This window comes from Sarcophilus harrisii, chromosome 4 (assembly GCF_902635505.1).
Source record: "Sarcophilus harrisii chromosome 4, mSarHar1.11, whole genome shotgun sequence".
NCBI lineage: Eukaryota > Metazoa > Chordata > Mammalia > Dasyuromorphia > Dasyuridae > Sarcophilus > Sarcophilus harrisii.
Window position 1 is genome coordinate 456,984,367 of NC_045429.1, and position 69,328 is coordinate 457,053,694.

Consider the following 69,328-nt stretch of genomic DNA (forward strand, 5'->3'; position numbering starts at 1 on the left):
GAGCAGTTTGTCTTCTGCTCATTGTGCTGTGGTGATGTGATTGTACTAAGGTGTTTAAGGCTGAGAAAACTTGAAATAAAGGGACACCATATTTGACTATGTACATGCGTCCCTGCCTTATCACTCCTCTTCTAAGACCAAGGACTCGAATTGGTACCAAGATCTTCCAGAGAGCTAGTCCAGATGGTACAGATTTCTAATATATTGATTTTTCTATCAACATTTTCTCCATTGTGCTTGTTTTCTTAGTTTTCAGTTTTTAAAAAAATCACATTCTATTCATTAATTACCTTTTTTTACTTTTTATTAGTATATGGTTTTTGAGAAATAATTTATCCTCTTTATGCTGGCTTTAGTTGTATCCCAGAAATTTTGGAACATTGTCTCATTTTTACCATTGTATTTGAAGCTGTTCCTGTTTCTACAATCTACTGTTTGCTCACATATTATTTAACATTTCAGTATTTATTTCAGTTTCCATTTAAAACTTTTTCAGTGGTCTTCAAATTGATTATTATTTAACTTATCATCTATGAAAGATGTGATTAGCATTTCTGATATATATATATATGTATATATATTTAATTTCCTTACAATATCTCTGTATTTTATGGCATAGTCTGTTTTTGCAAAGGTACTAGTTGGTGCTTAGAAATATTGCATATTCATTGTATATTTTAATATAATGTGTATACATTAGATATACATATGAAAGCTATAAATATTTTAGCTCTAAATTTTCCATCTGTTCTCTTAGTTTTGTAATTTTTTTTAATCTTCCTATCAATTTGTTCAATTCTGAGAGGAATATTAACCTCCTACCATCTATTGTGTTCCTATCTGTGTCTTGCCATTCAGTTAATTTTTCTCTTTAGTGCATTTATTTAATAAGGACATTGATTTTTTATTTATGGTTCATTTAAGCATAGTGACATTTCCTTATTTTTCTCTTGGGATTGTGAATATATATTTTTACTTAATGTAGCAGCATGATTGTTTTTGAATTCACTTAATGCAGAATAGCTTTTAGTCTAGCCTCTCGTTTTGATTCTGAGTGGAACACACTTGCTGGATTATGGGGCTTTATTTTCTTAACTGTTTTGACATTTTCATTTTGTTGGATTGAGTTTAGTCCTGTCCTACCCACATACAACAAGGGCCACTAATCTATATATAAATGTAATGTCTGGGCTAGCTTTCTGGAGGACTTCAGGATGGGCCTTGGTTTCAGTAGGATAGTCACCACGAGGATAGTCAGGAATAGAGTCTAAAGTCTTTATTCTCAGTCTGTGTCTGTTATACTCTGACTCAGTCTTGGTCTGAGTGGAGGAGTTCAGGAGGTAAGAGAGCCACCAGGAGAATGGTCAAAGATGGGATATCTCATTTCCAGTCCTCTCAGCCCTTAAATACAGCACACCGAGTATGTGTGAACTAGAGAACCATTACATCACCATGCTAAGGATTAAGTATATATGAACTAGAAAACCATTATCTCATCAATTCCACTGAGTTAACACTTTGTTTCAAATATACTTCTCCAGAGTTCCAGTCCTGTACACATAAGGATCATGTTGAGTGCATACTTAGTTTTAAACTGTAAGGTTATCTATGTTATGTTTTTTATTTATATTGCTACATTTTCCCCTCAATATGTTTTAATCGGGTTTGGGCTACATGACGGAGTGTTATGGATTGCTTGTCTAAAACCTCCAATTTAGTCCATTGACATACAAATTTATGGGTTAGGTTTTTAAACTCCTCCACTTTTAAGTCAGTACTTTATGCCAAGGACAAATTTTTATTAAACCATTTTGATGCAATTGTATTCTTTCTTTCCATTCTTCTTATTCCCATTGAGCAATCCCTTCTGTAAACTTGTGGGGTTAGTGATTTTACTGGCTGTTTTTCCTTACTTTTTTTATTCAAATACCTATTTGTTCCCCTTTTCTGTCCCCTCTCTTTCCTATCTCAACTTGACTAGTTATAAACCAGGGGAAGACTCGGCTCTTGCACCCTGTCTATGGAGGAGCCCCCTACTCCCAGGGCGCCGCTGGGGCGGACAGGGGAAATCTTGTGCCCAGGTTCAAGCAGGATTTCTTTTGGAATCCCAGAGGGGTTTCCTCCTGGCTGCCCTGAAATAAGTCCCCAGGGGGCCCTTGAGCGAGCCCCACCGCTTTTCCGGTGTCTACCATGGACAGCGACACATCTTCTCCTCTAGGTCACCCAGTACAATGGGGGCGGGGCAGCGGACCTAGAAGGAAAAGGCTCAGGGCACTTGATGGTGGCAGCCAGGGAGACCCGGTGCCACTTAAAGAGCTGGGGGCAGGAACTCTTCTCCTCGGTCCCGCTCCCGCTACAAACGATCCCCCAGAACGGAACCTGGGGAGGCAGGGACATGGTGCGGGAGGAGCGGGACACGGAATCATCCAACTATCTGTTACATAAGGACCGGACAAAGCGGTCACTGTGGAGGAAGGACCCAAGGGACCACAGAACGGGGCTAGTACCCGGTGAAATCAAACTCCAGGAAAAGAATGGAAGCTCCCCAAGACTTTGTCAGTGTGCAGACTCAAAGCTTTTGGGCATTTAAAAGAAAAGGGGGCGGAGGGTCGCAATGTCTCCTGGGAGCTGTAGTCTAAGTCAGCAACTCTTACGCGCGCGCAGGACGGGACCTTCCTTTTCCGCACTCTACTTCCCAGAAGGCTTTGGGGATGGCCGGGCTGCGGTTCCATAGGCTATCCCGCTTGCCGCCTAGTTTAATGTATCAGGGTAATGCTACTTCCGCCTTTCCGAAAGCACCTCTGACTCCCTGACCCGGAGAAGGTAAAGCCGGCGTCGAACCGGCTCCTCGCTCGCGGTTTCCTGCCTCCTGTTCCGTCGGAGGCACCAAGGTGAGCTGGGGGGACAGTTTGAGGGAGCGCGTGCGGCACCTGCTCCCGCTCTCCCCGCCCTCCTATCCCCCACCTTAGGCTCGCTTCCAGAGCTGTTTAGGTCAGTGAGGACGGGATACCGCGCAGGCGCTTCTTTAACTCCGCCCACTCGTCACCTAGTTCCTCGTGTCATTGTCTTCTTTGCGCAATTGCGCACGCGCAGCTTCGGCTGTCACTGTATGAGCCACAGACAGGAGGGGGTCCTGGCTTCAGTCGCCACTGTGCACACGCGCCTGGCCAGCTCCACCCATTGCAGCCACAGGCAGAGTGAGGGCAGGCAAGCCCCGGACCTAACTGCTTTGCCCTAGTCCTGGGACCCTGCGTGGGGCAGAGTTGCCGCGCACACAGTGGGTGTGCAAGAGCTCCTGAGTGTGTCAGGGTTTATTAGGGCGCCTGTGAGTGCGCGCGCAGCCCCCTCATCTCCCGCAGCCTCCCTGCCCCTCCCCCCGGGGGGGTCCCGGCAGAGAGAAGGGCCAGAGGCCGAGGTGACGTCAGCCTTTCTTAGTGGATGGGGCAGAGCCATGTTATCAGGCCCCCACTGGGTCTTTGATGACAACCCCTGCCACAGTCGCCGCCCTGCTGGTCACTGTGGGGTTTGGGCTGCGGGAGCCCGGGCTCCAGGGGGCGCTGCTCTTCCCGGGCTCTGTGTGTCCCAGGGGGAGGCGGGTACTTGGCCCCCGCTGGTAGCTCTGGCAGCGCTTTGAGACCCGCCCCCCCAAGGACACTGGTGGGAGGACTGGCGGCCCAGGCTTGGGGCGTGCTCTGACTCGCGGCTCCCTGGGGGCTTGTTCTTGATTATTGTGAGAAAGAAGAATCTGTTCCGAAGCCCGGGGGGTGGTTCCCCGTGCAGGAGCCAGGCTCGGCCGGAGGCGGACGGACCTCTCTCTCCTCCGCTGGTGTTTGTGCTGATTTTCTTCAATTTGCCCTGAAAAGTTTGATGAGAAACTTGCCCGAGCCCAGAGGGGCTCCCGGGGAGGCGGATGCGCGGGGGTCACCCGAGGGCTAAAGCGCATCCGGCCTGAGCGACAGGGGAGCCCCTGGGGCCGGGGCAGCCGTGGCGGGGAGGGGGGGAGGGGCTCAGGGGGCATCGGGGAGGTCGGGGCCGAGACCCTGCCCAGAGCAGCGGCAGCCTGAGGGCCCCGGGGCCCCTGCGCTTCCAGCCTGGGCCGGGACCGGGTCTCCAGGCCCGAGGGGGCCCCGTCTGGGAGAATATTCCATGAGGTGATGTGTTTCACAGCCGGGAATCCCAGGAAGTCACAGGCAAAGTGGTGCCAACAGTGGCTCCGGACGTTGGTTTGTTAGAAAAGAAAAAAATAAAAGCTTTGAAAAACTTACAATTTCCTGGAATGTATAAAGCACCAAAGATCTTAAACTTGCGTCTCCTTTGGCAGCAACTGTGTCTGTGTGTGTCTGTCTATCTGTGCCTAATGTGCAGCAGTTTTTCCTGTGTCCCCCCCGCCCCCCCCTTCCTCCGGGCCGGGATTGCTTCCTTCCTGCCTCGGTGTCTCCGCAGCCTGCACAGACCCCAGCGGGTGCCCCCGGCCCTGCCACATCCTTCCCCTTTCCCCCCAAGGCCCTTGGCTCTCCCCTGCCCTTAGTGAGTCACCTCCTCAGCAGGACGGCACCATCGGGGCTCCTGCTTCCTTCCCCTCCGCCAGGGTCTCCCCCGTGCCGGCTCCAGGGGCCTGTTCCCCGTCTTCCTGCTCCCCCTCTGCCAGGCTCCCTGCCCAGGCCGGAAAGCCCCGGGGTGGGGCCAGGACAGGGGAGGCCCCCTGACCTTCAGCAGACCCGCCCTTCTGTGAGAGGGCTCCCTCACTCTTGAGCTCCCAGAGGGGCTGGAGGGGAGGAGGGGGCCCTTGTCCAGGAGCTCCCGGCAGAGCCAGTCTGGGCCCCTCACAACTTCTTTCTCCTCCAGCTCAGCCCCGTAAAGACCCTGCTCTTCCCCAGCAGCAGATGGAGGCCAAGGAGGGCCCGACTTCTGGCTTCCTCATGGCTCCCTTTCAGGTGAGTCCCAGCTCCTCCCACCCCTTCTCCCCTCCTGCCTCCCTTTCTCTCCTCCTGCTTGGGAGACCTCATACCTCAGGATCCCAGCAGAAAGAACCAGAAGCCAAGGTGACGTCAGCCTTTCTTAGTGAACGGTGCTGAGCCATGTTGTGAGGCACCCTCCTCCGTCTTCAGTGACCCCCTCCCCACAGGCTGCAGAGTCACAAAGAGTCAGCAGGGACACAAAGGCTGAGTGAGCCTGGCCCCGGCCCTGGGCCCTCCCTCTTGGTCAGTAATGGAGATGGATCAGTCAGGGCACTACTGGGCGTCCATACTTGGACTGTGATTGCTAGTGTTAGTGTTGGGTTCAGGGGTCAAATGCCGGCTCATTCTCCTGGGAGGTTTGGGGCGTCAGGAGGAAAGGGCCCAGGGCCCCGGGGGTTCTTGGAGAGGGTTGTTGGGGGACCACAGGTAATCCTGTGTGTGCCGGCTCCCGAGGCCCCCACAAGTAGGAGATCAGGACACCGAGGCAGGCTCGGTCTGGGGCTCAGCAGGCTTGTGTCTGATTCAGGAGCCGGTGACCTTCTGGGAAGTGGCCGTGGACTTCACCTGGGAAGAGTGGAGGGTCCTGGAGCCGGCCCAGAGGGCCCTGCACAGGGACGTGATGCTGGAGACCTTCCAAAACCTGGTCTCTGTGGGTAAGCACGGCGGCCCCTTGGGGAGGGCAGAGCTGAGTGGGACAGAGAGCTTGCTGGCTGCTTGCCCTGGGACAAGCTCCAGTCCCTTTGTGCCTGAGAGGGAGGGGGGGGCCCTGGGATGACTGTCCCTCTGGGCCTCTCTTCAGCAGCCAAAGCCCCCCCCCCCCATGTGAGGTCCCCCTGCCCTTCTGGCCTTTTCCCACATATTTCAGTCTGTCTTCCATGGGTCCAGGGGTGACCTCCCTGGGGTTCCTTGTACATGCAGCACCTTCTGACTCCTGTCTGCAGCTTGTGCACCTAGAAGTGTTCCCCCTACATGGGAGCCCAATGGTCCCCCAAACCGATTGCGCCTCATCCCCCAAAGGTCCTGTTTCCTATTCTTTATCCTGGTTCTCTCCATTCTGTGTCTCTGAGGTTCGCTCAGTGAGGCCTATTTTGTGGCCTGCCCATTCTCCACATCTGCCCTCAGTGGAGCTCAGCCCTGAGTCCAGGTGGAGGCCAGAGTCTGAGCATGGTGAGGGCTTCTGGGTCTCCTTCTCGAAGGCAACACTGTTGTGGTTGTCTCAGAGCCTTGACAACTTGCGAGTCTTCTGGGAAGGATCTGGGAGTAATCTGAGCAGGAAAGTCACAATGGGGAAGGAAATGCTCTTGGCTAGATTGAAGATGCCCTTGGATGAAGAGCTTGCCTCCCATTGAGCGTGTCTGGGACAGACAGCACAGATGGGAGGGAAAGTGGACCTAGGGTCGGGGACCCTGCCACATGGGGAGACAGAGCTGAGAGCTTCAGAGCCTTCTGGGCATCCTCCCCATCTGCTTATCCCTGAGTAATTAAGTTCTGGATGTTCTGTCCCTGTGTGCAGGGATTCCTGTTTCCAGACTGGATGTGATCTCCCTGTTGGAAAAGCAAGAAAGAGCCTGGAGTACCAAGAACAGAGACTCCAGTGGGTCTCATCAAGGTGGGTGAAGAGCAAGCAGATGCTAGGAGGCAGCCCCCTCTGCCTCGTTCTCTGTCCTGTCCAATATGGTGGTGCCGTCCTTGGAGCCAAGCTTGGCTGCTTGTGTCTGCATTGTGGTAGCCCTCTGGTCATGGCTCTCCTGTATTTGGTTTTATACTTTTGTTACTTTTGTGCATTTGACATTCTATTTCAGAGAAACCATCATTTGCCTTTTTTAGGAATTTGGAGAGTTTATTTTTTTTTTAATTTTATTTTTTTATTTAATAGCCTTTTATTTGCAGGATATATACATGGGTAACTTTACAGCATTAACAATTGCCAAACCTCTTGTTCCAATTTTTCACCTCTTACCCCCCCCCCTCCCCCAGATGGTAGGATGACCAGTAGATGTTAAACATATTAAAATATAACTTAGATACACAATAAGTATACATGACCAAAACATTATTTTGCTGTACAAAAAGAATCAGACTCTGAATTATTGTACAATTATCTTGTGAAGGAAATCAAAAATGCATGTGTGCATCAATATAGGGATTGGGAATTTAATGTAATGGTTTTAGTCATCTCCCAGAGTTCTTTTCTGAGGCATAGCTAGTTCAGTTCATTACTGCTCCATTAGAAATGATTTGGTTGATCTCGTTGCTGAGATGGCCTGATCCATCAGAACTGAGTCATCATCTAGTATTGATTGTTAAGTATATAATGATCTCCTGGTCCTGCTCATTTCCTCAGCATCAGTTCATGTAAGTCTCTCAGGCCTTTCGAAATCATCCTGATGGTCATTTCTTACAGAACAGTAATATTCCATAATTTTCATATACCACAATTTATTCAGCCATTCTCAACTGATGGACATCCATTCAGTTTCAGTTTCTACCACTACAAAAGGGCTGCCACAAACATTCGTGCACATACAGGTCCCTTTCCTTCTTTATAATCTCTTTGGGATATAATCCCAGTAGTAACACTGCTGGATCAAAGGGTATGCACAGTTTGATAACTTTTTGAGCATAGTTCCAAACTACTCTGAATTTGGAGAGTTTAAACAGTTTTCTTAATTCCTCTTGCTCATTTGTGTTTATTTATTTATTTAATTTTTATGTCTTTTGATGTTAATTTGGCCAGTCATATGAATACTTTTCCTAAAACATTAATCTTGTCTGTCGTTTATAGCATAAATTTCACTTAGTCGTCATGTATGCTCTCTTTAATGTGTTGCTCTGGCTCATTTGCTAATATTTAACATCTTTGTGGCAGTATTCATTAGGGACTCCAGTATTTCATGAACTCTTCTGCTTGGTTATTAAAAGTAGATTTAGGTCACAGAAGTGTTTTCCCATCTTATATAATGGAAGCAGTTATTCTTTGAATGTTTGGTAGAAATTAGTATGTGATGTCATCATGTAAGTACCTTTACTACTTAGGAATGTCACGTATTTTGTTCAGGGCCCCTTAGTTCCCTGTAATATTTCTTACAAGTCTTTCCTTGGACTTGTTCCTGAAAGCGGTCCTGCTATCCGTGATGCAGAGTGAGCATTATGCTTGTCTGGAGAGATGGAAATGAACATTTCTTATAGGGAAGACTGTTTTGTCTCAACACAGCAAAGGATGGCTGCTGACGCTTTTATTGGTTTCTTTCAGATTCCTTTGGTAGAAGACACTAGGTTTCAAGCCAAGAACGTAAACATGGTGCAGAGCATTTGCCTGGGGACATCCTGTGAGAAGAGGCTCCCAAAGGGCATGGCCTGGCATTGCAACATGAATGAAGCCAGGGAATGTGATATGAATTTAGAGAAAGAGAAGAGCCCATCCAGAGAAGGGACCATTCCCAGAACGACTTTGAGTAATGGGAATGTGCCTCAGTGTATGGCAATTGGGAAGAGCTTCAGGCTTGGGCCAGTCTTTGTTGGAACTATGGAGAAAAGTCCGGATAAATATAAGACAATTGGAAAGAGCTTGAGAGGTTTTTCGAGCCTAATTACTTATAATACATTTTCTTTAGAGAAGAACTTTTCCAAGTATGTCAAAGGCAAGAAACCTTTCAGGTATCGCTCAGGATTATTTAAGTTTCATAGAAAAGATGCTAAAGGAAATCTACATGAACAGAGTGAATGTGGAACAGTATTTAGAAGATCTAATCTTACTGAAAATCAGAGACGTCCCATAGGAGATGGTCATTATAAATATAATAAGTATAGAAAAGACAATGTCAAAAAAGGAAGCTTGATTGAACTTAAGATAAATCATGCTGAAGTGAAACCCTTTAAATGTGATGAATGTGGTAAACCTTTTGGTAGGAGGGAAAACCTGATTGCACATAAGAGAACTCATACTGGAGAGAAACCTTTTGTTTGTAATGAATGTGGAAAAAGCTTCTGCCATAGGGGAAACCTGATTGCTCATCATAAAATTCATACAGGGGAAAAACCTTTTGCATGTAATGAATGTGGAAAAAGCTTCCGCCACAGGGGAAGCCTGATTGCTCATCATAATACTCACACAGGGGAGAAATCTTTTCCATGTGATGAATGTGGAAAAAGCTTCATTCATAGGGCAAATCTTATTTCTCATCAGAGAACTCATACAGGAGAGAAACCATTTACATGCCATGAATGTATGAAAAGCTTTCGTCACAGGGGAAACCTCATTGCCCATCGCCGGACTCATACCACAGAGAAACCATTTGAATGTAATGAGTGTGGGAAAGCATTCCGCTTTAGCAGAAGCCTTATTCGACACCAGAGAACTCACACTGGCGAGAAACCTTTTGCATGTAACATATGTGGGAAAGTCTTCACCACTAAGACATATCTCTTCGATCATCAGAGAATTCATACTGGAGAGAAACCTTTTAAATGTAATGAATGTGGGAAAGGCTTTGGCCAGAGAGGATACCTCATTTGTCATCAAGGAGTTCACACTGGAGAAAAACCCTTTGAATGTCATGAATGTGGAAAAGCCTTCACCCGGAGAGCTCGCCTTATTGTACATCAGAGAACTCACACTGGAGAGAAACCATTTGTATGTAAGGAATGTGGGAAAGGCTTTAGCCGGAGGGACCATCTCACTTCTCATCAGAGAGTTCATACTGGAGAGAAACCCTTTGTATGTAATGAGTGTGGGAAAGCCTTTTCCCAGAGAGCAAGTCTTATTAAACATCAGCAAAATCATACAAGAGAAAAACACTTTGAATGTAATGAATGTGGAAAAGTCTTCACCCGGAGGTCGTACCTTATTATTCATCAAAGAAATCACACTGGAGAGAAACCCTTTATATGTAATGAGTGTGGGAGAGCCTTTACCCAGAAAGCAAGTCTTTTTAACCACCAGCGAACTCATACAGGAGAGAAACCCTTGGTTTGCAATGAATGTGGGAAATCTTTTAGCCATAGGGACTCCCTCACTAACCATCAAAGAACTCACACTGGAGAGAAACCCTTTATATGTAATGAATATGGGAAAGCCTTCAGCTATGGAGTAGCACTCGGGTGTCATCAAAGAACTCATCATGGAGAGAATCCCTCTGAGTGTCAGGAGTGTGGGAAAGCTTTTAGGCGCAAAGCAAACCTTGTCTTCCGCCAGAAAACCCATATAAAAGAGAAACCTTTTGCATGTAATGAATGTGGAAAAGACTTTAGTAGGAGTTCTAACCTTATTACTCATCAGAATATTCATAATGGAAAGAAACAGAATTTGTTGAAATAGACTTCACTTAGGAACTACCCCTTCACTGCCACCAGAGAATTCATATGGTTCTGGCAACTCAAGAGGAGAAACATCTGTCCTTTCTAAAGTAATTCATTGTGCTTCTTTTTGGTTAACATGTCACCTGCATTTCTCAACCTGTGCCTTTTTCATCCCCTCCAAATCCAACACATGAAAAAACTGACATTGTATTTTTGCACACTGGAGAGTCCACCATATTTGTAAAGAAGTGGTAATGGGGTACCATGGTCTTTCCTCGGAATTTGATTTTGGTTTTTCTAACTTCTTTAGTCTTTTTCTGATTTTCAATATTTTCTCCATTGTGCGTGTTTTCTTAATTTTCAGTTTAAAAAAAACAGTATTCTATTCATTGTTATTTTACATTTTATTAGTATATGGTTTTTGAGCAATAATTTATCCTTTTGATGCCTGCTTTAGATGTATACCAGAAATTTTGGAATACTGACTTCCTTTTACAATTACCTTTAAAGCTATTCCTGTTTCTAAAGTCTGTTCTTTGACTGGCATATTTAACATTTCACTATTTCAGTTTCCCTTTAAAACTAACTTTTGTGCTGCTCTCTAAAATATTATTCAATTTATATTATCATCTGTGAAGGATGGGATTAGCATTTCTGTTATATGTATATATTTTTAATTTCCTTACAATAGCTCTGTTTTAAGGCATAGTGTTTTTTAAAAGATTATTTAGTGCTTAGAAATATGGCACATTCATTGTGTATTATAATACACATGTATATATTTGACATACATATAGAAACTATAAATCTTTTAGTTCTAAATTCTCCATCTGTTTGCTTAATTCTGTAGTTTATTTTCTTAATCTTCCTATCAATTTGTTCAATTCTGAGAGGAAGCTTAATCTCCTATCATTTATTTTGTTCTTATCATTTATTGTGTTTCTATCTGTGTCTTGCCATTCTGTTAATTTTTGGTGCATATGTTTACTAACTACTTTGATTTTTTTGTTTATAGTTCTTTTAAGCATATTGACATTTCCTTATTTATCTCTTGGGATTGTGAATTTGTGTTTTTACTTAATGTAGCAGCATGATTGCTTTTTAAGTTCACTTAATACAGAATAGCTTTTAGTCTAACCTCTCATTTTATTTCTGTGTGAAACACACCTGCTGGATTATGGAGCTTTGTTTTCTTAGCTGTTCTGACTTTTTCATTTTGTTAGATTTAGTTTAGTCCTATTCTATCCACATACAAATAGGGGCCACTAATCTATGCATAAGGGTCCATGTGGAATGCCTACTGACCTAGTTTTAAAATGTAATGTTATCCATATTTAACATGTATTGGTCTACCTGCCCTCTGGGAGAGGGGGTGGGGGAAAGGAGGCGAAAAATTGGAACAAAAGGTTTTGCTATTATCAGTGTTGAAAAATTGCCTAAGCATATATCTTGTAAATAAAAAACTGTAATAAAAAATTAATGTTATCTATGTTATGTTTTTTATTTGTATTGCTATATTTTCCCAATTATGTTTTAATCTGGTTTGAGCTGCATGATAGAATGTTATGAATCGGTTGTTTGATACCTCCAATATAGTCCATTGATATACAAATTTATGTTGTTAGGCTTTTAAAATCCCCCTCTTTTAAGACAGTACTTTATCCCGAGGATTAATTTTTATTAAACTATTTAGATGCAATTGTATTCTATCTTTTCATTCTCATTATTCCCATTGATCAGTCCTGTAGATTTGTGGGTTATTATTTTAATGCGGTTTCTTCTTTACTTTTGTTATTTTGATATCTGTTTCTTCCAATTTTTTGAACCCTCTCTTTCCAATCTGAAGTTGACAAGTTAAGAACCTGCCCTCTTTCCCATGTCCCCAACTTAAGTTTGCTTTTTGCACATTTTTAAAAATAAATTTTTCTTTGCTTTTATCAGTTTATTAATTTTCTTCCCTTCCAGTATGTTTTGAAAACTTAACCTGTGATACACAGATTATGGTATACATACTTTTGTATATTTGCTTATAAGTATATATATGTATGTGTACATACATGGACTTTTTAAAACCTGTGTTCTCTTAAAATTATTTTCTGAAAATTAGATCTTTAAAGTGATTTTGATATTATTTGTTGCTTGTGCTTGGGAATGAAATAAATTAGAGGGAAGCAGAGAGAGGTCAGAGAATACAACTGCCTCTCAGTGCCATTATATTGTTATCATTCTGTCACATGAAAGGATCTATTCTGCTGGTCACAATCAAATCCCCAGCATCCACTAGCAGGTTGCTCCCGTAACAAAGCTATAGAGGGCCACAGACAGTGGGGTAACTCTTGGTGATATGAGAGACCTTTCATCCCAGAGGGAATCTGACAATGTTTGGTTCTGCTCTCATCTTCCCTTTGGGGGCATCTCAGCCTTCCTTAGAAGTCAGGAGGCATGACAACCCCTGTTTTACTTGAAACAGAGATACTTGCAGTAAGGATGTATTTACATAATAATAGCAAGGTGCTTATATTTAGCACATGCTCAGTGATACTAAAGTATTGAAGGTTGAGAGAATTTGAAATAAACAGACTCCATATTTGACCATGTGGGTTCCTGCCTCATCATTCTGGAAAGTACATTTGTCACCTAAACATGGGGCCCTAGAAAGTAGGGTACACAGCAGCTTGATGCACACTGATCAGTGGAGGAGTCCCGGTGATCCACCAACAGGAAAAGTGTAAAAATAGGCAAGTGGGAAGATTCAGTGAGGGCTAAAGTAGTCACTTTTTTTCTGCCAAAATGGGGCAAATAGTAACAAAAGAGCCTCCTTCCTGAGGAAAGTAGGAAGACTTACCTCAATAGAGAAGCAAGGTTTGTTGGTAACTGACAGTTATCATGTTGATCAGTTACTAATCGTGTGCACCTCTCCTTGGCTTTCTAAGAAGAAAATTAGAGCCAGAGATGTGGAAAATAGTGGGAGAACAACTAATTGGATATTAACAAAAACAACCTTGGATGTTGTACGAGTGTTACAGAATGTTATCTTTCATAAGAAATAATCAGCAGGAGGATTTCAGAGAGGCCTGAGGAGACTTACATGAACTGATGCTGAGTGAAATGAATAGAACCATGAGATCATTGTACATGGCAACAGCAAGATTATATGATGATCAATTCTGATGGACTTGGCTCTTCTCAACATTGAGATAATTCAAGTCAATTCCAATGATTTGATGACAATGAGAGCCATCTACACCTAAAGAGAGAACTGTGGGAACTGAATGTGGATCACAGCATAGTATTTTCAATTATTTTGTTATTGTTTCCTTCAATTTTATTTTCTTTCTCATTTTTCCGCTTTTGATCTGATTCCTCTTGTGCAGCAAGATAATTGTATAAATATATATGCCTATATTGGATTTACATTTATTTTTACCTCATTTAACATATATTGGAGGAGCCAACATGGTGGAGAGGACACACTCTTCTTTCTGATTTTCTCCCACATCCCTCACACTAATTAGCAAATTCAGTCTCTGAATTAGCTCTGGGCTGGAAGAATCCACAAATATTGGGAGTGTAACAAATTATCAGCAGAAGATAATCTCAAAGATGGTCAGAAAGATCTGTTTCAATTGGGCATGTGTAAGGCAGGCCAAGCACAGATGCCAGTGCGGGCAGCCCAGACCTGGGGGAGAATCTATGCGGAAGAATCTACAGCAGTGTTGGCTACTCTGTCCTGGCAGATTTCTTATCTTTTCATCAGGAATACTTAAAAAACTTCTTTCATTTTCCCCCTGTTGGATTTTATTGAATTTTGCAAGGTAACACTTTAATCTTACTTGTAAGCCAATATCTTTTGGTTTTTGGAATCTTGTATCCCAAAATTTCCTCCTCATTATAGTGGTAGCTACTATTTCTTGTGTGGTATTTGTATGATCTCTTACTTTGGGATACTTAGTGGTATTTTTTTCTTTAACAGAACTGGACTGTGGCCAGGATGTTCCTTCTTTTCATTTTGCAGTTTCTGGATTTTTTTCTGCTTTCATTTTTACTTCTGGGCAGTTATCATTTTTAATTTTTTAAAATATAATATCTGTCTTGTGTTTTGGGTTCTTTTTTTTTTTAATCACTGCTTTTAGATAGTCTAATTAATGATTTCTTTATTATCTCTTCAGGAATACATTTGGAACAGTTCAAGCTACTAAGTGTTAAACTGCATTTGGATGTTCAGTACACTCTGTTTATGATTTTAATTTTTTTTCCCAATTCTAACTCTAGCCCTATTTAATTTTCATTATTATATTTCCTCCTTTAATTTCTTCCCTTGGAAAAATTTTATTAGAAAAATATACCAGTTCTCCATATGCCTTGTAGCATATCCAAGAGAGACATTACCCACCATGCAACTGCTCACTTGGACACGAGGCACAAGCCAGTTTGTTCTCCAGCGTGGTCGGGCTCCGTGTTCTCCCCGGGTCTTCCCTACCCCCTATTTCTGAACTTAAAAGGTACGGCGCCCCCTCCTGTTTCTGGGAGGGAGGAAAGCCGGGCTGCTAGAATGAGACCTAATTAATTTAATTTTAATTAAATAAATTTTAATACCTAAAAGGTATTGAAAATACTCAAACCAGTCTACAAATCATTTTTGGATTAGTCTGTGACCTTTTCACAACAATGAGAGAAGGAATCTGGAAACCCCTCCCCCCACTCCCGCCCACCGGCAATGCCCAGGAGCCCCCAGAAAGGGCAGGAAAGCTGGGCGTTAGAAACCAGGGGAAGACTCGGCTCTTGCACCCTGTCTATGGGGGAGCCCCCTACTCCCAGGGCGCCGCTGGGGCGGACAGGGGAAATCTTGTGCCCAGGTTCAAGCAGGATTTCTTTTGGAATCCCAGAGGGGTTTCCTCCTGGCTGCCCTGAAATAAGTCCCCAGGGGGCCCTTGAGCGAGCCCCACCGCTTTTCCGGTGTCTACCATGGACAGCGACACATCTTCTCCTCTAGGTCACCCAGTACAATGGGGGCGGGGCAGCGGACCTAGAAGGAAAAGGCTCAGGGCACTTGATGGTGGCAGCCAGGGAGACCCGGTGCCACTAAAGAGCTGAGGGCAGGAACTCTTCTCCTCGGTCCCGCTCCCGCTACAAACGATCCCCGAGAACGGAACCTGGGGAGGCAGGGACATGGTGCGGGAGGAGCGGGACACGGAATCATCCAACTATCTGTTACATAAGGACCAGGCAAAGCGGTCACTGTGGAGGAAGGACCCAAGGGACCACAGAACGGGGCTAGTACCCGGTGAAATCAAACTCCAGGAAAAGAATGGAAGCTCCACAAGCTTTTGTCCAGAGCACAGACGCAAAACCTTCCAGCCTTTAAAAAAAAGGGGGGGGGGGTGAGGGTCGCAATGTCTCCTGGGAGCTGTAGTCTAAGTCAGCAACTCTTACGCGCGCGCAGGACGGGACCTTCCTTTTCCGCACTCTACTTCCCAGAAGGCTTTGGGGATGGCCGGGCTGCGGTTCCATAGGCTATCCCACTTGCCGCCTAGTTTAATGTATCAGGGTAATGCTACTTCCGCCTTTCCGAAAGCACCTCTGACTCCCTGACCCGGAGAAGGTAAAGCCGGCGTCGAACGGGCTCCTCGCTCGCGGTTTCCTGCTTCCTGTTCCGTCGGAGGCACCAAGGTGAGCTGGGGGGACAGTTTGAGGGAGCGCGTGCGGCACCTGCTCCTCTCTCCCCGCCCTCCTATTCCCCCACCTTAGGCTCGCTTCCAGAGCTGTTTAGGTCAGTGAGGACGGGATACCGCGCAGGCGCTTCTTTAACTCCGCCCACTCGTCACCTAGTTCCTGGTACCCCCATATCATAGGCGCAATTGCGCACGCGCAGCTTCGGCTGTCACTGTATGAGCCACAGACAGGAGGGGGTCCTGGCTTCAGTCGCGACAGTGCGCACGCGCCTGGCCAGCTCCACCCATTGCAGCCACAGGCAAAGTGAGGGCAGGCAAGCCCCGGACCTAACTGCTGGGCCCTAGTCCTGGGATCCTGTGTGGGGCACGCAGGGGTGTGCATGAGCTCCTGAGTGTGTCAGGGTTTGTTAGGGCGCCTATGAGTGCGTGCGTGCGCAGCCCCCTCATCTCCCGCAGCCTCCCTCCGCCCTTGGCTCTTGCCCTCACCCCTCTCATGACCCCCCCCCTTCCTTACTCCCGTCCCCTCCCCCACGGGGCTTTTGTCTCCTAGCTCGGCTCCCCCCGCCCCCTCCTTCCCCAGTCCTTCTCTGGTCCCTCCTGCATCCTCTGGGCAGCCTCAGGAACCCTTTCCTGGCCGGGCCCGGCCCCGCTTTCCTCCCTCCCAGAAACAGGAGGGGGCGCCAGTCTGAGAGAATATGGCATGAGGGGATGCATTTCACAGCCGGGAATCCCAGAAAGTCACAGTCAAAGTGGTGCAAACAGTGACTCCGGACGTTGGTTTCTTAGAAAAGAAAAAAAGAAAAGCTTTTAAAAAGTTAAAATGTCCTGGAATGTATAAAGCACCAAAGATCTTAAATGTGCAGCAACTGTCTGTGTGTGTGTCTGTGTCTGTCTCTCTGTGTGCAGCAGTTTCCCCTGTCTCTCCCCCCCCCCCCCCCCCCACTTCCTCCTGGCCGGGATTGCTTCCTTCCTGCCTCGGTGTCTCTGCAGCCTGCACAGACCCCAGCGGGTGCCCCCGGCCCTGCCACATCCTTCCCCTTTCCCCCCAAGGCCCTTGGCTCTCCCCTGCCCTTAGTGAGTCACCTCCTCAGCAGGACGGCACCATCGGGGCTCCTGCTTCCTCCCCCCGCCAGGGTCTCCCCGGTGCCGGCTCCAGGGGCCTGGTTCCCGTCCTCCTCCTCCCCCTCTGCCAGGCTCCCTGCCCAGGCCGGAAAGTCCCCGGGGCGGGGCCAGGACAGGGGAGGCCCCCAGACCTTCAGCAGACCCGCCCTTCTGTGAGAGGGCTCCCCCACTCTCGAGCTCCCAGAGGGGCTGGGGGGATACTTGTCCAGGAGCTCCCAGCAGAGCCGGTCTGGGCCCCTCACAGCTTCTTTCTCCTCCAGCTCAGCCCCGTAAAGACCCTGCTCTTCCCCAGCAGCAGATGGAGGCCAAGGAGGGCCTGACTTCCGGCTTCCTCATGGCCCGCTTTGAGGTGAGTCCCAGCTCCTCCCGCCCCCTTCTCTCCTCCGGCTCGGGTCAGCAGGGACACAAAGGCCGAGTGAGGCCCTGGCCCTGGGCCCTCCTTCTTGGTCAGTAATGGAGACGGATCAATCAGGGCACTACTGGGCGACCATATTTGGACTGTGATTGCCAGTGTTGGTTTTGTGCTCAGGGGTCAGATGCCGGCTCATTCTTCTGGGAGGTTTGAGGCTCATTCTCATGGCAGGTTTGGGGCTCCAGGAGGAAAGGGCACAGGGCCCCTGGGGTTCTTGGAGAGGGTTTTCGGGGGGACCACAGGTAACCCGGTGTATGTAGGCTCCCGAGGCCCCCACAAGGAGGAGAGCAGGACACCGGGGCAGGCTCGGTCTGGGGCTCAGCAGGCTTGTGTCTGATTCAGGAGCCGGTGACCTTCCGGGACGTGGCCGTGGACTTCACCTGGGAGGAATGGAGCATCCTGGAGCCGGCCCAGAGGGCCCTGCACAGGGACGTGATGCTGGAGAACTTCCAGAACCTGGTTTCTGTGGGTAAGCACGGCTGTCCCCATGGGGAGGGCAGAGCTGAGTTGGACAAAGACCTTGCCGGCTGCCTGTCCTGGTGCAAGCCCTGCCCCCTTGTGTCTGAGAGGGAGGGGCCTCTGGGGTGACTGTCTCTCTGGGCCTCTCTTCAGAGCCAAAGCCTCCTTCCCTCCCCTCACATGGGATCCCCCTGCCCTTCTGGGCTTTTCTCACACATTTCAGCCTGTCTTCCATGGGTCCGGGAGTGACCTCCCTGAGGTTCCTCGTACATACAGCACCTTCTGACTTCTGTCTGCACTTTGTGCCTAGAAGTGTCCCCCCTACATGGGGAGCCCAGTGGTCCCTCCAGCCAGTTGTACCCCATTCCCCAAAGGTCATGTGTCCTAGTCTTTATCCTGGTTCTCTCCTCTGTCCCTGAGGTTCACTCAGTGGAAGCGTATTTTGTGGCCTGCCCAGTGTCTCCTCCACAGCCTGACCCACAGTGATGGAGAGCCAGGGATCGGCCTTCCTCCCCTAGCACAGAATGCAGCTGCTGGCCTGTCACATGGGAGGGGACAACATGCAAACTGCTTAGGGACAAAGAAGACGTGGCAGAGACAACTGGGGATAATCCAGAGGAAAGGCCCTAGAGTTAAAGGGATGGGGGACTGGCTTTGGCAGGAGGTGGGATTTTAGCAGGGAAGGAAGCCACGAGACACTGAGGGAACTGACAAGTCCAGGGGTGAGAGAGAGCCCCTGAAAGGGCCGTATCTGATGGGCAGATGGGGTGTCTTGTTCTGGGAAGCACACGGAGGCTGGTGTCCAAAGCTCCCCCAATGAGCTTGTTCCTATTTTTCACCTTCTCTTCAATCCCTGAGGACCTAGTGTGCCCTGCTCTCCACCCCTGGTGCAGTTGTGACTGGATGCTAGAGTCAGGGCACAGCCAGGGGGAGCTGGGCCTTTGAGAGGCTTTGCAGCTTCCTCCAGGCAGCCCAACCTGCCCACTCTCCACATCTGCCCTCAATGGAGCTCAGCCCCGAGTCCAGGTGGAGGCTGGAGTCTGAGCATGGTGAGGGCTTCTGGGTCTCCCCCTTGAGGGCAGCACTGTTGTGGTTGTCTCAAAGCCTTGACAACTTGCAAGTCTTCTGGGAAGGATCTGGGAGTAATCTGAGCAGGAAAGTCCCAGTGGGGAAGGAAATGCTCTTGGGTAGATTGAAGATGCCCTTGGTTGAAGAGCTTGTCCCCCACTGAGCATGTCTGGGACAGACAGCATAGAAGGGAGGGAAAGTGGACCTAGGGTCGGGGCCCCTGCTTCCTGGGGAGACAGAGCTGAGAGCTTCAGAGCCCTCTGGGCATCCTCCCCACCTGCTTGTCCCTGAGTAATTAAGTTCTGGATGTTTTGTCCCTGTGTGCAGGGATTCCTGTTTCCAGACTGGATGTGATCTCCCTGTTGGAGAAGCAAGAAGGAGCCTGGAGTCCCGAGAACAGAGATTCCAGCGGGTCTCATCAAGGTGGGTGAAGAGCAGGCAGATGCTGGGAGGCGGCCCCTCTGCTTCATTCTCTGTCTTGTCCAATATGGTGATGCCATCCCTGGATCCAAGGCAGGAGAGCTTGGCTGCTTGTGTCTGTATTGTGGTAGCCCGCTGGTCATAGTTCTCCTGTATTTGGTTTATATTTTTTGTTACTTTTGTGCATTTGACATTCTATTTCAGAGAAACCGTCATTTGTCTTTAGAAATTTGGAGAATTTAAACAGTTTTCTTAATGCCTCTTGTTCATTTGTGTTTTATTTATTTATTTAATTTTTGTCTTTTGATGTTAATTTGGCCAGTCATATGAATATTTTCCCTAAAACATTAATCTTGTCTGTCGTTCATTGCATAAATTTCACTTAGTCGTGTATCCTCTCCTTGATGTGCTGCTGTAGCTCACTTGCTAATTTAAATCTTTGTGCCAGTATTCATTAGGGACTCCAGTGTATCATGAGCTCTTTTTGTCTGTTTGGTTTTTAAAAGTAGATTTAGGTCACAGAAGTGTTTTCCTACCTTATGTAATGGAAGCAGTTATTCTTTGAATGTTTGGTAGAAATCTCTCATAGGTTTATCTTCCCTAGAGCTTTTTCATTGGAAGTTCAGTCAAACTTACTTTATAACCTTATTTACATTATAAATATAAATATATATATAAATATAAATTTATTTACGTTACTTTATAACTTTATTTTTCTGAGAATGAGTTATTTCAATTCTCTATTACTCTTTATTAAATTCTTTATTCCTTGGTTGAATAAACCAGGAATAAACAGTCCTTGGTTGACTGTTATCTGTTTCAGTGAAATCATCATCCATTTTGTTGACATATAATTGATCAAAACCTACTTTTTGTTCATTCATTCTTATATATGATTCCTTGTGACCCCATGGACCATAGAAAACTAGGCCCTTCTATCCTCCACTATCCTCTACAAGTCTTTCTAAGTTTTTCTTTCCATGACACGATCTAGTGATTTCATCTTCTCTTCATGTGGCCAGAGTATTTCAGCTTCAGCTTCAAGATTTGCTCTTCCATGGCTAACTTATTATTTCTAATTAATCATTACCTTTATTTCTTTCCTTTGTTTTTTTTTTTTTTTTTTATTTCCTTGGTGATATATTTTCTTCCTTATATCTACCTACTGAATTCCCTTTTCCCTCCCTTTTCTTTCTTCCCTTATGAACACAAAAACACTCTTCCTCTAACTTCTCTATATCACATATATAACCTTCCCTATTATATTTGAAGACATTAAGACTCTAAAGAGGCCTTAAAATCTTTTTTCTCTAGTAGAATATAATCATGTCATTATCATCTAGTCCCTTACTTTAGGCTCCAATGCATTTACTGTTCTCAATTTCTTTTGTCTCTTGTGATTGCATTTCATAATGTTAATTCGATTCTGATTTTAATCAGGAGTACTTAAAAATCCTTTATTTCATTAGAGGTCCTTTTTCCCCTGTTGGATTTTATTTAACTTTGCAAAGTAATGTTATTCTTAATTGTAAGCTAATGCCTTTTGGATTTGGGAATCTGGTTCCAAAGTGGAGGAATTTTAAATTTCCCCCTCATCCTAGTGATAGTTGCTGAGTCTTGTGTGGTACTAAGTCGCCTAGACTCTAGGCCTTCCTAAGGATAGCTTCAAAGTGCTTTTTATTGTCCAGATGTACTGCTGTATTCTTTCCTTTACTTACACTGAAGGTCCTAAAATCCCTGCATCTTTTAAAGATGAGTTGTTCTCTAGCCATAGAACCTTTCCTCTCCCATTTTATAATCATGGAATAAGTTTCTTTACCTAAATGGAGAACTTGACAATTGTCTCTTACATTTCTTATGTATTTCAACCTATGGATTTAATATGTTGAGACTTCTTTCTTTTTTTTTTTCAATACTCACTTTTTATTTTCAAAATAAATGCAAATATAGTTTTCAACATTGACTCTTGCAAAATCTAGTGTTCCAAATTATTTTCCCTCCCTTCAATCCACTCCCTTGCCACACACAGCAAGTAATTCAATGTCTTAAACGTGTAATTCTTCTAAACATATTTCAGCATTTATCATGCTGCACAAAAATAATCAGATCAAAAGGGGAAAAAAAGTGATAGAAAAACAAACAAGCAAACAACAACCAAAAAGGTGAAAATACTACATCATGATCCATATTCAGTCCTCCATAGGACAGGGAGAGTCCAGATTCCACTGCTGATCACTGTTACCTTCATGACTTTTGGTGAGTCCATTAACCTCTCCAGGTCTTAGTTTCTTCATCTATGAAATGGGTTGAAGGAATTGGCAAACCACTCCAGTGTCTTTGCCAAGAAAACTTCAGATGGGGTCAGGGAGGGCCAGAAGCACCTGAGAAACAAGTGAATCACCATCAGAATGTGGGGTTGCCTCAGTGGTCCCGGATCCTTTCTCACAGTATCTCTACCCTCATGAAGAAGAACTGATGTACAGATTTTATGGTTTATCTCTGCTTTTTTACAGAAGAATTACACTTTTGCTTCATTCTGGCAATTGTAGATCACAGTGTCTGGTTTTCCACAGAACCACCAGCAGCACTCACTGAATACATCTCAGTGGATTTCATCGGTGGGAGCTTGTGTCTGAGAGCTTCTTTTTCATTTCAGTCATTACAATTATGAAAAATTTGAACAGTTTTCATGTAGCTTTTGCTAATGTGTTTTGAGGGCATGATCATCTGCCTCCCCCACAAAAAGAATCAGTCACTTGCGGAATTGTCAGTAGTCAGCTCTTGAATTTTTTTTTTTTTTTCACAATTCTCCTGCATAGCTCTCATTTCTTTTCCCAATTTTTCTTCTATTTTTCTTAGTGAAGTTTAAAATCTTTTTTGAGATATTCCAAGAGAACCTTTTGAGTTTGAGAGCAGCTCATCTTCCCCCTGGAAGCTTCCCATGTAGGCCCTTTGTCATTGCGATCATCTTCTGGATTTGTGTTCTGGTCTTCTCTGTCACCAGAGTACCTTTCTGTGGTCAGGGTGTTTTTGTGCTTTTTTGATCATTTTTTTTAAAAGTTGAGTATTTTCCTCAGGCCTAAAGGAGATGGTCCCAAGCTTCCTTTGCAAGGGGACAAGGGCCTCTCGCTGATTTCCATTCTGGGGCCTGCGGTGCTGCAGGTTTTCCTTCCGTGCTTGGTTGACATAGCCAAGCTGTCTCTTTGGCCAGGATTCTCAGGCTCACAACTTACCTTCTATGGTTGGGTTAGGTCTCACATATGGCATGATGAACCCCTGGCCCCCTGAGACACGAGGGAGGGACCAATGCTGTGCTTTGGCTAAAGCCTCCCACCAGATTCTCCACACAGTGCCTGTGCAGGGGTGCATCCCCTCCCTACCCTGCACCCGTTCCCGAAATGAGACAGTTCTTTCCTGTAGTCATTCCAAAATATCTTAAGCTGGAAAATTGTTTCCCTCTGAATGTTTGTGGGTTTTGTCACTCCAAAATCTATTCCAAGGCTTGATGTACCATTGATTCTGAGGGAAATGGGAGAGCTCAGACAATGTCCTAGCTTCTGTTTGCTCCACTGTCCTGCTGGGCTCTCTTTCAACTTTGACTTTTATTTATATAATCACAATTTTTATTAGACTGCCATATATATTTTAATTTGATTTATTGATAAAGTCTTTATGAAAAAGAAATATTATTCACTATATAGTGATGTCCTTAAGGAGTTTCTTAATTTTCACTATATCATATTTCTATTTTTTCATTTAAAAATGTTTTTTTCCCCCAGAAAAATCTTAAGGAAACCAAATTCATTTCCTGCTATGTTATGTGTTTTTGAGTGCTTTAAAAATAATCCTGTCAAAATCTTATTTTAGAGTTAAGAAGGTGGCACAGAGAATAGAGGGCCAGGCTTGAAATCAGGAAGAGTCATGTTCTTGAGTTCAAATCTCACCTCACACTAGCTGTGTGATCCTGGGCAAGTCACTTGGTCCTGCTTGCCTCAATTTCTTTATCTGTAAAATGAGCTGGAGAAGGAAATGGAAAACCCTCATAAGGGGTCATGAACAGTTGGACCTAAGTGAAAAGCCTAAACAACAACAAAACCTCATTGTAGATTGACGGTACAAAGTTTGAATGAATTGAATTTTATATTGACCACCTCCCTCCCCAACTTGGTAATCAGTAAACTTCGTTAAAAATAGAGTTTCCTAAAAATCTAGTGGTCACATGTTTTTTCATAAGTTTTTAGAAAACCAAGTGCTCAGTCTTCAGGTGTATACCTTTTGTCTGCCTGAATTCCAAATGCATTGACTTTGTCATTGGATAATTCTCTTAACTGACCTTGGGCATTCCTTTTGGCTTTTCATTCTTTTGTCATAAAAGATATCTGTTTTTAATTTAGTATGTGATGTCATCATGTTAGTATATTCACTGCCTTGGAATGTCACGTATTTTATTCAGGGCCCCTTAGTTCCCTGTAATATTTCTTACAAGTCTTTCCTTGGACTCGTTCCTGAAAGCGGTCCTGCTATCCATGATGCAGAGTGAGCATTATTCTTGTCTGGAGAGATGGAAATGAACATTTCTTATAGGGAAGACTGTTTTGTCTCAACACAGCAAAGGATGGCTGCTGACGCTTTTATTGGTTTCTTTCAGATTCCTTTAGTGAAGACACTAGGTTTCAAGCCAAGAACGTAAACATGGTGCAGAGCATTTGCCTGGGGACATCCTGTGAGAAGAGGCTCCCAAAGGGCATGGCCTGGCATTGCAACATGAACGAAGCCAGGGAACATGATATGAATTTAGAGAAAATGAAGAGCCCATCCAGAGAAGGGACCATTCCCAGAACGACTTTGAGTAATGGGAATGTGCCTCAGTGTATGTCAATTGGGAAGAGCTTCAGTCTTGAGCCAGTCTTTGTTGAAACTATGGAGAAAAATCCAGATAAATATAAGACAATTGGAAAGAGCTTGAGAGATTTTTCGAGCCTAATTACTTATAACACAATTTCTTTAGAGAAGAACTTTTCTAAGTATGTCAAAGACAAGAAACCTTTCAGGTATCGCTCCGGATTATTTAAGTTTCATAGAATAGATGCTAGAGAAAATCTACATGAATTTAGACAATCAGATCTTACTGAAAATCAGAGAAGTCCCATAGGAGACAGTCATTATAAATATAACAAATGTGGAAAAGACTATTTCAAAAAAGGAAGCTTGACTGAACTTAAGATAAATCATGCTGAATTGAAACCCTTTAAATGTGATGAATGTGGTAAACCTTTTGGAAGGAGGGAAAACTTGATTGCACATCAGAGAACTCATACTGGAGAGAAACCTTTTGTTTGTAATGAATGTGGAAAAAACTTCAGCCATAGAGGAAACCTGATTGCTCATCATAAAATTCATACAGGGGAGAAATCTTTTCCATGTAATGAATGTGGAAAAAGCTTCATTAATAGGGCAAATCTTATTTCTCATCAGAGAACTCATACAGGAGAGAAACCTTTTGCTTGCCATGAATGTATGAAAAGCTTTAGTCACAGGGGAACCCTTATTATCCATCTCCGAACTCATACCAAAGAGAAACCCTTTGAATGTAATGAGTGTGGGAAAGCATTCCGCTTTAGGGGAACCCTTATTGGACACCAGAGAACTCATACTGGAGAGAAACCATTTGTATGTAAGGAATGTGGGAAAGGCTTTAGCCGGAGTGACCATCTCACTTGTCATCAGAGAGTTCATACGGGAGAAAAACCCTTTATATGTAATGAGTGTGGGAAAGACTTTTCCAAGAGAGCAAGTCTTATTAAACATCAGCAAAGTCATACAGGAGAAAAACTCTTTGAATGTAATGAATGTGGAAAAGTCTTCACCCAGATGGTAAACCTCATTACTCATCAGAGCACTCACACGGGAGAGAAACCTTTTGAATGTAACATATGTGGGCAAGCCTTCATCACCATGAAATACCTCATTGATCATCAGAGAATTCATATTGGAGAGAAACGCTTTGTTTGTAATGAATGTGGGAAAGGCTTCAGCCAGAGAGGATACCTCATTTGTCATCAAGGAGTTCATACTGGAGAGAAACCCTTTGAATGTAATGAATGTGGAAAAGCCTTCAGTCGGAGGGTATACCTCATTGTACATCACAGAACTCACACTGGAGAGAAACCATTTGTATGTAAGGAATGTGGAAAAGGCTTTAGCCGGAGGGACCATCTCACTTGTCATCAGAGAGTTCATACGGGAGAAAAACCTTTTGTATGTAATGAGTGTGGGAAAGGCTTTTCCCAGAGAGCAAGTCTTATTAAACATCAGCAAAGTCATACAGCAGAAAAACTTTGAATGTAATGAATATAATGAATGTAGAAATGTCTTCACCCGAAGTCATCAGGCAACTCACACTGGAGAGAAACCCTTTATATTTAATAAGTGTAGGGAAGCCTTCAGCTACCAAGTAATACTCACTTGTCATCAAAGAATTCATAATGGAGAGAAACTCTTTGAATGTCAGGAGTATAAGAAAGCTTGTAGCCAGAAAGCAAACCTCATTATCCACTAGAGAACCCATATAAAAGAGAAACCCTTTGCATGTAATGAATGTGGGAAAGGCTTTAGTAGGAGTTCTAACCTTATTACTCATCAGAAAATTCATACTGGGAAGAAACAGAATTTGTTGAAATAGACTTCAAACAGGTGCTACCCTTCACTGCCAGCAGAGAATTCATATGATTCTGGCAACTCAATAGGAGAAACATCTGTCCTTTCTAAAGTAATTCATTGTGCTCCTTTTTGATTAATATGTCACCTGCATTTCTCAGCCTGTACCTTTTTCATCCCCTCCAAATCCAACACATGAAAAATCTGACATTGTATGCAATGTTGCACACTGGAGGGTCCACCATATTTGTAAAGAAGTGGTGATGGAGTACCATGGTCTTTCCATCGGAAATTTGATTTTGGTTTTTACAACGTTTTTAGTCTGATTTCTAATGTATTGATTTGTCTGATTTTCAATATTTTCTCCATTGTGCTTGCTTTCTTAGTTTTCAGTTCTAAAAAAATATTCTATTCATTTTTTTTTTTTAACATTTTATTAGTATACAGTTTTTGAGAAATTATCCTTTGGCTGCCTGCTTTAGTGTGTACGCCAGAAATCTTGGAATATCAACTCACTTTTACTCTTGTCTTTGAAGCTGTTCCTGTTCCAAATCTGCCCCTTGACTGACATATTTATCATTTCGCTATTTCAGTTTCTGTTTTGATTATTATTTACCTTACATTATCACCTGTGAAGGAAGGGATTAGCATTTCTGATATAATTTTTCCTTATAATATCTGTTTTAAGGCATATTCTGTTTTTGTAAAGATCTGCTTGTCAGAATCACATCCCTAGCAGTCACTAGCAGGTTGCTCCCATAACAAAGGTGTAGAGGGCCACAGACAGTGGGGAAACTCTCAGTGAGGTGGGAGATCCTTCAGCCCAGAGGGAATCTGCTGATACTGTCTGGTTCTGCTCTCATCTCCCTTTGGGAGTGTGTCAGCCTTCCTTAGAAGTCAGGGGTTGTAACAAACTGTTCTACTTGAAGCAAAGATACTTGTAGTAAAGATACATTTATATAATAATAGCAAGGTGCTTATAGTTAAGTGCTTATAATGATGGCATAGGAGGAAGGCAAAACTGCTGTATGGGTGGTGCCAATGGTGTAACTGCCCCTCCCACTTTTCCTTCTTCCTCCACCCACAAAGGGTAAATTGAGGGAGAAGGTCAGGAGATGGGGAATGCCCTAAAAGCCCTTGCTCTGGTGTGAGGAACTGAGCTGTGCAGAACTTACAGTCATTAGAGGTGCCAGCTGGCCCAGTCACTAGCCAAAGATTAAGGCAGACACCTAAGTCTGGCATAGGAGGATCAATAGCAGCTGAAGTCACTGCTACCCCTTTGAGATGAGCATTTGAAGGTGAAACAGGAGTTCTTACTCCTTTTGTCATTTAAAAAAAAAAATCCCCATCAACATATGGGGAAGAGACATCTTACAAAAATTAGGATTACAAATGCATACTTCAGCTTTTTAGGCAGGGCTGCTGTTGAAGGCATCTTAGCACTCTCATCTGTTCCCATTCAATGGAAAATTGATACATGAATGTGGATAGAACAGTGGCCCTTAGCAAGTAATAAAATTCAGGTCTTATTAGATAAAGTACAGGAGCAACTTGACCAAGGACACTTACAACCTTCTCTAAATCCTTGGAATTCTCCAGTATTTGCAATCAGAGACACCCCAGAGAGAGGGGAGACAGTGCTTTAAACTCACCACACCAGCTTACAAAAGAAGCTCAAGAAGCTTGGAGAGGTTGAATTGGCTTTATCCATGTGGTTGAGTTACTCAGAAACCCTTGGAAATATCAGTTTTTGCTATAAAAGGGGCACCCACAGCAGTCCTTCATCAAGGAGACAGTATAATAGAGTAGGTGACCCTCCCTCCATAACCAGACCAAAGCCTTACTCCTTACTCAGTGCTTGTGGCTAAAATCTTATTAAAGGCCATTAAGCTAGTGGTACAATTATCTGTGATAAGACCTGATAAGATATACACCTTTTATACCAATGCCCAAATTAATGTATGCTATGAAACCATCCCAGAGTGGCAAATTTTATTGGCCACGGCTCCAAATTTTACACACGGGTCTCCATTAAAAATATCCCGTGTATTACATAATTGGTGATAGATTTTAGAAGAAAAGGTTTCCAAGATTCCTCTTAAAGGACGAACTATCTTTACAAATGCATCCAAACAAATCATTTGTGTTGTATACTCTCGTGAGTTAATTATAAAGAGAGTAGTCAGAACTCCTTTTCAGTTCACTCAGCAGAATGAATTGTATGCAATCATGCTAGCTCTTACTTATTATCCAGGAGATGTAAATATAATATCTGAATCGGCCTATTCAGTAGGTGTGGTACAAAGAATTGCCACAGTCCAAATAAAATTTGTAGCTTCTAATATATATCAGCTCTTTAAGGAACTTGAAGATTGAGCAAGTGAGAAAGCATCCAGGTAAGATTTATATCTTACATGTCCACTCTCATAGTGGACTTCCAGGTCCTAGTTTTAATGGCAATTCAAAGGCAGATAACCTTCTAATCATGTTAGACAATACTTTGTTGTTAGACACTGCTTTATTTCAAGAAGCCCAAGAATCTGATTCTAAATATCATCAGACTGCTCAAGATTTGTTTACAATTTGGAATAACAAGAGAGGAAGCTAGGAGCATAGTAAAAGCCTGTACGGCTTGCCTTCCTTTCCACGCTCCTACACTGCCTCCAGGGAAGAACCCTCCTGGTTTGAGACCCAATGAAATCTGGCAAATGGATGTGACCCATTATAAATCTTTTGGTCGCCTGTCTTTTATCCATATTGTGATAGACACCTTTTCAGAATTCACTTTTGCAATAACAGCAGCAGAAGAGACAGCCCAAGTGGTCACTGAAGGCAATACTAGCGAGGAAAAATAGAGGCATTAAGACGCTCCTCCAAAAACAAAAGAAAGGGGAGCCACAGGTAACCCTAGAGAACTTCTAAATTTAGCATTTTATACTATTAATTTTTTGTTTTTTGATGGGCATGCAATGGCTCCAGCAGGCAGGTTTCACAACCCGCAGGAAGGGCAGTGTCCAATGAGAGAAGCTCCAATATTTGGGTGGAGGAAACCTGAAGCCCCGGGTGTCACAAGAGACTGCAAGAACTGAGAAAAGTCAGAGATGTGTGACAAGAGGGAGCATGTCTCTGTGTTCAAACACGGAAAGGGTTTACATTGGTGCTCTTTGTCCTCAGGACCCGGGGTACAACACCTTGCAGACTCCCCGGTTGTGCGGACTGAACCCGGAAATAGAGAAGGGAACGAGCCCTGCAGTACCCAGGCGGCCCCAGGAAGGGCAGGAAACCTGGGCATTAGAAACCAGGGAAGACTCGGCTCTTGCATCCTATTCAAAGAGAAGCGCCCCACTGAACCTCCTTCCTGGGGACTAGGGGGCGGAGAAGGGGAACCATTGGGCCACAGGGTTCAAGTGGGAGTTCTTCCTGAATCCCTGAGGGTTTTCTTCCTGAGTGTCCTGGAATAGGTCCCCAAGGGGCCCTTGAGCGAGCCCCACCGCTTTTCCTGTGTCTACCATGGACAGCGATTCATGCTCTCCTCTAGGTCACCAAATAAAAGAGGGGCGGGGGCAGAGGACCTAGAAAAAGCTCAGGGGAAAAGCTCAGGGCACTTGATGGTGGCAGCCAGGGAGACCCGGTGCCACTTAAAGAGCTGGGGGCAGGAACTCTTCTCCTCGGTCCCGCTCCCGCTACAAACGATCCCCCAGAACGGAACTTGGGGAGGCAGGGACATGGTGCGGGAGGAGCGGGACACGGAATCATCCAACTATCTGTTACATAAGGACCGGACAAAGCGGTCACTGTGGAGGAAGGACCCAAGGGACCACAGAACGGGGCTAGTACCCGGTGAAATCAAACTCCAGGAAAAGAATGGAAGCTCCCCAAGACTTTGTCAGTGTGCAGACTCAAAGCTTTTGGGCATTTAAAAGAAAAGGGGGTGGAGGGTCGCAATGTCTCCTGGGAGCTGTAGTCTAAGTCAGCAACTCTTAAGCGCGCGCAGGACGGGACCTTCCTTTTCCGCACTCTACTTCCCAGAAGGCTTTGGGGATGGCCGGGCTGCGGTTCCATAGGCTATCCCGCTTGCCGCCTAGTTTAATGTATCAGGGTAATGCTACTTCCGCCTTTCCGAAAGCACCTCTGACTCCCTGACCCGGAGAAGGTAAAGCCAGCGTCGAACCGGCTCCTCGCTCGCGGTTTCCTGCTTCCTGTTTCGTCGGAGGCACCAAGGTGAGCTGGGGGGACAGTTTGAGGGAGCGCGTGCGGCACCTGCTCCCGCTCTCCCCGCCCTCCTATCCCCCACCTTAGGCTCGCTTCCAGAGCTGTTTAGGTCAGCGAGGACGGGATACCGCGCAGGCGCTTCTTTAACTCCGCCCACTCGTCACCTAGTTCCTGGTACCCCCATAGCATAGGCGCAATTGCGCACGCGCAGCTTCGGCTGTCACTGTATGAGCCACAGACAGGAGGGGGTCCTGGCTTCAGTCGCGACAGTGCGCACGCGCCTGGCCAGCTCCACCCATTGCAGCCACAGGCAAAGTGAGGGCAGGCAAGCCCCAGACCTAACTGCTTTGCCCTAGTCCTGGGACCCTGCGTGGGGCAGAGTTGCCGCGCACGTGTGTGCACGCAGGGGTGTGCATGAGCTCCTGAGTGTGTCAGGGTTTGTTAGGGCGCCTGTGAGTGCGTGCGCGCGCAGCCCCCTCATCTCCCGCAGCCTCCCTGCCCCCAGGGGTCCGGCAGAGAGAAGGGCCAGAGGCCGAGGTGACGTCAGCCTTTCTTAGTGGATCCTGCTGAGCCATGTTGTGGGGCCACCCATTCTCCTTGGGCTTCACTGGCTACTGCTGACCCCTCCCCCCCCGCCCCTCCCGGTCCCGCCCTGCTGGTCACTGTGGGGTTTGGGCTGCGGGAGCCCGGGCTCCAGGGGGCGCTGCTCTTCCCGGGCTCTGTGTGTCCCAGGGGGAGGCGGGTACTTGGCCCCCGCTGGTAGCCCTGGCAGCGCTTTGAGACCCGCCCCCAAGGACACTGGTGGGAGGACTGGCGGCCCAGGCTCGGGGCGTGCTCTGACTCGCGCCTCCCTGGGGGCTTGTTCTTGATTATTGTGGAAGGAAGGAGGTTCCCTCGCAGCCCGTGGGGTCTCCCAACATGGCCCCCAGGGGGTGGTTCCCCGTGCAGGAGCCGGGCTCGGCCGGAGGCGGACGGACCTCTCTCTCCTCCGCTGGTGTTTGTGCTGATTTTCTTCAATTTGCCCTGAAAAGTTTGATGAGAAACTTGCCCGAGCCCGGAGGGGCTCCCGGGGAGGCGGATGCGCGGGGGTCACCCGAGGGCTAAAGCGCATCCGGCCTGAGCGACAGGGGGAGCCCCTGGGGCCGGGGCAGCCATGGGCCGGGGGGGGGGGAGGGCCCCAGGGGGCATCGGGAGGTCGGGCCGAGACCCCTGCCCAGAGCAGCGGCAGCCTGAGGGCCCCGGGGCCCCTGCGCTCCAGCCTGGGCCGGGAACCGGGTCTCCAGGCCCGAGGGGGCCCCGTCTGGGAGAATATTCCATGAGGTGATGTGTTTCACAGCCGGGAATCCCAGGAAGTCACAGGCAAAGTGGTGCAAACAGTGGCTCCGGACGTTGGTTTGTTAGAAAAGCTTTGAAAAAGTAAAAATGTCCTGGAATTAAAGCACCAAAGATCTTAAGCTTGCATCTCCTTTGGCTGCCAGTGTGTACAGTGTGTGTGTCTGTGTCTGTGTCTGTCTCTCTGTGTGCAGCAGTTTTCCCTGTCTCCCCCTCCTCCCCACTTCCTCGGGCCGGGTTGCTTCCTTCCTGCCTCAGTGTCTCCGAGCCTGCACAGACCCCAGCAGGTGCCCCGCCCTGCACATCCTTCCCTTTCCCCCAAGAGCCCTTGGCTCTCCCTGCCCTATATGAGTCACCTCCTCAGCAGGGGCGGCACCATCGGGGCTCCTGCTTCCTCCCCCTGCCAGGGTCTCCCGGTGCCGGCTCCAGGGGCCTGTTCCCCGCCCTCCTGCTCCCCCTCTGCCAGGCTCCCTGCCCAGGCCAGAAAGCCCCGGGGCGGGGCCAGGACAGAGGAGGCCCCCGGACCTTCTTCAGCAGACCCGCCCTTCTGTGAGAGGTTTCCTGCAAGCTCAAGCTCCCAGAGGGGCTGGAGGGGAGGAGGGGGCCCTTGTCCAGGAGCTCCCGGCAATGCTGGTCTGAGCCCCTCATAGCTTCTTTCTCCTCCAGCTCAGCCCCATAAAGACCCTGCTCTTCCCCAGCGGCAGATGGAGGCCAAGGAGGGCCCGACTTCTGGCTTCCTCATGGCTCCCTTTCAGGTGAGTCCCGGCTCCTCCCGCCCCCTTCTCCCCTCCTGCCTCCCTTTCTTTCCTCCAGCTCGGGTCAGCAGGGACAAAGGCCGAGTGAGGCCCGGCCCTGGGCCCTCCCTCTTGGTCAGTAATGGAGACGGATCAATCAGGGCACCTACGGTACATCCATATTTGCACTGTGATTGCCAGTGTTGGTTTTGTGCTCAGGGGTCAGATGCCGGCTCATTCTCCTGGGAGGTTTGTGGCTCCAGGAGGAAAGGGCCCAGGGCCCCGGGGGTTCTTGGAGAGGGTTTTCAGGGGACCACGGGTGACCCAGTGTGAGCAGGCTCCCAAGGCCCCCACAAGGAGGAGAGCAGGACACCGAGGCAGGCTGGGGCCGTGGCTCAGCAGGCTTGTGTCTGATTCAGGAGCCGGTGACCTTCCGGGACGTGGCCGTGGACTTCACCTGGGAGGAGTGGAGGGTCCTGGAACCGGCCCAGAGGGCCCTGCACAGGGACGTGATGCTGGAGAACTTCCAGAACCTGGTTTCTGTGGGTAAGCACGGCGGCCCCTTGGGGAGGGCAGAGCTGAGTTGGATCATGGGGGTCCCAGTGTCTCCTCTACAGCCTGACCCACAGTGATGGAGAACCAGGGACCGGCCTTCCTCCCCTAGCACAGAATTCAGCTGCTGACCTGGTTGTCCTTCCAAGCCTAACTCAGACTTGGCCGGTCCTCAGACAGATGTGGGATTTGGAAATTCCCCCCAGTGCTGCCAGGGAATTCTCTGAGGCCCCCCTGTCCTTTGTGGCTCTTGCCATTGTTCCCCCTGAAGTGGGGGGTCCAGGGTGCCCTTGGGCACCTCCTGCCCGGCTTCTCTGCTGCCCCTTGCCAGGTCCTCTTCTCCCCTGTTCCTGTTCTTTGGGAATCCTCCTTATTTATGTTATGGGGTCTGTTCTGGGCAGTAGGGAAACCTTAAAGTACTCCTGGGGGTCGGGCACTTGGCTGAGAACCGGGCCCCTGAGGAAAGGCCCAGAGCCCTCCTGCTCTCAGGGAGTCCCGGTCACATGGGAGGGATAACATGCAAACTGCTTAGGGACAAAGGAGGCGTGGCAGAGAGAACTGGGGATAATCCAGAGGAAAGGCCCCGTAGTTAAGGGGGAGTGGGACTGGCTTTGGCAGGAGATGGGATTTTAGTCGGTGTGAAGGTTTTCTGGAGGCAACCATAGTCTCAGTTGAAATAAATAATTACTCCAAAATACAGCCAGCTGGTAAAAAATGCAAACGTTTATTTCTCCTTCCAAATTAGCCTGGTTAGTTCAGAGACCTGTCTCTCTGCTTGGTTCTAAGAGCTCTTGCAGCTTTGTCTTTAGCTTCTGCCTCTGCTTTCTTCAGCCTCCAGTCAGCACCAAGGTAGAAGATGCAATGAATTTCTTGCCTCGAAGATAGGGCTTGTGGGTTCCAAGAGCTCTCTCTGACTCCAAGTAAAACTCTCAAGCTCCCAGTTTCTAGTAACTCCTCAAGTAACTAACTCAAGTCCGTCCCACAAGAAGAACTTAATTCAAGCTTCAAGACCTCCCTATATATGTGATCTCCCAAAGGTTAACTCCGCCATCTGGAGGGAGAAGGATTCTGGGTTATCTCCCAGAGTGTAAAACCCTAACCCTGAACTCTCCCAAACGTGTGAACTCCACTGAGTACTTAGATACTTATGAGCTCTCTAAAGGTGTGAACACAAGCATTATTCTATCAGTTCCACTTAGTACCTTGTTTCAAGTTCTGGCCCAAAATAACTCTTTCTAAGATCAAATCAACTCCAATGGCTTAACAGTTTGTAAAGATTCCAACAAGTAGGGAAGGAAGCCACGAGACACTGAGGAAGCCAAGAAGTCCAGGGGTGAGGGAGAGCCACTGAAAGGGCCGTCTCTGATGGGCAGATGGGGAAGAGCCCTTGAAAGGATCATCTCTGATGGGCAGATGGGGCATCTTGTTCTGGGAAGCACATGGAGGCCGGTGTCCAAAGCTCCCCCAATGAGCTTGTTCCTATTTTTCACCTTCTCTTCAATCCCTGAGGACCTTGTGTGCCCTGCTCTCCACCCCCCAGTGCAGTTGTGGTTGGTTGCTGGAGTCAGGGCACAGCCAGGGGGAGCTGGGCCTTTGAGAGGCTTTGCAGCTTCCTCCAGGCAGCCCGGCCTGCCCACTCTCCACATCTGCCCTCAGTGGAGCTCAGTCCCGAGTCCAGATAGAGGCCAGAGTCTGAGCATGGTGAGGGCTTCGGGGTCTCCTCCTTGAGGGCAGCACTGTTGTGCTTGTCTCATAGTCTTGACAACTTGTGAGTCTTCTGGGAAGGATCTGGGAGTAATCTGAGCAGGAAAGTTCCAGTGGGGAAGGACTTGCTCTTGCCTGGATTGAAGATGCCCTTGCATGAAGAGCTTGTCCCCCCGTGAGCATGTCTGGGACAGACAGCACAGATGGGAGGGAAAGTGGACCCAGGATCGGGGTCCCTGCCACATGGGGAGAAAGAGCTGAGAGCTTCAGAGTCCTCTGGGCATCCTCCCTACCTGCTTATCCCTGAGTAATTAAGTTCCGGATGTTCTGTCCCTGTGTGCAGGGATTCCTGTTTCCAGACTGGATGTGATCTCCCTGTTGGAGAAGCAAGAAGAAGCCTGGAGTCCCGAGAGCAGAGCCTTCAGTGGGTCTCATCAAGGTGGGTAAAGGGCAGGCAGATGCTGGGAGGCGGCCCCTCTGCCTCATTCTCTGTCTTGTCCAATATGGCGGTACCGTCCTTGGAGTCAAGGCAGGAGAGCTTGGCTGCTTGTGTCTGCATTGTGGTAGCCCACTGGTCATGGCTCTCCTGTATTTGGTTTTATACTTTTGTTGCTTTTGTGCATTTGATATTCTATTTCAGAGACCGTCATTTGTCTTCTTTAGAAATTTACAGAGTTTAAACAGTTTCCTTAATGAATCTTTCTAAATTATGTCTTTTTAAAATGTTTCTTATAAAATTTCATAGATTGCTATTAATTTGGCCAATAGATTAACAATTTTCCTAAAGTATTGAATTTGTCTGTCGTTCCTAATATAAATTTCACTTACTCATCTTGCATTTTCTAATGTTTTCCTATAACTCATTTGCTAACATTTAAAATCTTTGGGCCAATATTCATTAGGGATTTCATTCTACCATGAGTTCCTTTTGTCTCCTTAGTTATTAAAAGCACGTTTAGGTCACAGAACTTTTTTCCCACCTTATATAATGGAGGCAGTTATTCTTTGAGTGTTTGGTAGCGCTCACTTGTAGATTTATCTTACTTTGAGCTTTTTCATTGGAGGTTCTGTCACTTAATATCTCAGTGGATTTCATCGGTTGCAGCTTGTGTCTGAGAGCTTCTATTTCATTTCAGTCATTACAGTTATGTGGAGTTTGAACAGTTTTCACATAGCTTTTGCTAATGTGTTTTGAGGGCACGGTCATTGGCCAAAAAAAAAAAGAATCAGTTGTCCATCACTTGAGGAATTGTCAGTAGTCGGCTCTTTCCTTTTTTTTTTCCACAGTTCTCCTGCATAGCTCTCATTTCTTTTCCCATTTTTCTTCTATCTTTCTTAGTGAAGTTTAAAATCTCTTTTGAGATATTCCAAGAGAATCTTTTGAGCTTGAGAGCATCTCGTCTTCCCCTTGGAAGCTCCCCATGTAGGCCCTTTGTCATTGTGTTCCTTTTCTGGATTTGTGTTCTGGTCTTCTCTGTCACCAGAGTACCTTTCTGTGGTCAGGGTGTTTTTGTGCTTTTTTGATCATTTTTTTAAAAGTTGACTTTTTCACCTTGGGCCCAGGGGAAATGGTCCCAGGTTTCCTATGCAAGGGGATAAGGGCCTCTCGCTGATTTCCATTCTGGGGCCTGTGGTGCTGCAGGTTCTCCTTCCGTGCTTGGTTGACGTGGCCAAGTCCTGCCTCTTTTGCCAGGATTCCCAGGCTCACAGCTTACCTTCTATGGTTGCGTTAGGTCTTCTTGGCATGGTGAACCCCTGGCCCTCTGAGCCATGAGGGAGGGACCAATGCTGTGCTTTGGCTAAAGCCTCCCACTAGATTCTCCACACAGTGCCTATGCAGGGGTGCATCCCCTCCCCACCCCTCACCTGCTCCCTAAATGAGACAGTTCTTTCCTGTAATCGTTCCAAAATATCTTAAGCTGGAAAATTGTTTCCCTCTGAATGTTTGTGGGTTTTGTCACTCCAAAATCTGTTCCAAGGCTTGATGTACCATTGATTCTGAGGGAAACGGGAGAGCTGAGGCAATGTCCTGGCTTCTATTTTCCATCTTTGCTCCACTGTCCTGCTGGGATCTCTTTCAACTTTGACTTTTATTATATAATTAGTCATCTCTTCCTGCTTTGTACCGTATACAATTTTTATTAGACTGCCATATATATCTTAATTTGATTTATTCACAAAGCTTTTATAAAAAAGAAATATTATTCACTATATAGTGATATCCTTAAGGAGTTTCTTAATTTTCACTATATCATATTTCTATATTTTCATTTAAAAAATTTTTGGGCTTTTTCCCAGAAAAATCTTATGGAAAGCAAATTCATTTCCTGCTATGTTATGTGTTCTTGACTGCTTTAAAAATAATTCTGTCAAAATCTTATTTTAGAGTTAACTCGGTGGCACAGAGGATACAGTGCCAGGCTTGAAATCAGGAAGACTCATGTTCCCAAGTTCAAATCTGGCCTCAAACAAGCTGTGTGGTTCTGGGCAAGTCACTTAGTCCTGTTTGCCTCAGTTTCTTTATCTGTAAAATGAGCTGGAGAAGGAAATGGAAAATCCTCAAAAGGGATCTTGGACATAAGTGAAAAGCCTGAACGACAACAAAATCTCATTGTAGATTCCTGGTATAAAGTTTGAATAAATTGAATTTTATTTTGACCACCTCCCTCCCCAACTTGGTAATCAGTAAACTCCATTAAGAATACAGTTTCCTAAAAATCTAGTGGTCATATATTTTTTCTTTTTACATTTTTTAAAATTTTTATTTCTTTTTCATTTTAAAAAAAATTTTTTCTTTTGAAAAAAATTTCTTTACAACATTATCCCTTGTACTCACTTCTGTTCTGACTTTTTCCCTTCCTCCTTCCCCCCCTCCCCAGATGGCACGCAGTCCTATACATGTTAAACATGGCACAGTATATCCTAGATACAATATATGTGTGCAGAAGCAAACAGTTCTCTTGTTGCACAGGGAGAATTGGAATCAGAAGGTTGAAATAACCCAGGAAGAAAAACAAACATGCCAGCAGTTTACATTCATTTCCCAGTGTTCTTTCTTTGGGTGTAGCTGCTTCTGTCTGTCATTGATCAATTGAAACTGAGCAAGATTTTCTCTTTGTTGAAGAAATCCACATCCGTCAGAATCCATCCTCATACAGTATTGTTGTTGAGGTATATAATGATCTCCTGGTTCTGCTCATTTCACTTAGCATCAGTTCATCCAAGTCTCTCTGTATTCGTCCTGCTGGTCATTTCTTACAGAACAATAATATTCCATAACATTCATATACCACAATTTACCTAACCATTCTCCAATTGATGGGCATCCATTCATTTTCCAGCTTCTAGCCACTAGAAACAGAGGTGCCACAAACTTTTTAGCACATACAGTTCCCTTTCCCTTCTTTAGTATCTTTTTGGGGTATAAGCCCAGTAGCAGCACTGCGGTTATGTTTTTTCATAAATTTTTAGAAAACCAGGTGCTCAGTCTTCAGGTGTATACCTTTTGTTTGCCTGAATTCCAAGTCGATTGACTTTGTGGTTGGGTAATTCTCTGAGCTGGACTTTGGGCTTTCCTTTTGGCTTTCTACTCTTCTGTCATAGAAGATAATTGTTTTTAATTTAGTATGTGATGTCATCACGTAAGTACATTCACTGCCTTGGAATGTCACGTATTTTGTTCAGGCCGCTTAGTTCCCTGTAATATTTCTTACAAGTCTTTCCTTGGACTCGTTCCTGAAAGCGGTCCTGCTATCCGTGATGCAGAGTGAGCATTATGCTTGTCTGGAGAGATGGAAATGAACATTTCTTATAGGGAAGACTGTTTTGTCTCAACACAGCAAAGGATGGCTGCTGACGCTTTTATTGATTTCTTTCAGATTCCTTTAGTGAAGACACTAGGTTTCAAGCCAAGAACGTAAACATGGTGCAGAGCATTTGCCTGGGGACGTCCTCTGAGAAGATGCTCCCAAAGGGCATGGCCTGGCATTGCAACATGAACGAAGCCAGGGAACATGATATGAATTTAGAGAAAGTGAAGAGCCCATCCAGAGAAGGGACCATTCCCAGAACGACTTTGAGTAATGGGAATGTGCCTCAGTGTATGGCAATTGGGAAGAGCTTCAGTTTTGAGCCAGTCTTTGTTGGAACTGTGGAGAAAAGTCCAGATAAATATAAGACAGTTGGAAAGAGCTTGAGAGGTTTTTCGAGCCTAATTACTTATAACACAATTTCTTTAGAGAAGAACTTTTCTAAGTATGTCAAAGGCAAGAAACCTTTCAGGTATCGCTCAGGATTATTTAAGTTACATAGAATAGATGCTAGAGAAAATCTACATGAACAGAGTGAATGTGGAACAGTATTTAGAAGATCTAATCTTACTGAAAATCAGAGAAGTACTATAGGAGACAAACATTATAAATATAATAAATATGGAAAGGGCTTTTTTCACAAAGGAAGCTTGACTGAACTTAAGAGAAATTATGCTGAACTGAAATCCTTTAAATGTGATGAATGTGAGAAAGGCTTTAGCCTGAGAGCAAACCTCCTTATCCATCAAAAAACACACACTGGAAAAAAACTCTTTGAGTGCAGTGAATGTGGGAAACCCTTTAGTAGGAGGGAAAACCTGGTTGCACATCAGAGAACTCATACTGGAGAGAAACCTTTTATTTGTAATGAATGTGGAAAAAGCTTCCGCCATAGGGGAAACCTGATTGCTCATCATAAAATTCATACAGGGGAGAAATCTTTTACATGTAATGAATGTGGAAAAAGCTTCATTCATAGGGCAAATCTCATTACTCATCAGAGAACTCATACAGGAGAGAAACCATTTACATGCCATGAATGTATGAAAAGCTTTAGTCACAGGGGAAATCTTATTACCCATCTCCGAACTCATACCAGAGAGAAACCCTTTGAATGTAATGAGTGTGGGAAAGCCTTTAGTTTTAGCAGAAGCCTTATTGGACACCAGAGAACTCACACTGGCGAGAAACCTTTTGCTTGTAACATATGTGGCAAAGCCTTCACCAGCATGAGATATCTCTTTGATCATCAGAGAATTCATACTGGAGAGAAACCTTTTAAATGTAATGAATGTGGGAAAGGCTTCAGCCAGAGAGGATACCTCATTTGTCATCAAGGAATTCATACTGGAGCGAAACCCTTTGAATGTAACGAATGTGGAAAAGCCTTCAGTCGGAGAGGACACCTTATTGCCCATCAGAGAACTCACACTGGAGAGAAACCATTTGTATGTAAGGAATGTGGGAAAGGTTTTAGCCGGAGGGACCATCTCACTTGTCATCAGAGAGTTCATACTGGAGAGAAACCCTTTATATGTAATGAGTGTGGGAAAGCTTTTACTCAGAGAGCAAGTCTTTTTAAACATCAGCGAATTCATACAGGAGAGAAACCCTTTGTTTGCAATGAATGTGGGAAATCTTTTAGCCACAGGGACTCTCTCACTTACCATCAAAGAACTCACACTGGAGAAAAACTCTTTGAATGTAATGAATGTGGAAAAGCCTTCACCCGGAGGACAAACCTTATTACTCATCAAAGAACTCACACTGGAGAGAAACCCTTTATATGTAATGAGTGTGGGAAAGCTTTCAGCTACCAAGTAGCACTCAGTTATCATCAAAGAATTCATAATGGAGAGAAACCCTTTGAATGTCAGGATTGCGGGAAAGCTTTTAGGCGCAAAGCAAACCTCGTCTTCCACCAGAAAACCCATATAAAAGAGAAACCCTTTGCATGTAATGAATGTGGGAAAGACTTTAGTAGGAATTCTAACCTTATTACTCATCAGAAAATTCATACTGGAAAGAAACAGAATGTGTTGAAATAAACTTCACATAGGAACTACCCCTTCACTGCCACCAGAGAATTCATATAATTCTGACAACTCAGTAGGAGAAACATCTGTCCTTTCTATAGTAATTCATTGTGCTTCTTTTTGGTTACTATGCCACCTGCATTTCTCAACCTGTGCCTTTTTCATCCCCTCTAGTCCAACACATGAAAAAACTGACATTGTATGCACTATTGCACACTGGAGAGTCCACCATATTTGTAAAGAAATGGCAATGGAGTAACATGGTTTTTCCTCAGAATTTGATATTGATTTTTATAACTTTAGTCCGATTTCTAATGTATTGATTTCTTTGATTTTCACTATTTTCTCCATTGTGCTTGTTTTCTTAATTTTCAGTTTAAAAAAACCGATATTCTATTCATTCTTTTTTCACATTTTATTAGTACTTGGTTTTTGAGCAATAATTTATCCTTTTGATACCTGCTTTAGCTGTATGCCAGAAATTTTGGAACATTGATTCATTTTTACCATTGTCTTTGAAGTTGTGCCTGTTTCTGCAATCAATTCTTTGATTGATATATTTGGCATTTCACTTTTTGTTTCTTTAAAACTAACTTTTGTGGTTCTCTCCGAGTTGATTATTACTTAACTTATATTAGCATCTGTGAAGGATGAGATTAGTATTTCTGATACATGTATATAGTTTTAATTCCCTGACAATATCTCTGTCTTTTAAAGCTTAGTCTTTTTTTTGTAAATGTACTATTTGGTGCTTAGAAATAGTGCATATTCATTGTATATTTTAATAGACATGTATACATTTGATATACATACAGAAGCTATAAATCTTTTAGTTCTAAATTCTTAGTTAGCTCTAAATTTATTTTGTTCTATAGTTTATATTTTTAATCTTTCTGTCAATTTGTTCAATTCTGAGAGGAAGATTAATCTATCATTTATCGTGTTCCTATCTGTGTCTTGCCCTTCAGTTATTTTTTTTCCTTTAGTGCATAAGGGTATTGATTTTTTTGTTTATACTTCCTGTAAGCATATTGAAATTTCTTTATCTGTTGCAACTGTAATTTATATTTTTACTTAATATAGCAGCATGATTACTTTTTGAATTTACTTAATGCAGAATAGCTTTTGGTCTAAAGTCTTATTTTCTTTCTGTTTGGAACACACCTGATGGATTATGTGGTTTTGTTTTCTTTCCTATTCTGATATTTTCATTTTGTTGTATTTGGTTCAGTCCTGTCCTACCCACATGCAAACAAGGGCCACTGGTCTATACATAAGGATCCATGTGGATACATACTGACTTAGTTTTATAATGTAATGTTATCTCTGTTATGATTTTTATTTATATTACTACAATTTTCCCAATTATATTTTAAACTGGTTTGGGCTGCAGAATGGAGTGTTATAGTTTGGTTTTCTGATACCTTTGGTTTAGTCCACTGACAAAAATTTGTGTTAAGTTTTAAAAATCATCCTGTTTTAAGTCAATACTTCATGCTGAAGATTAATTTTTATGAAACCATTGATGCAATTGTGTTCTTTCTTTCCATTTTCCTTATTCCCATTGATCAATCCTTCTGTTCACTTGTGGATTTAGTTATTTTACTACAGTTTTTTCCTTCTTTTTGTTATTCAGATACCTATTTCTTCCCCTTTTTTTCCCCTCTCTTTCCTGTCTCAACTTGATTAGTTAAAAACCTCCTCTCTTTCCCATGTCCCCAACTTAAATTTGCTTTTTAACATAAATTTTTCTTTCCTTTGATCTCTTAATTAATTTTCTTCCCTTTGGGGCTGTTTTGAAAACTTATTGTCTGATACACAGGTGATATGTTATACATACTTACTTTTGTATTTGCTTATAAGTACATATATGTACATATGTATGCATACACATGTATACATACACACATACTTTTTAAAACTAGTGGTCTCTTAAAGTTAATTTCTGAAACTTAGATTTTAAAAGTGATTCTGCTGTTATTGCCCTTGCAGATATATCTTCATTATCCCTTTCCTCTGTTGTGCCTCATTCCCAAATTAAACCTCTCATGGCATTTATTTTTTGTCTTTTTCTGCAAAATATTTATATACCATAACTTATTGATCCATTCTCTAACTGATGGCCATTCAATCAGTTTCCAGCTTCTTGCCACTACAAAAATGGCCACCAATACACTTTTTGCACATATGGGTCCCTTTCCCTCAATAAAAAGGGTATTTTAGAAGAAATAGGAAAACATGGAGCATATTATTTATCAGACTTATGGGTAGCTAAACAATTAATGAAGAAACAAGAGAGTGAGCAAAATTAGATGTAAAATGGATAATTTAATTTACCTTAAATTAAAAAGATTTTATAGAAATAAAATATGTAGCCAAGATCAGAAGGAAAACAGATAATTGAAGATAGTTTTATTGACAGTTTATCTGATATAGGTCTTAAATCTAAAATATCTTTTAAAAACTTTGTAAAATCTATAAGAAATCCATAAGAATATGAGTCATTTTCCAGTTAATAAATGGTAAAAGGATATGAATAGGTAATTTTCAAATAAAAAATCCTTGAGCCTATCGTGTGCTGACCCACTCTGATGACTTTAAATATATCTGTTAATAAGAGTAGAAATAGAATGTTGAGCAGTGGGACACTTAAGTAAAAGAGGGTCTTGGAAACTTTTCTTTCCCCAGAATGAATAAAGTAAATGGTGGATTTGTGAATTACAGTTGATAAAAACAAATGGTCTAATTACTGGGAAGCATGCAGCTAAGAATTGTTTCAGGGGATCTTGGCAAGAGGCTGGCACTATAAATAAACTGAACTTGTTGATGGTGCTTTTTTTTTTTTTGCAAGAGAAGCCACTGGAGATGACTGTAAATTCTACACACATATTATCAGGAATATAGTACACAATTATAAATAATGATACTTTGAATACAGTTGAAGAAAAATCTGCATAGAATCCCATATTCTATATCCTTGTGTTAATTGTTTTCCACAGTGTTCTGAATATTTAGTAACGTAAATATTTCTCATCATGTGTAGGATCCAGCACAAAAAAAAAGATGTAGAAAAGGTACTCTGAGGCACGAGTTTTGAGTTCTGACAATATAGAACATGTAATAGGACTGATGGTAATAATCTGAAAAATACTCAAATGTCAGGTGATGCTAATGGAAAGACTATGGACCACTTGATTAAGGAAAATTAGAAGTCTACACACAATACAATCCAGAAATTTTTTCAACGCCAAGAACCACTGAGGAATTCCCTTGCAAATAAGTCCCATTGAGTTGACCACCATGAAGTGGAATAAAATGGATTCTATTAGCCTCAGCCAGCTGCCAGCAAGGAAACTGTAAGCACAATGGCAAAGGAGGAAGTATCCCAGTATACCAGCTCTTGTCTGGATAAAGAAGATAATGACTAAACAAAAAGAAATCTCTCACTGATAGAAATATAACTGTTCCCAATGAGAGATTGAAGAAAAAAAACAACACAAAGAAAGTTTTGAAATTTTTCTGGAGAACATTTATTATTGAGAATAATTCTGACTTGAAATGATTTGCATTTCCTGAGTTTTTCTTTAGTAGTGGACAGAGGACAGATACCCAAGCACTAGAAACTAATATAAGTAAAGAAACAATTTCTGCAGACAATCAGCAGATTTCCCTCCTCCCCCATCACTGAGAGTGAATAATGAAGTTGTGAGAATGAATGCTCAATTTTAATCCAAAAATTAAAAATGGAAAGGCAGTTAATGCAATCCACTAGTGAAATGGGCTAAAATTCAGGAAAAAAAATGCTAGAAGTGAATAAATTATCGATGAAACTAATCTAATAACTAGATGAAGAAAATTTAATTGAAAAAATATATTATTAAAGTAGTCTAGGAAGAAAAATATGTATTATTCAGGTGATGGGATAAAGGTATGTAGATTTATCTAGAAATGATGGAATCAAATGCTTTACATAAGATTATATTGCAATAAATAAGTAATGGTTTTAAGGATGACAAAATTTAATCCATATTGAAACTTCAAAAATGTGCTCTACAAATGCCTCAGTAAATGATGAAATTTTAAAGACTGTCATGTTGTGTCAGTCCTTAGCAACAAAAAATATCATATCTAAAGATCTTGAGGATGTTAACATGAAAAATTAATGAAAATTTTACCCATTGAAAATCCATGATTATAATAAGAAATTTAAGGATAAAGATATGGTTAAATATTAAATGCAATGATGCAAGAAAATGAACATGAAATGAAATGTCATTACCAAAATATTTTTCTTTATAAAAAAGAAACAAGTGAAAAATTTTGAAAGGAGAAATGGGATATTAGAAAAAGTTAAAATGAAAATTATCCAATAAACTATAAAATTTGAAATTTAAATAAAATCTTTAAAACAATGACATTTACTTAAATTTCAAATTACAAAACATTTCATTGTTTCAAATACAAAATTAACATGAGAAAAAATAGATGGAAATAAGCAGCTGATAATACAGCTCATCTCATCTGGATTAATGCTATTCCTAGATTAACATATATATTTAAAGCAAAAACATTCAAAAAATAAAAGCTAGATAAAATAAGAGTCATGTCAAGATTGCTATGAAAATAGTGGACAAGAATATTAAGAAAATATAATGGAAATGGAACAATGAAAGACCATTTGCTTTGCCACAGCTGGAAAAGTATAATATGCCAATCTAGTAAGTAGTGTGGTAGCATGAAGAGAGTACAAGAAGAGGGGAACAGATGCTTTCAAGTACAACCGACATTTAGAGGATTGTGACAATGGTTAAGTCACTCATCCTCTCATCACCTTAGAAAGTTCTCTTAGGCTCACAGGTACAGAAAAACTATTGATCAAATTCCTCACAGGGCATTTCTTATATCAAAGAAATTTCCTATTCTGACAAAACTCATCATGTTATTTTAGTTACTTTTTAAAGTGGTATTGTTTTAGTCATTGCTATTTTTGCTGTTTTTATGTTAATAGATGTGAAGGTTTTCCTGGGGGCAGCCTTAGTCTCAGTTGAAATAAATAATTACTCCAAAATCGCAGCCAGCTGGTAAAAATGCAAGCGTTTATTTCTCCTTACAAAATAGTCCGGTTAGTTGAGGCCTATCTCTCTGCCTGGCTCCAAGAGATCTTGCAGCTTTGTCTTTGGCTTCTGCCTCTGCTTTCTTCAGCCTCCAGCCAGCTCCGACTAGTGGCTTCTCAATCTCCAACTGAGGCGAGTAGTTGTCTGTATCTCCCAGAGTGCTCTGTCTCCAACCCCAGTTGAAGCTTCCCAGAACTCAAGTCGCTCACTGGAACTGAATTTATGCTACTTCTCTGAGAGTGGGATTGTGGGATATCTCCCAGCATGCTCTCTGAAATCTCCCAAACATGTGAACTCCATTGAGTTCTTAGATACTTATGAGCTCTCTAAAGGTGTGAACACAAGCATTGTTTCCATCAGTTGTACTTAGTACCGAGTACAAGTTCTGGCCCAAAATAACTCTAAGATTAAGTCAACTCCAATGGCTTAACACTTTGTAAAGATTCCAACAAATAGAAAAAAGCAACAAAAATAATTCAAGAATAGAAATGAAAAAAATTGAGAATAGTTGATTCATTAAAGCAAGAAAGAACACAAGAGGAAAAAATATGCATTGAATTACTGTGGTATGTGGGAAAATCAGAGGAATTTTTTTGAAAAGCACATGAAGAAAAAGGGCTATATTGGGGGTCAAATAAATTGGGTTTGTTACGCCCCTATGGACTACTCTAACCTGATAGCTCCTCTTTGAGCTACTCTTAATGCCCATTCATCAACGGCCTGGCTAGGCCATGCTTACCCGTCTATGGGACCCGGATCCCATAGAGACAGACCACCAGGAGGTAGGGGTAAAACGAAAGAGAACTTTATTCTTAGATAGCACATATTTATACCCCCATGACATTCTGGGGGAAGGGCAGGTCCTCTAGGAACCTGGCATATGGGATTGGCCCGAGAAGAAGGAAGGAGGCGTACTAGGCTTTGAGAGCACTAAGGAGGGAGACGTGGCACCTGGGGTCAGACACCGCCTCCTGGGGCTATGCCCCACCTCCCCGTAGGACTCCCTGCGCCTAGGAACCTCTCATCCCTCAGGTCCTCCCACATGCCTTGAACTGCATTCCTTGCTTCTAGAGGCTTTTTAACCCTTAGAGGGTTCATGTCCTTATTGTGACATGGAATAAATCATTCTAGTCTTAATTGCCTCATATAATCCACATAGCAGGTGCTTTATAAATTTTTTTTTACTTTTTTTCTCCATCACTAAAATGAAGTAGGATGAAATAAATTATATCAAAACTACCATCTAGATCCAAATCTAATGACTTTATGAAACCTACAAAAAAGAAAAGGAATACTATTTTCTAATAAAGTTTTTAACTAATTAAGTATTACAGGGCAAATTTCTTGAAAGCAAGCATTGTTCTGGTGTTTTTTAATCACTCCCAAATAGGCAAATACTCTTCCCTTTCCCATTGACACTGATAGACTGGGTCACTTGAAGATGTCTCTCCAAAGTTATCTACGGATAATTCTGAGGGGTTGGAGTTTTCTAGGATAGTCATGAGTCTCCATCTGCTGTCTATATAGCAAAGCGATTAAGAGAACTCAATGATTTAGCAAGGGTTTTTCCCGAGAAAGTTTAACAAGAAGTAATAGCAAAAGGAATAAATATTTTATTGGTATCTTCCTGGAGATAGCCCTGCTGCCAGTGATTCTGTCAATAACCCCAGTTGTGGGTGGAAACTGAAATTTCCGATGGATCTGGTTACAAAGCTATTGCCTTCCTGGATCTAAGTTAACCTAAGTTCCATAAAGAACAAAGACGAGAAATAGAAGTAATACATGTTCAATACTATCAAATAGGTAGTATACAGATTTTTGCACCTGTGCCCTTTTCCTTCTGCTCTGATCTTTCGGAGTATGGGCCAAGTAGTGAGAGGTATTGCTAGATCAAGGATCAGTGTTGTTTAGTGACTTTTAGGATATGGTTACAAATTGCTTTACGAAATAGCTGGATCAATTGAAAGCTTTATCAACAGTAAATTAATGTCCCCCGCGTGGAGCAGACTTGCAAACTGCAGAGGGGCCAGAGGATTTCGGGGGGTGGGGAAACCTCGGGCCCGGGTGTCACGAAAGACTGCAAGAACTGGAAAGAGCCAGAGACGTTTGGGGAGGGGGAGCACGTCTCCGTGTTCGAACCCGGGAAGGCAGGGTTTACGCTTGTGCTCTTTGTCCCCAGGACCCGGGGGACCCCGCCTCGCAGACTCCCGGGTCTCGTGGACCGAAACCGGACATAAAGAAGGAATCACGAGCCCCACAGTGTCCAGGAGCCTCAGGAAGGGCAGGAAAGCTGCGCAGCAGAAACCAGGGCTAGGCGCGGCTCTTGCATCCAGTCCACGGAGGAGCGCCCCTTTCCCCGCACCAGGGGACGGAGAGGCGGAACCCTTGTGCCACAAGGTTCAAGTGGGAGTTATTCTTGCATCGCCTCCTGACACCCTAGAATACGTCCCCAAGGGTCTCCTGAGCAACCTTTTCCATAAGGCTACCATGGACAGCGACTCCTCTCGGCTTAGTCGGAAAACCCAGGCGGGGCGGAGCCAGCGGCCCTAGACAAAGCTCGGAGGAAAAGGATCTGGGGACCCTGACGGCGGCACCGAGGGAGGCTCGGGGGTGCGGGGACTCTTCTCGGTCCCGCTCCCGGTACAAACGATCCCCCAAAACTGAACCTGAGGTCGCAGGGGCATTGGGCGGGAGGGGCGGGGCACTCACTCATCCAATGATCTGTTACAAAGGACCAGACAAAGCGGTCGCTGTGGAGGAGAGACCTAAGGGACCACAGGACGGGGTTAGTGCCCGGAAATGAAACACCAGGAAAAGAATAGAATCTCCACAAGCCTTTGTCCAGTGTGCAGACTCACAGCCTTCGGGAGTTAAAAAATAAAAAAGGTCGCAATGCTTCCTGGGATCTGTAGTCTAGCTCAGTGACCATTATGTGCGGGCAGGACGGGACCTTCCTTTTCCGCACTCTGTTTCCCAGAAGCATTTGGGGATGGCTAGTCTGTGGCTCCATAGGCTAGCAAGCTTGCCGCCCAGTACAATGCATCATGGGAATGCTGCTTCCGTCTTTTTGAGTGCACCTCTGATTCGCTGACCAGGAGAGAGTAAAGGAGCAAGAGCGCCAGCGTCGAACCGGCTCCTGGCTCGCGGCTTCCTGCTTCCTGTCCTGTCGGGAGGACCAAAGTGAGCGCGGGAGGATCCCTGCCCTCCTTTTCCCCACCTTGGGTATGCTTGCCTAGCCGGCTCGGGTAGTGAGCACGGGATGCCGCGCACGCGCTTCTTCAGCTACGCCCCCTTATCCCAGAGTTCCTGGTGCCGGCCCTGCGGTTTTTGTCATTACGCACGCGCGGCTTCGGCTCCCGTTGCGTTAACTGCGGGCAGAAAGTGTCACCCAGCTTCAGTCGGGACAGTGCGCAGGCGCAACTCCGGCTCCAGCTAAGAGCCATAGACAGTGAGGGCAGGCAAGCAGTAGTCCTGACAGTGCGCATGCGCCTGTGCGCCCCTGAGCCCTAGTCCTGGGACGGTCTGGCTCTGAGTTGCTGTCCACATGTGCACGCGGTGGATGTGTAAAAGCTCCTGAATGTGTCAGTGCAAGCGTTTGTTAGGGTGCTGTGAGTGTGTGTGTGCAGCCCCTTCATCTCCCGCAGCCTTCTCTCCCCTTTCGAGCCCTGTCACCCCCTTTTTTAGACCCTCTTTGCGGCTGGACCCAAGCTACCTCCTCTCCTTGTCCCCGGGACACTCCCCCAAGGGGCGCGCCCTTATTGCTCCAGCTTTAGTTTCTTCCCTCCTCCCTCCAATGCTCGGGTCCCTCCTGCATCCTCTGGGCAGCCTCAGGAACCCTTTCCTGGCCGGGCCCGGCCCCACTTTCCTCCCTCCCAGAAGCATTGATGGAGACTCTTCTAGGGTCATAGCTGGGCTTGGTGAAAAGAGGGGGACCTCCCCCCTCCTCCCCCCATGGGTCCCGGCAGAGAGAAGGGCCAGAGGCCGAGATGACGTCAGCCTTTCTTAGTGGATCCTGCTGAGCCATGTTGTCAGGCCCCCACAGAGTCTTCCATGACCCCTCCCCCCCCACGAGTCCCCGCCCTGCGGGTCACTGTGGGGTTTGGGCTGCGGGAGCCCGGGCTCCAGGGGGCGCTGCTCTTCCCGGGCTCTGTGTGTCCCAGGGGGAGGCGGGTACTTGGCCCCCGCTGGTAGCCCTGGCAGCGCTTTGAGACCCGCCCCCAAGGACACTGGTGGGAGGACTGGCGGCCCAGGCTCGGGGCGTGCTCTGACTCGCGCCTCCCTGGGGGCTTGTTCTTGATTATTGTGGAAGGAAGGAGGTTCCCTCGCAGCCCGTGGGGTCTCCCAACATGCCCTGAAATTTGCCCTGAAAAGTTTGATGAGAAACTTGCCCGAGCCCGGAGGGGCTCCCGGGGAGGCGGATGCGCGGGGGTCACCCAAGGGCTAAAGCGCATCCGGCCTGAGCGACAGGGGGAGCCCCTGGGGCCGGGGCAGCCGTGGGCAGGGGAGGGGGGGAGGGGCTCAGGGGGCATCGGGGAGGTCGGGGCCGAGACCCTGCCCAGAGCAGCGGCAGCCTGAGGGCCCCGGGGCCCCTGCGCATCCAGCCTGGGCCGGGACCGGGTCTCCAGGCCCGAGGGGGCCCCGTCTGGGAGAATATTCCATGAGGTGATGTGTTTCACAGCCGGGAATCCCAGGAAGTCACAGGCAAAGTGGTGCAAACAGTGGCTCCGGACTTTGGTTTGTTAGAAAAGAAAAAAATAAAAGCTTTGAAAAAATTAAAATGTCCTGGAATGTATAAAGCACCAAAGATCTTAAAGGTGCCTCTCCTTTGGCAGCAACTGTGTCTGTGTCTCTCTGTGTGCAGCAGTTTTCCCTGTCCCCCTTCCTCCCCCCCCACTTCCTCCGGGCCGGGATTGCTTCCTTCCTGCCTCGGTGTCTCCACAACCTGCACAGACCCCAGCGGGTGCCCCCGGCCCTGCCACATCCTTCCCCTTTCCCCCCAAGGCCCTTGCCCTTAGTGAGTCACCTCCTCAGCAGGACGGCACCATCGGGGCTCCTGCTTCCTCCCCCTCCGCCAGGGTCTCCCCTGTGCCAGCTCCAGGGGCCTGTTCCCCGTCCTCCTGCTCCCCTGTGCCAGGTCCTTCCCAGGCCGGAAAGCCCCCAGAGCTGGGCTAGGCCAGGGGAGGCCCCCAGACCTTCAGCAGACCCGCCCTTCTGTGAGAGGGCTCCCACACTCTCGAGCTCCCAGAGGGGCTGGGGGGATACTTGTCCAGGAGCCCCCAGTAGAGCCGGTCTGGGCCCCTCACAGCTTCTTTCTCCTCCAGCTCAGCCCCGTAAAGACCCTGCTCTTCCCCAGCGGCAGATGGAGGCCAAGGAGGGCCCGACTTCTGGCTTCCTCATGGCCCCCTTTCAGGTGAGTCCCAGTTCCTCCTGCACCCTTCTCCCCTCCTGCCTCCCTTTCTTTCCTCCAGCTCGGGTCAGCAGGGACACAAAGGCTGAGTGAGTCTGGCCCCGGCCCTGGGCCCTCCCTCTTGTTCAGTAATGGAGACGGATCAATCAGGGCACCTACAGGGCGTCCATATTTGGACTGTGATTGCCAGTGTTGGTTTTGTGCTCAGGGGTCAGATGCCGGCTCCTCCTGGGAGGTTTGGGCTCTAAGAGAAAAGGGCCCCGGGCCCCGGGGGTTCTTGGAGAGGGTTGTTGGGGGATCACGGGTAACCCAGTGTGAGCAGGCTCCCAAGGCCCCCACAAGGAGGAGAGCAGGACACCGAGGCAGGCTCGGTCTGGGGCTCAGCAGGCTTGTGTCTGATTCAGGAGCCAGTGACCTTCCGGGATGTGGCCGTGGACTTCACCTGGGAGGAGTGGAGGGTCCTGGAGCCGGCCCAGAGGGCCCTGCACAGGGACGTGATGCTGGAGACCTTCCAGAACCTGGTCTCTGTGGGTAAGTGCAGCGGCCCCTTGAAGAGGGCAGAGCTGAGTTGGATCATGGGGTCCCAGTGTCTCCTCTACAGCCTGACCCGTAGTGATGGAGAGCCAAGGACTGGCCTTCCTCCCTTAGCACAGAATGGAGCTGCTGACCTGGTTGTCCTTCCAAGCCTAACTCAGACCTTGGCCGGTCCTCAGGCAGATGTGGGATTTGGAAGTTCCCCCCAATGCTTCCAGGGGAAGTCTCTGAGGCCCCCCTGTCCTTTATAGCTCTTGTCATTGTTCCCCCTGAAGTGGGGGGTCCAGGGTGCCCTTGGGCACCTCCTGCCCGGCTTCTCTGCTGCCCCTTGCCAGGTCCTCTTCTCCCCTGTTCCTGTTCTTTGGGAATCCTCCTTCTTTATGTTATGGGGCCTGCTTGGGGCAGTAGGGAGACCTTAAGGTCCTCCTGGGGATCGGGCACTCGGCTGAGAACCGGGCCCCCGAGGAAAGGCCCGGAGCCTTCCTGCTCTCAGGGAGTCCTGTCACACGGGAGGGACAACATGCAAACTGCTTAGGGACAAAGGAGATGTGGCAGAGACAACTGGGGATTATCCAGAGGAAAGGCCCCGGACTTAAGGGGGAGGGGGACTGACTTTGGCAGGAGGTGGGATTTTAGCAGGGAAGGAAGCCACGAGACACTGAGGGAGCCAAGAAGTCAAGGGATGAGGGAGAGCCCCTGAAAGGGCCGTGTCTGATGGGCAGATGGGGCATCTTGTTCTGGGAAGCACACAGAGGCCAGTGTCCAAATCTCCCCTGATGGGCTTGTTCCTATTTTTCACCCTCTCTTCAATCCCTGAGGACCTTGTGTGCCCTGCTTTCTCCACCCCTGGTGCAGTTGTGACTGGATGCTGGAGTCAGGGCACAGCCAGGGGGAACTGGGCCTTTGGGAGGCTTTGCAGCTTCCTCCAGGAAGCCTGACCTGCCCATTCTCCACATCTGCCCTCAGTGGAGCTCAGCCATGAGTCCAGGTGGAGGCCAGAGTCTGAGCATGGTGAGGGCTTCTGGGTCTCCTTCTCGAAGGCAACACTGTTGTGGTTGTCTCAGAGCCTTGACAACTTGCGAGTCTTCTGGGAAGGATCTGGGAGTAATCTGAGCAGGAAAGTCCCAGTGGAGAAGGAAATGCTCTTGGTTAGATTGAAGATGCCCTTGGATGAAGAGCTTGTCTGAGCATGTCTGGGACAGACAGCACAGATGGGAGGGAAAGTGGACCCAGGGTCGGGGCCCCTGCTGCATGGGGAGACAGAGCTGAGAGCTTCAGAGCCCTCTGGGCATCCTCCCCACCTGCTTGTCCCTGAGTAATTAAGTTCCGGATGTTCTGTCCCTGTGTGCAGGCATTCCTGTTTCCAGACTGGATGTGATCTCCCTGTTGGAGAAGCAAGAAGGAGCCTGGACTCTTGAGAGCAGAGAGTCCAGTGGGTCTCCTCAAGGTGGGTGAAGAGCAGGCAGATGCTGGGAGGCAGCCCCCTCTGCCTTGTTCTCTGTTCTGGCCAATATGGCAGTGCCATCCCTGGATCCAAGGCAGGAGAGCTTGGCTGCTTGTGTCTGCATTGTGGTAGCCCGCTGGTCATAGTTCTCCTGTATTTGGTTTTATACTTTTGTTAGTTTTGTGCATTTGACATTCTGTTTCAGAGAAACCGTCATTTGTCCTTTTTAGAAATTTGCAGTTTAAACAGTTTTCTTAATGCCTCTTGCTCATTTGTGTTTATTTATTTATTTAATTTTTATGTCTAATGTTAATTTGGCCAGTCACATCAATGCTTTCCCTAAAACATTAATCTTGTCTGTCGTTCATATTATAAATTTCACTTAGTCGTGTATGCTCTCCTTGATGTGCTGCTGTAGCTCACTTGCTAATTTAAATCTTTGTGCCAGTATTCATTAGGGACTCCAGTGTTTCATGAGCTCTTTTTGTGTGTTTGGTTTTTAAAAGTAGATTTAAGTCATAGAAGTGTTTTCCTACCTTATGTAATGGAAGCAGTTATTCTTTGAATGTTTGGTAGAAATCCCTCATAGGTTTATCTTCCCTAGAGTTTTTCCATTGGAAGTTCAGTCATAACTTACTTGATTTATTTTTCTGAGAATGAGTTATTTCAATTCTCTATTGCTCTATATTAAATTCTTTATTCCTTGGTTGACTGTTATCTGTTTCAGTGACATCATCATCCATTTTGTTGGCATATAATTGATCAAAACCTTCTTTTTGTTCATTCATTGTTTAGTTTGATTCCTTGTGACCCCATGGACCACAGAAAACTAGGCCCTTCTATCCTCCACTATCTACAAGTCTTTCTAAGTTTTTCTTTCCATGACACGATCTAGTGATTTCATCTTCTCTTCATGTGGCCAGAGTATTTCAGCTTCAGCTTCAGGATTTGCTCTTCCAGAGTCTAACTTATTATTTCTAACTAATCATTACCTCTTTTTTCTTTCATTTGTAGTTTTTAAAAAGTTACTTGGTGATATATTTTCTTCCTTATATCTACCTACTGAATTCCCTTTTTCCTCCCTTTTCTTTCCTCTCTTTTGAACACAGAAACACTCTCCCTCTGACTCATCTGTATCATATATAACCTTCCCCATTATACTTGAACACAATAAGGCTCTAAAGAGGCCTTGGAATCTTTTCTCTCTAGTAGAATATAATCATGTCATTATTATCTTAGTCCCTTATTTTAGCTTAAATGTATTTATTCTTCTAGATTTCTCTTGTCTCCTTTGCTTTTCATCATGTTAATTCAGTTCTGATCTTTTCATCAGGAGTACTTAAAAACCCTCTATTTCATTAAACGTCCTTTTTTCCCCTGTGGGATTTTATTCAACTGTGCGTGGTAATAAATTATTCTTAGTTGTAAGCTAATGCTTTTTGGATTTTGGAATCCAATTCCAAATTGGAGGAATTTAAATTTTCCTCTTCATCTTAATGATAGCTGCTAAGTCTTGTGTGTTACTAATTATTGTTCATTGTTCCTTGAACTCTTTTCATTATATAATGGTATTTTTCCTTTGACAAAGCTCTGAACTGTGGCCTGAATGTTTCTTAATCGTTTTATTTTGCAGTTCCTTTCAGGTAGTGATGAGTCAATTTTTTTCTACTTTTACTTTGCCTTCATTTGTAATTTCTTAAAATATAGTATACAGTTTTGTTTTGGTTTTTTGTCCTGATTTTTAGTAATCTGATGGTTCTTTTATTATCTCTTCAGTAATACAATTTGGAATAATACAAGCTACTAACACTTAAAAATGCACTAAGGTGTTTGGTACACTTTGTATATGATGTTAATTATTTTTTTCTTTTATGTTTACTTATTTTTTAGTGTTATATTGCCTCCTCTAATTTCATCCATAATTAAGATAAATGTCTTGCTTTAGATGTATCGGAGAATCATAAAACAGTTTGATGTCCATTCGAGTGGACACTGAATACAAATACAAACCATACCCGATAGCTGAAAAATAAGCATATACTCCAAGGGAGCCAAAGAGGAGAAAACTCTCAGATCACTTTAATCACTGCTCCTTGAGGCAGCCCATTCTACTTTTGTGAAACTCTAATAATTAAGAAATTTCCTCTTCCATCAGGCCTAAGTTTCTCTCTTTGCAACTTGTACCCACTGATGTTCATTCTTCCCTTTGGGTCTGTCTCCAGTCAGTCTTTTTTGAGAGGTAGCATGATGGGTAGAAAATTGTCTTTGTAGCCTCTGACTCATGTTTAATCTTTCTTGGCAACAGTTGTCTCCATGTCAGTGGAAGAAATTCCTCACCAGGAACTCCTCTGTAGATTAAGTCCCAAGGCCAGTGGGTAAAAGATTTTTCCCAGCTAAAGCCTTTTTTTCTTTTTATGGGATCTGAGACTGTCTGCCTTGCTAGACTATGGCACACAGTTCTTCAGGTACAGTCTTATCAGGGAAGTTCATTGACTTTTGTCTCCAAGACTCTAGGGCTTCTTAAGGATAGCTTCAGAGTGCTTTTATTGTCCAGATATATTTCCACATTCTTTCCTTTACTTAAGTTGAGCATCCTAAAATTCCTACATCTTTTAAAGAACCTTTCCTCTCCTATTTTATAATTGTGGAATAAGTTTCTTTACCTTGATAATTACCTCATATTTTTTTATATATTTCGACCTATTGATTTAATCTTTTTAGATCTCTTTATTTTTTTATAACTACCTTTTTTTCAAAATAACATGCAAAGATAGTTTTCAGCATTCACCCTTGCAAAACTTTGTGTTCCAAATTATTCTCCCTCCCTTCACTCCATCCCCCTCCCATACACAGCAAATAATCCAGTGTGTTAACCATGTATAATTCTTCTAACCATGTTTTCATGTTTATCACACTGCACAAGAAAAATCAGATCAAAAAGGGAAAAAAAATGAGAGGAAAAAAAGGAAGGAAACCACCACAAAAATAGTGAAAATACTATGTTGTAATCCACATTCAGTTTCCACCGTCTTCTCTCTGGGTGCGGATGATTCTCTCCATAACAAGTTTATTTGAAATGGCCTGAATCACCTCGTTGAAAAGAGCCATGTCCATCAGAGTTGGATCATCACATATTCTTGTTGTTGCCGTGTACAATGTTCCCCTGGTTTTACTCACTTCATTCAGCAACAGTTAATGTGAATCTCTCCAGGCCTCTCTCAACTCATCCTGCTAATTGTTTCTTATAGAACAATAATATTCCATAACATTCACACACCATAATTTATTCAGCTATTCCCAACTGATGGGCATCCCCTCTGTTTCTAGTTCCTCTCTACCACAAAGAGGGCTGCCACAAATGTTTTTGCGGATGTGGATCCTTTTCCCTTTTTTACGATGTTGCAATCTCTTTCTTGCCTAGTTGTCATGTATATTGTTAGCTACTTCTCTAAAGTTTGTGTCATTTCTATATTTTGTATCATATATGCCTTTAAATCATTTATTAAAATAGGTTGTTGGATTTAAAAAAAAAATTTGGCATGACCTTACCTATAATAGAAATTATCTTCTCAAGGGATAGGAAGCAGGGTGAGAAAATTCAGTGCTGAAAATAGAACTGAATTTAAAAAATGAAAACAGAAAACAATATACTTGCCTATTTTACTAGGGAATAAGGTGAATCTCTTAAGATTTAGTATATGATATTTTGGGTTTTCTCCATTTTTCTTTTTGTAATGGGTCAAATTGCTCTTTCTTCTTGGTTCTTTTTTAAAAATCCATCAATTGTTATAGATTAACAACAGTGGATCTTAGTGAATTTGTAATTATAAATTGGCATTCAATAAATTTTGTGTTTAACTGTCCTTTTCAAGATTTTTGGCAACTTAATATATATATATACATAGATATATATAGATATATTCACTTTCCTGAAACATATTGGTTTAATTCTTTTTGTTAATTTGAGGAAATCTTATTACTTCTCTGATTGCTTATTGTCTACTAAATCTGTTATTTTTATCTATATAGATTCTAAGTTGAATGTTTTCATTTGAGTGATTTTTCTTTGCTAATATTCTCCCTTCTTGTGTGACGTTCTACTTTCAGGATACAAAAGATAATTGGGCTTCCCATTAAATGTTTTTATTGACATCTGTAATTGTTTGAATGCATTGTAAGGAAACTTACCTAGTCCTAAGCAGCTAAGGGCTCTTTACTTTCTTTTTCTCTCTCTTTGGTTTCATTCAGATAAACTGTTCTGTTTGGTTCAAAGTGAGCATCATTGTCCTTATTGGCAGACACAAAAACTAGAACTTGCTCTAAAGAAGGTTCCTTGCTCTCAGTACAGAATCAGTGAGTAGTAGTTTATTTTTTATTTTTTTCAGATTCCCTTAGCAATGAGATCAAATTTGAAACAAGGAGCTCAAGTCTGATGCAGAACATTTCTGTAGGAGCATCGTCCAAGAAGATACTACCAAAAGACACAGCCTGGAACTGCAAGATGGAGAAATCTAAGGAACATGATGTTGATTTAGAAAACCCAAAGGACATCCTGGAGAGAAGATTCAGACAAATAGCAGTCACTCCTAGAACAACTTTTAATAAAGGAAGTGGATCTCAGAGTAATATATTTGGGAGAAGATTTAGCTTTGGACCTGTCCTTGTTTCACTGTGGAGAGGAATAATGGGGAGTAGTCTGTATAAATATAAGACACTTGGAAAACATGTCAAAGATTTTCCTGCCCTAATTACTCGTAATACATTTTCCTTAGGGAAGAACTTTTTAAAGTATATCAAATGCAAGAAGCCCTTTAGGTACCACTCAGACCTAATTAAATTTCATAGAACACATGCTGGAGAAAAGCAGCGTAAACAGAGAAAATGTGCCAAAGTTGCTGGCACAAGGGCAAATCTCAGTGATTGTCAGAACAGAGGCAAACATGAGTGTAAGCAATATGAGAAAGCCTTCCGCTACAAAGGATGCTTGACTAAACCTAAAAGTATCCATATTAGAGAGGAACCTTTTGAATGTAATGAATTGGGAAAAGTCTTCAGGGAGAAGGAACATTTTGTTCATTTGGGAATTCAGACCAGAGTGAAACCCTTTGAATGTAACAAATGTGGGAAAGTCTTCCGTGAGAGAGGAAGCTTTAATAAACATCAGAGAATTCATACTGGAGAGAAGCCATTTGAATGTAATGAATGTGGGAAGACTTTCAGTGAGAGGGGAAACTTCAATGTACACCAGAGAATTCATACTGGGGAGAAGCCTTTTGAATGTAATCAATGTGGAAAAGCTTTTAGACGAAAGGGAAACCTTATTCTCCATCAGAGGATTCATACTGGGGAGAAACCTTTTAAATGTAATGAATGTGGGAAAGCTTTTAGCCGGAAGGGAAGTGTTATTCTCCATCAGAGGATTCATACAGGAGAGAAACCCTTTCCATGTAATGCATGTGGGAAAGCTTTCAGTAGGCAGGAAGGCCTCCATAGACATCAAAGAATTCATACTGGAGAGAAACCCTTTCTGTGTAATGAATGTGGGAAAACCTTTCGAGGTAGAGGACATTTTGTTGAGCATCAGAGAACTCATACTGGAGAGAAACCTTTTCTATGCAATGAATGTGGAGAGGCTTTCAGTACAAAAGGAAGCCTCAATAGACATCAAAGTACTCATACTGGAGAGAAACCCTTTACCTGTAACGAATGTGGTAAAGCTTTTAGTACAAGGGGAAGCCTCAGTAGCCATCAAAGCGTTCATACTGGACAGAAACCTTTTTCATGTAATGAATGTCAGGAAGCTTTTAGTACCAGGGGAAATCTCAATAGACACCAAAGAATTCATACTGGAGAGAAAACCTTTCCATGTAATGAATGTGGAGAAGCTTTCACTGAGCTGGGAAGCCTCAATAGTCATCAAAGAATTCACACGGGGGAGAAATTCTTTTCATGCAATGAATGTGGGAAAGCTTTTAGCCAAAAGGGAAACCTTATTCCCCATCAGAGGATTCATACTGGGGAGAAACCCTTTCAATGTGATGAATGTGGGAAAGCTTTTAGCTGGAAGGGAAGTGTTATTCTCCATCAAAAGATTCACACTGGTGAGAAACCATTTCATTGTAATGAATGTGGGAAAGCTTTTAGCCGTAAGGGAAGTGTTATTCTCCATCAGAGGATTCACACTGGGGAGAAACCATTTCGTTGTAACGAATGTGGGAAAGCTTTTAGCCAAAAGGGAAGCCTTATTCTCCATCAGAGGATTCATAGTGGTGAGAAACCCTTTCCATGTAATGAATGTGGGAAAGCTTTCAATTCAAGAAAAAAATATAAAAGACACCAAAGAATTCATACTGGTGAGAAAACATTTTCATGTAATAAATGTGAGGAAGCTTTCACTGAGCTGGGAAGCCTCAATAGACATCAAAGAATTCATACTGGAAAGAAATCCTTTTCATGTACTGAATGTGGGAAAGCCTTTATTTACAGGGCAAACTTCATTGCACATCAGAGAAGTCATACTGAAGCGAAACCATTTACATGTAGTGAATGTGGGAAAGCCTTCATTTGGAGAGGACAATTTATTGCACACCAGAGAAGTCATATTGTAGAAAAGCCCTTTGTATGTAATGAATGTGGAAAAGCCTTCAGTTACAGGGCAAACTTTATTGCCCATCAGATACTTCATACTGGAGAAAAACGTTTTCCATGTAAGAAATGTGGAAAAGCCTTTAGTGTGAGAGAAAACCTTATTGCACATCAGAGAACTCACATTGGAGAAAAACCCTTTACATGTAATGAATGTGGGAAAGCCTTCAGTGTAAGGGGATACTTTATTGAACATCAGATGACTCATACTGGAGAGAAACCCTTTCCATGTAATGAATGTGGGAAAGCTTTCAGTAAACGGGGAAACCTCAAAAGACATCAAAGAGTTCATACTGGAGAGAAACCCTTTTCATGTAATGAATGTGGGAAAGCCTTTAGTCAAAAGGTCAAACTTATGACCCATCAGAGTATTCATACTGGAGAGAAACCCTTTTCATGTAATGAATGTGGGAAAGCATTTAACAGGAAGGACTCTCTCATCAGTCATCAGAGGATTCACTCGAGAGAAACCATTTAAATGTAATGAAGGAAAGCATTTAGGAAGAGGACAAATCTTAACCATCAGAAAACACAGTGGACTAATCCTTTGCTTATAATAAATGTGGGAAAGTTTTCAGCAAGATAGGAACATTTAATATGCATCAGAGAATACATAGTGGAGGGAGACACTTTTCATATAATTGTGGGAAAGCCTTCAATTGGAGAACAACCTTTATTCATCAGAGGACTCGTACTGGAGAGAAACTTGTGTCATGCATGAATGTGGGGAAAGTCTTCAACAGTTACATTTTAAAACCATCAGAGAACTCGAAGAATTTATACCTTAGAAGAAACTTTTGTAGTGAATCTAGGTACTGCTTCAGATGTAAGGCAAGTCTTGCTAGACATAGAAAACTCAGACAGGAGAGAAATCCTTCGATTATAATGAATGGAAAAGAGTTCATCAAAACCTCATGTCGGAGAGAATGGGATATAGTGAATTAATCAAGCATTAAGTTTACATCAATATCAGACAATGTGCTAAGTACTGGGGATTCAAAGGTAAAAGACAAATAGTACTTTCCCTGAAAGAGTTTACATTCTAACGAGGGAGACAAACTGTAGGTGTATATAGGTAGCATGTGCTAAATTAATAAAGTTAGTTTAGGGAGGGTCCTCTTGACTGAGTGATCCAAGAATCCATGTGTAAGATTGTATTTGAGCTTACGCTTGAGGAAACAGGAATTTCATATTTGGAGAAGAGCTGTCCTGAAGAAATAGAACAGTCCAATGTGGCAAAGTTTGAGAAGGCAAGTGATATATACATATATATATATATATATATATATATATATATATATATATAAGATTGGAAAGGTAGGAAGCTATCAGAATGTAAAAGGTTTTGATGTTAAGGAATTTATACCATAGCCAGTGTTTACCTTAGCACTTGAGTGTATAATAAAGTTTTGGACATAATGAGTTTGAGATGCTTGTAGGATAGTCATTTGGAAATGTCCAGTATCTGAATCAAGATATAGTACTGAAACTGAAGAGAAAAAGTGAGCAGGTCCTATAGATTGCAGATTTATCTGAATATAAATAACATTTGAATCAATGAGAACTATTGAGATCACTAAGTAATACAATATTGAGAAAAAGAGAAAGCCAGGATAAAGTCTTGGGTGTACATACAGTTAATGGTCATGACAGGGAAAATCATTAGTAAGGGAAATGGCGAAGAAATATCATCCAGGGGAGAACAGTGTTATGAAAACCCTGGGTTGATAGAAGAGGAAAGTGATAGTATCAAATCCTTTAAAAAAAAAAAAATCAAAGAAAATGAACAAGTCATTGACCTCACCAATTAAGCAATCAGTGGGAACTTTGGAGAAGGCACTTTCAACCTGTAATGAAGTCAGAAACCTTTTTACAGGGAGTTGAGGAGAGGAGAGGACATGAAGACGCTGAAAACAAACAACTTTCCAAGTTGTTTTGCCAAGCAAAAAATGGGGTTGTATGACAGTAACAGAAATGCCAGTATCTTGGAAAAACTCATGGTGCTTAGTGGGACTTGGCTGTGAGTGTAGACAAGGAAAGAATCAGTAGATAAGGAGAATGAATGAAATAGGAAAGTGCTTTCAGTGATTGGAGAAAGCTTATGAGAGAACTGATACTAGAGAAAAACTATTGAGTGATATATTAAAGTAGGTTATATTAAAAGCCATGCCATTTGATTAGTGAATGGCTAATCATATTATATCATGTGGATAGGATGGCTATTCCATGCTGTAAGATGTGATACAAAGTAATAAATATGGGAAAATGTGAAAAAGAACTAAAAAAAATGCACATAATTACTACAGCAATCTAAATAGAAACAATAAAAACAATCCAGAGCTATACAATTATAATGAATAGTTTAATCCTGAGACAATGAAAGAATGTATCTCCCTCCCCTAGCAGAGAAGGAGTATGCATGGTTAGTGTAGCATGACTTTTTGTCCATCTTCCTGCCATGTTTTTTATTTGCTTTTTTTTTTTTTTTTTTTTTTTTTTTTTTTTTTTTTTTTGGCTGAGGCAATTGGGGTTAAGTGACTTGCCCAACAGAAGTGTTAAGTGTCTGAGATCAGATTTGAATTCACGTCCTCCTGACTTCAGGGCTGGTACTCTCCCCACTGCGGCCCCAGCTGCCCCTGCCATAGTTCTTTGCTCCATCTTAACACTTTCCATCTTAGGACCAGGAAATACAAGTCAGTAGCCTTTTGGGTCTGCTATATGTATCACCCATCAGAACAAATCTTGCCTCCCTAGCCACCATTCTTCATAATTTTTTGCAAATTAGAATAAAAGCTCCTTAAGGAAGTCATGGTCTCTTTGTATCTTTATCTCTAATGCTTAATACAGTGCCTGGCAAGTAAGAAGCATTTAATAAATGGGTTTTGCATTGCCTTGCACATATCAGAAAACTTGTTAGATATGGCAATGGCCTAGAAGTGCAATAATAACATTGTGGAATTTGTTTTGTTTAGCCATACCTATGCTAAGGGGGCTTTTTCTTGGAAGTGATAGGTATAAGTGAGATTGGATAAGTTTTGATGCCAAAAAACCCCAACAAAACAAATAAGCAACGCCAGGACAGAGCAAAAAGACGTTGAAAAGGGGACAGTGATACACATGGCAGTGGTAGTACTCTCTAGCTAAATTTAACATATACATTTTTAAAAAGCTGTGTATAATAAAGATCCCTGATTTCATATGTGATCCTCTTTCTGGTTATTTTTTGGTTTTGTTTTGTATTTTAAATGTTAGTGTTTGTTGTTGATATTAAGTTCATAGTAAAAAATAATTAAGTTGTAGATTTTTCCAAGGTACTGTGAAACTAAATATCCAGAAAAATATGAAATCTATTCAGTTATATTTTAAATACTGATTTTTTTTTAACCAAACACTATGCTAAATGTCAAAGATACAAGTAGTAAGGATGAAACTACCTATTAGAAATTACATTCTTATGTGTGAGATAAGTATATATACATGTATGTGTGTGTGTGTGTGTGTGTGTGTGTATATATATATATATATACATATATATGTAACAGTTCACTATATACACATATATAAAAATACAGAAATTTAACATAGTTTACAAAGGCATTAGTTATTCAAGGATGAAAATTCTTACAGAAGATGGTACCCAAGCTACATCCTAAAGGGAGAGCCTGACTACTAGGCAGAGATAAGGAGGGAAAACATTCCAACCATGAAGTGATAATCAGTAAAGTGGTACAAAGATAAGACATTCAGTGTTGTGCATAAAGAACTGGGAGAAGGCCAGTTTGGTTAGATTTCAGAATGGGAACAATGTCTAAGGAGGCTAACTAAGTCTGGGTTTTAAAAACTAAAGGATGAGATTGTATTCTAGAGACAGTAGGAAATCACTGGATTTGTTTCAGTACAGGAATGATAGGATCAGAGCTGGGATTAAGGAAACTCACTTGAGCCACAGTGGGTAGAATGGGCTGGTGTATGGAAGACTTGGAGTAGACAGCCATGTAGAAGACTTGCAATAATCTAGGTGAAGGAATGAAGGCATTAACTAAGATGGTAACTGAGTCAAGAGAAGTAATGATGTAAGTGAATTTGTGTAGATATAACAAGATTTAGCAACTGGATGTGTGGAGTAAGGAAGAGTCAGGAGTCAAGAATCATGTCAAGTTGAAAAATCTATTTTGGAGGATGTCGGTATCTTTGAGAAGAGTAGGGAAGTTTGGAAGAAGGAAGGCTTTAGAGTTAAAAATGGTAAGTTCATTGTTAAGCATATCGAGTCTAAGATGTTTGAAATGTCTGAACAGCAATTGATGATACAGTATTGGAGTTTGGAGAGATAGCTGAACCTGGAAAAACATCTGCATGGATATAATAGCTAATGGACCCATGGAGGCTCCAGAGGTAACTGAGAAAGACAGTACAGAGAAAACAGGAGAAGGCCTAGAATAGAACCTTGGTGATCACCACAGTTAGCAGATGTGACATGAATGATGAGTCAGTCAAGGAGACGGAAGTGATCAGAAAAGCAGGTGATGAACCAGGAGAGGTTGGTATAAGAAATACCCAGAGTATCCAGGAAGAGAAAGTGGATAAGAGTTTCCTTTGGTATAAAGAGATTAAGAAGGATAAAGATTAAGACAAGATTCAACAACAAAGATCATGGTTTACTTTGGAGAAAGCAATTTCAATTGCATTATAAAATTGAAGGCATGGGGTGGGGTGTGGGGGAAATCCCATGACACCTTCAAATTTCATTGGCCCAAATTGACTTTTTTTCTTCTTTCTTTCAGAGTCACTAAGATCAGGAGAATATGGTGACCAATCAAACTTACATAGGTTCTGGCAAAACAGTTGATAAAGTCTCATGATGACGCTCATAGAATTGAGCTAGACAATAGTACAATCACATAGATCTCAAAATGGATTTAAGGTCAGTTCTTAAGAGTAGTCACTAATGATTTAATTTCATATTATACAAAAAATCCTGCAATGATGGGTGATTATGATTTCTTGACCTACCCTGCTGCCGCCATCTTTCCTTTGGTATAAGTAGCTCTTGGACTTGGTGTTGAATGGTTCAGGGTGCCAGTGAGGACCCTTTAGAGGCTGAACCTTTAGTACCAGTTGGATAGTTGCATTGATCTGGGCCTGGGAGTGAAAGGTCCCACTTAAAGTGATCTTGTTTTTGAGGTCCCAGGTCCCAGCTTTCTTAGAAGGTGAAGGTCTTGAAGAATATCCCCAGGAAGAAGGATCCAACTAGGAGGAGACTCCTGAGACCTTCCACTACAGCTTGAAGGCGATACTTGATGGGCAGGAGCAAACCCTACAAGAAACTGGTGGCAGAGTGATTCCTGCCAGGCCTTTGCCATGGAGCACGTGGCCCTGCTGCCTGGGGAGAGAGGTGAGAATTCCAGAAGGGTTGGGGGCTTGGAATCCTACCCAGCATGTAAAGGATTCCTCGGGAAGGATTCCCGGGGCAGCCCAGGGACAAGCAGATGCAGCAGCGGGGTATTTCTGGCCCTTCCCTTCAGTGTTCAGAAGGGGTTCTTGTTGTCAGTCAGTCAGCAGTGGATAAGCTCTTTTGCTGTTGACTTGTGGAAGTTGTACTGACTCTTCAGGACACTATCATCTAGCTGCCTTCTTTACACAGTTCAAGTCCCCATGAAAGGTAGAATGAGTGTTCAGTATCCTGGCCAAAACAGAGTTTCATGACTTTCCCAGCAGCCACTGGCACCTCGGGGAAACAGTAAATGTAGATGGAGGATGGGGTTAGTGTAGGGTAGACCTTGCAGAAATAGGTGAGGAGGCCTGGCAACTCCAGGGAAGACTGCAGCTGATCCTGACCTTTTCCTCCTTATTCAACTCAGCTTCCTGCAGACTCTGCTTCTCTAAGATCAAAGTGATGAGTAAAAGCAGGAAACAGGCAGTCTTTTGCAAATAGTATTCCATAGCATCTCCACCTGACAATCCAGACAGTTAAGGGAGAGGTTCAGAGAAGAGATTGATTGGTTATGGACTGTATTTTTTATTTTTTATTTTTATCAAGCAAGCCCTAGAACAGAGATTGAGGTCACCACCATCATGGAAGGTGCCCATCAGAAGGTTCCCTTTGGAAGTTTTCCTGGGCTCCCGTTTAAGTATCTCCCTGCTCCGATTCCCCAAGGCCCATCACACTGTCAAGTTTCCTAAATGGGACATAAGGACCCAGCAGAATTTGGCCTCCTTGTCCCTGAAGGAAAAGTGAAGATTTTGAAGAATGATCTGTGCTTGTGGGGATTCATCATGGATTTGCCTCAGTCCTGGATCCCTTGTGCAGACTGTGCAAGTGGGACATGAGCCGGATGCAGCACGGTAAGAAAGCGGGCCGCATGGGGCCTGGGACGCTGGGCGCCATCTTGACCGACCCGAACTTCAGCCTGAAACAATCCCACGACCTGGTTGTCTTTCTGACAGTGCTTTCTGGCAGTGAATGATGGGAGCCACCATCTCAGAACGCAGGCTGTGGCTCAAGCTGTGGACAGGGAAGAGGGAGGCAGGCGATTATGGATCCAGAAACATTTCTAGAGTCTGACCAGACTGTGAGGTGGGCTGGTCCGGGAAGGGGAACGAGGGCTGAAACAGGGGCAGTCCCTTCGCTGTGTTGGTTTGTTCCCTCGTCTGAGAAGGGCCCAAGAGGAGGCCACCTGTATTTTGGCTGGAGCCCCTGGGGAGAATATTCTGGGATGTGGTGAATAAGGGCCATGAAAACTGCAAAGGGGAGAAGGAGCCACAGTCTCCACTCTTGGGCAGAGAACTCTCATGGGTGGTCTCTAAGGTCTCTTCTAGCTACAATTCCTCTATCCTCTAATGGGGTTCACAGAACCAAGCACAGTAGGAACGATCTGTCCTGGACGTTGCCCTTTGATGCAGCCTGATATCATCTATTGGCTGCAGTGGCCGCCATGTCAAATGGTTCACTTAGATTGAGCTTCCAAGGAATTAAAACCGGTCTGCCTTTTTCTGGGGAACTGATGTTTGGCCATGTCTTCCCAATTCAGTAATTGTGAATTTGAGTTTCAGAACCCAAATGTAAGAGGACCCTCCTCACCCTTGCATTTTTTCTTATTTAGTTTTATTGGTTTGGTTTAAATTTGGACTCTTATTTATATTGTTAGTCATTCTTCCCAGCTTTCTATCATATCGTGTATGGTTTTCATTAGACTGCTTGCTATGTTTGCCTTAATTTAATATAATGATAAAGGAACATTTCACTGTATAAGGATTTCCTCAGTTTCTTCATTTCCAGTATAACATATTTAATATTTTGCCATTTAAAAAACTTTTTTTTTCCAGAAAACCTTTTCCAAACCAACTGGATTTTCTCCTATGTCTCTCTCTGTGAATACTTTTTAAATAGTCTTGTCACTATCTTATTATAGAGGTAACTATGTGGTGCATTTAGGGTAAGATGCCAGGCCTAAAGTGAGGAAGAATCACCCTCCTCCTGAGTTCACAATAGCTCTGTGACCTTGGACAGGCCATTTAACTCTCCTCAGTTTCCTTATAAATGAGCTGGAGAAGGAAATAATAAACCATTTTACTATCGCACAGAAACCCAACAAAAAGAATGATGAAAAATAGGACATAACTGAAAACACTGAAAAACTACAAAATCTCATTATAGACTGTTAGTATTAGATCTGAATGAGTTGAATTTCATGTTGATCACCTCCTCTCCCCCTGATAATCAGTAAACTCTGTTGCAAATACAAATTCCTAAAAATCTAATGATCATTTTTTTCCTTTTTAAAATTTTTATTTAAAAATATTTATTTATAAAACATATGCATGGGTAATTTTTCAACACTGACCCTTGCAAAGTCTTCTGTTCCAAATTATCCTCTCCTTCCCCCACCCCCTCCCCTAGATGGCAGGTAATCCAATACATGTTAAATATGTTAAAATATATGTTAAATCAACATGTATTGGTCATCCTGCCATCTTGGGGAGGGGGTGGGGGGAAGGAGGGGAAAAATTGGAAGAAAAGGTTTGGCAATTGTCAATGCTATAAAATTACCCACACATATAACTTGTAAATAAAGTATAAATATATATATATATATATATATATATATATATATATATATATATATATATATACACATATTTATACAATTCTCTTGCTGCACAAGGAAAATTGGCTTTAGAAAGAAGTAAATTAAATTAAATTAAAAATAACCTGGGAAGGCAAACAAAATGCAAACAAACATCCACAGAAAGCCTGAAAATGCCATGTTATGATCCCCAATCAGTTCCCATGGTCTTCTCTCTGGGTGTGGATGACTGTCTTCATCACTGAACAATTGGAATTGGTTTGAATCACTTCATTGTTGAAGAGAGCCACGCCCATCAGAATTGATCATCATATAGTCTTGTTGCCATGAATAATATGATCATTTTTTTTCTTCATAATTGTGTACAAATTCAGCAATCAATTTTCCCAGCTTTCAGTCTTCAGGTATATAACTTTTACTTGCATAGATTCCAAATTTTGAAAGTTGATTTTGCAATTGAGTAATTCTCTAAGCTGGACTTTGTCCTTTCCCCTTGGCTTTCCAATATTCTGTCCTACAGAAGATATTTGTTTTTAATTTAATATTACTTTTCATGACATCTGTAGGTACATTGAGTGCTCTGGAACGTCACATATTTGTTCAGGGCAGTTCAGGGCTCTCCATTAATATTTCTTACAAGTCTTTGTTCTCAGTTCCTGAAAACAGTCCTATTATACTTGGTCTAAATTGAGCATTATTCTTGTTGGGAAAGATGGAAATGAGAACCTCTTCTATGGAAGATTATTTTGTCTCAATATAGGAAGGAATGAATACTAACTTTTTGTTTGTTTCAGATTCCTTTAGCGAAGACACTGGATTTGAAGTCAAGAACTTGAACATGGTGCAGAGCATTTGCCTGAGAAGAGGCTCCCAAATGACCATTGCGACTTGAACGAAGCCAGGGAATATGATAGGAATTTGGAGAAAGAGAAGAGAGCCCATGCAGAGAAGGGACCATTCCCAGAACGACTTTGAGTAATGGGAATGTGCCTCAGTGTATGGCAATTGGGAAGAGCTTCAGCCTTGGGCCAGTCTTTGTTGGAACTATGGAGAAAAGTCTGGATAAATATGACAAGTAGAAAGAGCTTGAGAGGTTTTCAAACCTAATTATATATAATATATTCTCTTTAGAGAAGAACTTTTCTAAGTATAGCAAAGGCAAGAAACCTTTCGAAGATCACTTAGATTTATTTAAGTTTCATAGAATAGGTGCTAGAAAAAAATCTACATAAACAGAGTGAATGTGGAAAAGTATTTAGAAGATCAGATCTTATTGAAAATCAGAGAATTCCCATAGGAGACAGTCATTATAAATATAATAAATATGGGAAAGGCTGTTTCCACAAAGGAAACTTGAATGAACTTATCATGCTAAACTGAAACTCTTTAAATATGATGAATATGGGAAAGGCAGAGAAACCTTTTCTCTGCAATTATTATGGAAAAGACTTCAGCCAGAGGGGACACTTCATTGCTAATCTGTTTAATTGCTAATCTCAGAAAGAATCCATTAGCAGTTAGTATTCAGTGAATCATTCAATAATGGACTCAAGTGGCAGGAATTTTGTGCCCCAAGCTATCAGAGCTCTGGAGTTTTCTGGAGGTTTCCCCATCTGTTACCTTAAACAAATTTTCTTTTTTAGTTCTGGGAGAGA

At 43.7% G+C, this 69,328-nt stretch overlaps 4 protein-coding genes and 1 long non-coding RNA gene across 12 annotated transcripts; 4 read left to right on the plus strand and 1 right to left on the minus strand.

Annotated features, from left to right (window-relative positions):
- Positions 1-2,558: 2,558 nt before the first annotated feature.
- LOC116423496 lies at positions 2,559-5,166 on the minus strand. Its single transcript, XR_004234109.1, has 2 exons — positions 5,009-5,166; positions 2,559-3,855 (listed from the first exon to the last, which is right to left on the minus strand). It is a non-coding gene; the product is annotated as an uncharacterized LOC116423496 (long non-coding RNA).
- On the plus strand, positions 2,808-26,594 carry LOC100930449 (gastrula zinc finger protein XlCGF57.1-like). 4 transcript variants are annotated; one of them, XM_031968193.1, is made up of 5 exons: positions 2,808-2,891; positions 4,846-4,934; positions 5,485-5,611; positions 6,472-6,567; positions 24,058-26,594. In XM_031968193.1, the coding sequence occupies exons 2-5, from the start codon at positions 4,884-4,886 to the stop codon at positions 25,749-25,751; spliced, it is 1,968 nt and encodes a 655-aa protein (XP_031824053.1). In that variant the 5' UTR covers positions 2,808-2,891; positions 4,846-4,883; the 3' UTR covers positions 25,752-26,594. The 4 variants fall into 4 exon arrangements, with proteins under 4 accessions (XP_031824053.1, XP_031824051.1, XP_031824054.1 ...); XM_031968191.1 differs by lacking the exons at positions 5,485-5,611; positions 6,472-6,567 and adding exons at positions 17,805-17,931; positions 19,317-19,412; XM_031968192.1 differs by lacking the exons at positions 2,808-2,891; positions 4,846-4,934; positions 5,485-5,611; positions 6,472-6,567 and adding exons at positions 15,655-15,926; positions 17,311-17,399; positions 17,805-17,931; positions 19,317-19,412.
- Positions 8,230-10,583, plus strand: LOC100930715 (zinc finger protein 260-like). The gene has a single exon (XM_023503947.2). It carries the CDS (start codon positions 8,257-8,259, stop codon positions 10,273-10,275), a length of 2,019 nt encoding a protein of 672 aa, XP_023359715.2. The 5' UTR covers positions 8,230-8,256; the 3' UTR covers positions 10,276-10,583.
- A 3,457-nt stretch (positions 26,595-30,051) lies between the features above and the next one.
- LOC111720858 (zinc finger protein 260-like) lies at positions 30,052-41,969 on the plus strand. Of its 2 annotated transcripts, none has more exons than XM_031968188.1 (5): positions 30,052-30,287; positions 32,277-32,365; positions 32,764-32,890; positions 34,944-35,039; positions 38,479-41,969. In XM_031968188.1, the coding sequence occupies exons 2-5, from the start codon at positions 32,315-32,317 to the stop codon at positions 40,455-40,457; spliced, it is 2,253 nt and encodes a 750-aa protein (XP_031824048.1). In that variant the 5' UTR covers positions 30,052-30,287; positions 32,277-32,314; the 3' UTR covers positions 40,458-41,969. The 2 variants fall into 2 exon arrangements, with proteins under 2 accessions (XP_031824048.1, XP_031824049.1); XM_031968189.1 differs by lacking the exon at positions 30,052-30,287 and adding an exon at positions 31,206-31,274.
- Positions 41,970-48,585: 6,616 nt separating this feature from the next.
- Positions 48,586-68,881, plus strand: LOC105749020 (zinc finger protein 271-like). Of its 4 annotated transcripts, XR_004234107.1 has the most exons (9): positions 48,586-48,781; positions 50,881-50,969; positions 51,371-51,497; positions 52,852-52,947; positions 57,330-60,591; positions 64,371-64,510; positions 64,771-64,981; positions 65,627-65,931; positions 68,468-68,881. XR_004234107.1 is itself a non-coding variant. In XM_031968187.1 (5 exons), the coding sequence occupies exons 2-5, from the start codon at positions 50,919-50,921 to the stop codon at positions 60,065-60,067; spliced, it is 3,012 nt and encodes a 1,003-aa protein (XP_031824047.1). In that variant the 5' UTR covers positions 48,586-48,781; positions 50,881-50,918; the 3' UTR covers positions 60,068-60,857. The 4 variants fall into 4 exon arrangements, 1 of the variants encoding a protein (XP_031824047.1); XR_004234106.1 differs by having other exon boundaries at positions 64,371-64,981; XR_004234108.1 differs by having other exon boundaries at positions 48,586-48,739; positions 64,371-64,981.
- The last annotated feature ends 447 nt before the right edge of the window (positions 68,882-69,328 follow it).

Excerpts from the sequence above, each read along its gene's own strand:
- LOC100930449 (XM_031968193.1), top strand. The coding sequence starts at position 4,884 with ATGGAGGCCAAGGAGGGCCCGACTTCTGGCTTCCTCATGGCTCCCTTT. Across the intron at positions 5,612-6,471 it reads CCAAAACCTGGTCTCTGTGG|GGATTCCTGTTTCCAGACTG; the intron begins GTAAGCACGGCG and ends CCCTGTGTGCAG. Across the intron at positions 6,568-24,057 it reads CTCCAGTGGGTCTCATCAAG|ATTCCTTTAGTGAAGACACT; the intron begins GTGGGTGAAGAG and ends GGTTTCTTTCAG.
- LOC100930715 (XM_023503947.2), top strand. The coding sequence starts at position 8,257 with ATGGTGCAGAGCATTTGCCTGGGGACATCCTGTGAGAAGAGGCTCCCA.
- LOC111720858 (XM_031968188.1), top strand. The coding sequence starts at position 32,315 with ATGGAGGCCAAGGAGGGCCCGACTTCTGGCTTCCTCATGGCTCCCTTT. Across the intron at positions 32,366-32,763 it reads TCCTCATGGCTCCCTTTCAG|GAGCCGGTGACCTTCCGGGA; the intron begins GTGAGTCCCGGC and ends TGTCTGATTCAG. Across the intron at positions 35,040-38,478 it reads CTTCAGTGGGTCTCATCAAG|ATTCCTTTAGTGAAGACACT; the intron begins GTGGGTAAAGGG and ends GATTTCTTTCAG.
- LOC105749020 (XM_031968187.1), top strand. The coding sequence starts at position 50,919 with ATGGAGGCCAAGGAGGGCCCGACTTCTGGCTTCCTCATGGCCCCCTTT. Across the intron at positions 50,970-51,370 it reads TCCTCATGGCCCCCTTTCAG|GAGCCAGTGACCTTCCGGGA; the intron begins GTGAGTCCCAGT and ends TGTCTGATTCAG. Across the intron at positions 51,498-52,851 it reads CCAGAACCTGGTCTCTGTGG|GCATTCCTGTTTCCAGACTG; the intron begins GTAAGTGCAGCG and ends CCCTGTGTGCAG.